The following is a 63,770-nucleotide window of genomic DNA, read 5'->3' as shown; positions in this document are numbered from 1 at the left end:
CCTGCATCACCTGGGATGTGCGACCGCTGCGGCCGTGGCTGTGGCAGCAGAGGGGGGGAGTGGACAAAGCCCCCAGCGTACGGCGCTCGCGACCCCACAGATTTTGGGGGTTCTTGCCTGTGTGGGGTTTTGGTTCAGGGCTGAGGGCTGGCACCTCGGGGCACCTGGTGACGGAGCTCCAGCAGAGCTGCCTCGGGGAGCAATTGCACTGCCGCCTTGTCGGGGTTCTTGTCCCCAAAAGCTGATTGTCTGTTGAAACTACAGAAACGTTTATTTGCTATTTGTGGCCTTCAAAGTGAAAAAAAAATCTCCAAAACCTAGGACTAGACTCTAATGACGCCCATGGGCCTTTGCTGCCAGGACCTCAGAGGCCGAGTCCCTTGAGGCGCCGTGGGATGCGGTACGAGGTTCCCGCTGTCCACCCCTGCAGCTCTTGTAGCAGCTTTTCTCAGAAACGTCAGAAATGAGCTGTCGTCCTGCTCGGGGAAACCTCCACGAACGGTGAGATGGGCGCGCACCGCTCACTTGGAACAGCTCCGAATATCGGCACGTTACTTCAAGGAACAGAACCGGCGCTGCCGGCCGCAGCCAGAGGCGTGTGCGCAGGAGCCGGCCTGCTCTTGATCAAAGCCCCGGTTCCGGGGTGGCCAGGAGGAGCGGCTCCTCCCTGCCCCACTGCTTTCCCCTCAGCCCACAGCCGCGCGTGTCAGCGGTCAGCCAGAGGAGAGGAAGGGGAACCGGGCACCCCGGGGCTGGCTACGCAGGAGGAGGAGGGCTGCGGGGGCCACCTGGGAGCGTGGGTGCTCCTGTGGCCAAGCTGGCTCCAGGCCGGACACGTGGGCCCCGCTCCGCTCCAGCTGCTACCCCCGGGACCCCTCCTGGAGGGCCTTTAGTTGGGTCGCACCTTCAGGAGAGTGGCGTGGACGGGGCAGAGGGGGCGGGAGGAAAGCAGGAAGGATTTCGGGATGCGGGACGAGGTGACTCGTGAGGAACTGGAATTGCGTGGTCTCGGAAACAGGGAGTGGGAGAGGAAGCGAGATTTCCCGAGTATTATCCGAGAGGATGCAACCACATCTGCGGAGGATGTGAGGGGTAGAAACTGCCCGGCTGAGAGCCCAGGAGGTTTGGGTCCCTCACGGTGGAGAATTTGTGACTGAGAACGCTTCCCTGACCGCCAGTAAAACTAACGATGCCGTGACGCTTCCAGGTGGCAGTTTAAGGATTAGGTTAAAACTTGGGCGTTTCCACCGGTCTTGCAGGCATCTGTGATCGCTTAGCTTGGAATCTGATTTTTTAAAGCAGGGCTGCTGTATCTGAAAGTTTGGGAATACAATTCCTTCGTCTTAAACAAGAACTTTCATTCTGAGGTGAAAATGAAAGTGACCTTCCAAAGAGGAAGGAACAAAAAGAATCTACCAATTTTTCTAATAATGGAAAGTCCTCGAGGGGAAGGATCTCCGTGCATTTTTCAATTTGCATGAATGGCTGAATCTGTGGATGAGAATTTTCGTTGCTAATGAAGCGGGTGACATGCTAATCAAGGCGATGCAAATAACTGCTCAGAAAGCACAGCCCTAGCACCCTGGCCCCGAGACGGCTACAACGGCAAATCCTCGCCTTGCCCTCAATTTTGCAGCAAATTGGCACAGGGCAGGACAAAGGAGCCTGGATTACAGTCTCGGTGCTCGCGGCAGGGACTCGCGATGGGGCGCGTGTGATGGATACCTCGTTACATAATGGAGTCTTGATTGATACTTTGTCGGGGAAGTCATAATATAGCTCCCTATAACAATTCAACTTGTCTCCCAGAATGGGAAATGCTCCTACACACATGCTTAACAGGTTTTTTTAAATTGCCTATTGTATTTCTGAACAAGAGAAACTTATTTGGAGTACTTTCCCTTTTACGTTTTCAACATAAGCATCTGAAGACGTTGCCGTGTGTGTTCTTTGTGCCGCTGCGGGCCCCTGCGGCAGGCCGCTCTGCGCGGCGTTACAGCGGTGCTCGGGACGTGCGGCAATGCACGAGCGTCCGAACTCCGACCGCACCGGGCAGCTGCTGCGGGACGGGGCACGACAGAGCTGTAACCCCACCAGTGGCTCTCCGGGGGGGAGATTTGTGTTCTCAGCGGGGACCTCCTGGTTCGGAGCCGATGTGGCCGTCCTCTCCTGGGCTCTGACGGGCGTTCGGTCTTGAAAGGCAAATTTCCTGCCTCTCACCGGTGCGGAGCGCGACCTTTACGCTTAACGCAGTAAACGGCATGACCCGTGTTCAACTTTGAACTTGGTCAGTGGAAGAGGTTGGTATTTGGAATCAAATCGGTATCAGCACTCTGCCAGTGCGAGGCTGGCACTTTAACCGAGGGATAAATGATACCTTCAGGGGAGATGCAGTATTTGTGTGTCCGTTTTTTTATTTACTACCTTTCCAACCTTCTTTCAGACTAAACATGTTAATTTGATGAATGTCAAAACCACCCACAAGTAAACCGAGTTGTCCCATCCAGTAGGCTAATGTCAATTTGTTTTTAGTAACTAGCAAGGATGCTGGAAAACCCCTATAAAGATTTCATTTTTAACAAAAAGTACCAAAAACTCCACCAGTTTTGCATCACAAAGTAGTGGTTAAAGTAAAGATTTGAGTAAAGCAGCATGTCTGTGGTTTTTGTGGGTGGATGCATCTCGGAATGACTATCAATCTGTCAAAGGGGAGATCTGCATGTCATCTCTGCATATGACAAGCAAAATCTGCAGTGACAAATATCTTTCCAGTACTCGGCTACACTGCGAGCTTCATAACCTTGCTGCCAGCCAGCATAGTTAAGTCTTGTCAGCACAGGAACCCACTTTTTTTTTTTTTGACAGAGTTTAGAACTAACTGAGATAACCGAGGAAGGAAAGACAAATATGGAGCAGTGCTCTGAAGATGCCATCAAACACCACAACCAGCGTGCTTAGTCATATAGAAATTCAACTATGATACGTGCACAGGAGGTGCCATGCCGAGTAGCCGTATTAGACCAGCTAGCCTACTTCTGGCATGCTCTCACGAGTTTTTGGGACTCTTCTCTACTGTAGTTACATGTGTGAGTGGGACACCTGGAAATGAAATTGTGTAAGGCTGGAACGGAAAATTAAAAAAAAAAAAAAATCAACTCTACCAAATCAAGGTAGCTCTGGGGAAGTCTGAATACAGATGCAATTGGAACTGGAACTAGAAAAGTTTGCAGAAAGAAAACAGAGAACACCGATCGATTTAGACCTCAGCTGCTGTAGGAGGATGCACAAAGCCTGCTGCGCTTTTGTTGCGTGTCGCGAGAGCGCAGTGGCAGCGCCCGGAGCGCGGTGCCCCGGCTGTGACACTGCTCAAAGCCGCTGCTGCAGCTCGGCTCCGCTCGCAGCTGGAGCCGCTCCTTCCCGCGCTCGCTTCTCCGTGGGAAAGATGGAAGTGGTTTGTCCCAGTGCAACACAGCGAAAAATTCTGAAATTTCAAAAATAATCACGAGATGGGAAAACCATCCTGTGCCTAGCTGCAGTCACAATCCCAGGATGCATTCATTGTCTGTGTGAAAACAAGCTGACAGCTGGATAAATTGCCTTAGGCCAGGTGCTTCCCCAGGAGCACACGGAGCAGGAACAGCCAGACTTATTTCGAGTCAGCCTTTTCATCCACAAGAGCTATCATCCTTCAGATTCATCTCGCAGCTTTCTCTCGCCCATTATTCCTCCTCTGCTGTCTGTTCTCACCCTGGCACTCCAGCCTTTTCTTCCTTTCTTTTTTTTCCTTTCTCTCTGTTGTCTCATTTCGGAATGACTTTGCAGCTCTCACTTGCACAGAGCACTTCCTTTGCCTGGAAATGGTACTCAGTCCTAAGGGAAAGGCTAGAATCGAAGCCTGTTTACTGGTGCTTTTTCAGATGATAATTTTGTTTTCACTTTCCATCCCTAGCACTAAGTAAATACACAGAGCGCTGAATCTGAAGGCAGCAGAGAGTGGAATTTCGTATCCGTTCCATGTGTTTCAATACGACTCTTAAAATAGTGAAGATGGCATGTTATGATTTCCATTTCACTTGTGTCCGTAATACTGTTTTTACACAACAGAGATGGAAACACAATCTGTTACGTCTGTAAGAAAGTTTTACTTATGAATGATAGGAGCAATGTAGTACGCAATTAAATTGCAGTGAGAAAATTGTATCCCCTCAGTGCCAGCATACCTGACAGTAGTTAAAATTTGCAGTTGGCCTCTATTTACACGCCATGGGAATCTTCACAGCAATTTAATCCCAGGATGATTCATTATTCGTGAACCAGCAGAACCATTACAATCCACTAGCACGGCTACCTGCAGGATCCAGACCACGGACTATCTCCCAGTGGTTCCCATCCCCAGCCCCATAACTGGTGGATAATCTGCCCCTCGTTTCCACCAAGAACCTCTCCCCGTGACCGCAGCTTTAGTGTGGACTTCGGCAATACGTCCCAGTGACTAACTGCCTGAACCGTACTGCTCGTCTCCAGTTCGAATTTTCGCAGCCACTGAATCTCGTTCAAGTACGAAAGGTCATCCCTAGGGCTTAGGAGACTTTTGCACAGAGTGATCTGGATTGCGTTCACAGATCTAGAGCTGACAAGAGGCTTGGGTTATCTAAACCCAAAATGCAGAGCCTCAAAGCTCCAGACTCGTCCTGAAGACACCCCAGAGCCTTCAGCTGCTCTGTGTCTGGCAGAGCGAGGACGAGAGCGAACAAAACCCTGCCGTGGGCACGGCCAGACAGGGGCGGATTGTCCGCAGGGAAACGCTGCGGGTGGGCCTGCCCTGAGCCTGCTCCCGACGGCGTGCGTCTGTGGCTGCCAACAGGAGCCTGCTCTTCTTTTTCCTGGAATTAGGAAGTGGGAGGAATACCAGGAAACGACATCCAAAGCCTGCTCCATGTAAATGCTGGGAAGAGAGTTGGAAGCGCAGGTTCCTCGCAGCGCCTTTGATGTCGGCGCCGCCAGGCCGCTCCCGGCTTCCCTCATGGCCTGCTGCTGATGCTCTGCAGGGCGCCAGCGGCGTGAGGGCACCCGGGCAGGGTGGCGGCACGGCAGGCCACACCGGGCAGGACGGCCTCATGGCTCCTCGGCTGCTGCCACCCACAAATGGCCGCCGGGCCTTCGTGCTCGCTGCGCGCCCCGGGCCCTCCTCCTGGCTGCGCGCCGCCGGCCCTCTCTGAAGCGTGACCGGCAGGTGCGGGGCACGGGGTGGCTGCGAAAGGGCTCGGCAGGCCCCAGCAGGGGCTGGTGAGATCCCAGGAGTGCGGGCACGCACCGAGGGCAAGCCACGTGGGAAATACTCAGCTTCCCTGAAGTGCGTGAAGCACTGGGGTGTGAGCACATGCAGGCCCCGTGCCAGGCTCCTGGTGCTGACTGAGACCCAGCGCCTGCGTCACCCTCTCCGTCCACCAAAAAGCACCGCCGGACTGTGCCCGAGACCTGCTCCTAGACACCTGCCTGCTGTCCCGGCTCCTCAGTTCCTGTTCGTGGCCCTACCTGGGGCAATCTGTGCTTCAGCAACACCCAGGGCCCCGCAACTTGCACGCACCCAAGCCCCTGCCCGCGTGAGCGGGCGTGTTCCCAGAGATGGGACAGGGAGCGGGCCTGCGTGCAGTTGCTGTTTGAGTGAATATGGATTAAAAATAGTTACCATAGCCTGGGGCAGGCATGGGCAGTGGTTTCTGTAGCGCAGAGCAGTGTGCCAGCCGATCTCACCCGGGGGACAACAGCGTCAGATGGTCCAAAGCAGGACACGTGCCAGGGGAAGGCAGGCGCGCCTGTCTCGGGGATGCCTCGGTACCCAGAGCTTTCAGGCACTCGCTACCTTCGTGGCTGCCCTGTGCAGCCACCCTTCTCCTCCCGTTCCCCGCCTGGGAAGCCCAGACCCCAATTTTGTGGCTTGAGTGGGTGACAACACGGTGAGAACTGAAACTCTCAGATTTTTGCTTTCAGACCTTTTGTGAGACTAGTCCCTAGCTCAGACTTTCTGTGGGTCTAGTACTCAGCCTGGCAGGACAGCAGGGAGAAGCCTTACTCCTCACCCATATCCTCACCCTATTTATGAGCAACCCCGCAGAAGGGAAGGTCACCTGCCTGTAAAATACCTGCAGTGCTACCGCCAGCCTCTCCCAGCTGCACTCTTTGGGAAAGCAGGGTTATCTCTGCCTATGCCAAAACCAGATTTTTTAAACTGGAAAAATAAATAGGCAGACCATTAAGCTTTCCTGAACCAAAAAAGCAGAGGTGGTGCATTAAATCGTGCAAGAGCAAGCCGGGCAGACAGGATGAATCAGAGGGACCAGTGACAACACGGAGGAGGAAAGCCCTTCTGGCAGCGCGCCACGATGAGGCAGAGCTCCTATTGCGTGCATTCCCGCAGCATCCTACCCACCCACCTGACAAACCCTTTCAGTCAACAATGAATAACAGTGGGAAGCCGACGACCAAAGTCCTTCATCTGGCAGCTCAGTTGTCTCATTTGGGGTGAATATTAAACACGCTATCTGAAAATAAATTGCTCTCAAATTCGGAGTTATCGCATTTTGGCTTGCCTGGGGTAGAGCTGTGATTCAAGCCTCTCGTCTGTGAATGGGAAGCGTGCATAAACGCGTAACCCTATATTAGCAGAAGAGAAATGTAAGGTTGCCACCTCCAGAAAGGAAAAGCACCTGCTTGCAGTTACAGAAGAGCACACGGGTCAGCGGTGGTGCTGAGCCCGGCGCCCCCAGGCAGGCCGGCAGCAGGCACCGCGCAGCGCCCCGTCCGCGGGCTGCCTGTCCCCGCTGCGCGCAGCGGCCGGCCCGCCCGCGGGCCTTCGTCCGGCGTGTTTACTGTAACCACAGGATGAACAGTGTGCATAAATTACTGTATTTACACTGCGTTACACCATTACTCGGTGGTCCTTGGAACGAGCTTCGCTTTTAACTCAAAATCGAGATAGAAATAATATAAATCATTAACCCAAGAGTCCTGCCTAAACAAATACATCACGCTCTCCCAGCGCATACGCCGATGAGCGTGCCCGAGCCCTCAGGGTAGCGCTGTGAGAGGAGAGGGCCCCTCCTGCCCTCTCCTCGCTGTGGCGGGGCCGTGCTGCGGGCTGTCCCCGTGCCGCAGCGGTGACCGTAAAGGTTGAGGCCGGCGCAGGCTGCTGCACCCAGCGGCACCGCTCGGCCGGGCTGCGCCGGCTAATTGCCACCGACCCCGTGACAATGAGGTAATGTCTCTGACTCCCGGGTCAGATAAATACCGCTCATTTTAGAACCACCAGACATGTTACTGAAAAACAGATAGGAAGCAACCAAAAGTCCCCCGATCGGCTGAATACAAGCTCCACTACAACTATTACTCCGGGCCTTAATTTGAATGCTCGCGTTTTTCCTCCTAACAGACATTAAGATGCAGCCGCAGAACGTGCCCAGGGATGCTCGTATTGGTTTGCAGCTCACATTTTAACTCAACTTTTTTTTTTTTTTTTCCCGCTCCAGCTGTAACTCGGCAATGTTAATTTGCCTGGCACTTTGCACCAGCTGCACAAAAGCTATTTATATAGGAAACGGGCAAATATTTTCTACACCTTCTTTGACCTTCTCCCACATTCCTCTACTACCAATTTCTTTTCCGCACGTTTTGGTGGTAAGGGAGATTCCTTGCTTTGGACGGTGGGTGCAGACCTCTGCCGTGTTTCTGCACGTACCCATCACCTGTGCACCGGCACCAGTGGTATTTGGGGCTGTCTTGCATGACTGCAAGAGTTTCCTGCTGAACACAAAGATGCACGACCGATCCACTTTTTTTGCATTTGTTTGTCTTCTAAAAACGCTTTTCAGAGGCTAACAGCTCTAGAGAAGTTTCACCTTCTTGTGCAGCACGTCTGTTTTGTTCTGTCATCTAGCATTGTTCGTTATTAGTCACTCCTTTGGTAGGGAACGCTGGGTTACCCGCACGGAGGCTGGTGCTGACCTTCTGTGCACGAGCCTGAGCACAGGCGTGCCGCTCTGCCTTCCTTCCTCGCGGGCGAGCCACCCTGCGGGGACAGCCGATTCTAGACCCAGAAAATGTGTTTACTACAAAAAGCGGCCATTAAATAGAAGAATTGGCACAACAAACTTGCAAGCATTTAGAAAAGTCATTGGTACGTATGGCAACCACTCGTTGAAACATTTTAAAAGAAAGCTTTAAACCTTCCATTTTCAGATCAGACATTTACCTTACAAAATCTCCAAAAGTACTCTTCCTAAACGTAAGTTACCAACTCCCAAGGAAAAGAACCAAAACGAGTGCAGCTCCACCAGCTCCACTCACTTCTGCATTCACTTAGGAGGAGGTCGGACGAGAGGTTTTTTTGCACGGAGCAGGGCAGCAGATTCGGGAACTGGCCAACCCCACGAGGTCGCACTGCTCAGACAGGACACGCAGGGCATAAGCAGGAACTCAAAGGCCAAGCCCCGCGAGGTTCTTCATTTATTGATCTGGCAAGAGACGCCTGCCCATGCAAACCTGGGCTTTAATACGCTGGTGGTTATTTTGAGGGGAAAAGGCAGTGGCAGTTTTGTCAAAATCCCTTGGTGTCTCAGTCGTGTGAAAATACCGAAATGGCAGAAAATCTTTCCCCTCCAGCCTGGCACAACCTGGATGTTTGACTTAAAAAATGAGTGTGCTGGTTTTATTTTTGTTGTTGCGTTGTTTTTGTTTCCCACCCCCCCCCCCCCCCCCATTTGATTCTTGTTAATAATCATTGTCCTTTCCCTTATTACTGGAACAAGCACGAGCACATTTGAATTACGTTACGCTGTTTTAAAGAGAAATCATTTCACATGCTTTCACTATGCATAGTCCCTCTCAAAGGATGTTTACGTAAAGCACAACTTAAACATCAAGCATATTTTAAGATACTAAGAGATGGAACAACTTTTCTGCACCATTTTATTGACAAAATACAAGACCTACGGCAGATTTGGGGGCACTGAATCAAACACCATGAAAGGTTTCTTTCCTAAAGGAAACAAGACATGGATGGAGCAAAGGTGCTAAGTTACGGATTTCTGCTGAACCAAGCCTATCAGCTGGGGCTAAATAACTTCTGACCAGCGCTGAATGCAACTAATGGATGTTGGCACATCGGTCATAACGCTGTGGCAATAAATCTGCCACCAGCTGCAGAGGCATAAGCCCTGCCCTCACGATGTAAGGACTGGCTGGAAAATCACATCTCTGCCCAGCCCTGAGCCAAGCGGATCAGCAGACACTCGGGCAAATGCGGTTCCGCACTGATACACAGTAAGCTGCAAGATAATGGCCTAACGAGCAGGTCTTTTCACGAACAAGTTAAAAAAGTTAAGTAATTAACTACAAAATGTTAAAAAGCAAGGATGTTAGTTTCTGAAAAGTGGAGTTCTAACAACTTTTTTTTTTTTTTTTAGTGTGAAAAGTAAAACTCAGTGTAATTACAGGCATAACATTTGAATATTATGCAAGTGCATGCTTAGGCCTTTTGGAAAGAACAAGGTCTCACATGTTCTTCTATTTTAAATGCCTGCCGCAGCTCCTGAAATCTACGGGGAACGTGCTTAGCAAAAGGTGAGCTCAACATCTCTAAAATAACACCCTCGCCACGACCGTACTCAAAAATTAAAGCCGTGCCGGTGCTCAGCACACGATGCACGTTCACAGGTGGTTACCTGGACGCCCAGGCTGGCTTAGCGGAGCCGCAGTGTGACATTGCCTCCTCTGTGCACTTCTGATGATTCCATGGCTTAAAAAATAAAATTCTGAAGCTGTTCTGTTTTATCCTAAAAGGAATGCAGGAAGCTCAGCTAATAGGAGAACCTGCAGCGGGCTCCAGGACTGCAGCGTGCTGCGAAGCAGTGCTACCTGCCTGATAATGGGATTGTTGGTTTTTTTATTTATTATTATTGTATTTAAACACAAAGCAGCCTGCCTGCTCACCAGAGGTCATCTGAAATCTGTTTGCGATCCCTCGCTACAAAGGCTAGCCACATCCTGGCATAAAAATGTTGTTTCATAAACAGAAAGCACACACACAAACTCAGCGGCACTATTCGGCCCGGTCCAGCTGCCATACGTTGGTTTATTCTTTATTTTTACCCCCCGCGCTAAGCCAGAGCTCGGCCCGGGGTTTTCACCGGCCCCGTGCCCGGGTGTAAGGGGAGCCGGGTGCGCAGGGAGCCGGCTGGCGGAGGGGACGGAGGGAAGGAGGCAGGGAAGGGAGGAGGACGGAGGGCCGGCGGCAGGGAGATGCGGGCCCGGCCCCCCCCTCGCCGCGGAGCCGCCGCATTCCCAGCCGCGCCGCCCTGCCAAGGCACGTCGCTGCCGGCCGGAGGGAGCAGCCTGGAAACCCCCGCGGCGGCGGCTGCCAGCCGCCATCGGGCCGGGCCGGGCCGGGCGGCAGCGGCGGCAGGAAGGCCGGCGGACACGGGCGGTGCGGCCCTGCCCGCGGGGGAGGCCCTGGCCGCCCGCCCGGCCCTGACGCGCCCTGGCCGCCCGCCCGGCCCGGCCCGGCCCGGCCCCGCCGCAGCCGCCAGCCGCCAGCCGGGCCGCGAGGGGCCGGGGCCGGCGGGGGCGCAGCGCGGCGCCGCCTCCTCCTGCCCCTTCCCTCCCCGCTCACGTTCCGCTCCGCATGGCCCGGCACGGCCCGGCACGGCCCGGCTCGGCTCGGCTCGGCTCGGCACGCCCCGCAGGCGGCGCCGCGAGGCCCGGGCCCTGCCCCTGCCCCGCCGTGCCCTGGCCGAGCCGGGCCGAGCCGTGCCTGGCTGCTGGGCCTCGCCTCGGGGCTCCCCGCGGCGCTACCAGCCCTCACCGCGTGCCCAAGCCGATTCGTCCCCCCGCGGGGTTGCACGCTGATGGGAATTAGCGCCCCCCCCCCCCCTTTATTATTATTATTTTTTGAATAAATTCTGTCAGTTTTGCATCTGGAGCCCTGAGGACGTGGCCAGCCGGTGCGCAGCGTTCTGCTCCGGGGCCTGCAGGGATGGCTCCAAGTGCCCGTGGGGTTCTTACCTGTAGCCAAACGCGGGTGCTCCGCGCCGCCCGCCGGTGTGAGGAGCTGCGCGGGGAGGTGCCCGGGGCACCCCGCTGTCCTCCTGCCAGACCCAGCGCAACCAACAGGCCCAGCACAGCCTCCCTCACCTGGCCGTGCCCGCTGCCCACCCGTCTCTCCAGGTCCCTCTCAGCACCACTTCTTTATTTTCCCCGCCTGCGTACAGCATCTGGCACAGTGAAGCCCCGGATAATTACCACAGGGAAACACTGACAGACGGCCATTTCTGTGGTTGCGAAATCAAGAACTGAAAGGTTCGGAGATGCCCGTGCAAAATTAATTCGACTTATCTTTGGGCATGAATTAGAAGCCTTATTAGATAATCACGTCCTGCTTTTTCCACTGGAGCCCTGTTTAGGGAACGGAGTGGACAGCCTTCACTTAATGAAGCGTTTCCCAGTATTCTACTTCAGTTTTTTTTTTTTTTTCTTTGTAGTGCAGCGTGTGGCTTGAGGCCCTAAAAGCCAAGGTGCTTCAGACCCGGCTGGGAGGCAGGGCGAGTCGCATCGCCCCGGGCCTCGGTGAGGTGCATGTGGGAGCGTGCAGGTCTGCTGCCCCGGAGCTGCTGGCGTGCGGTGGCAGGAGGTCAGCGGTGTGCTGTGTGCTGGTAGGTGTCAGCGGCGGGCAGGACGCCCTGCCAGGAGGCTTCGTGGACACTTGTGGCAGCAGAGGAGCGGTGGTGCCCGCTCTGAGCTCCGAACGGGAGCTTTGTTCTGTGCAACGCAGGGCTTGGGAACGCCGGGAGTCTGCCTTGCAGACTGTTCTCGTCCCTCCTCACTCACGGCTGTTTGCGCTAACATCCTTGCCCAGCTGCTCCCAGTCTCCTTTCCAGCCCTACCACTCCCTACCTCAATTTCTGAAAAATGACTTCGCGGAAAAATAAATGGCTGTTTCTCAAACACAAGTCCAGCTTTCGTCCTTTCTGCTCGCAAACTGGGAAGCTTCCGCCTCCACAGGTTGCTGAGATTACAAGGAAGATAAACGTCCCGTCTTCAGTCCGAGTGCCTGGTCCGAGCCCAAACCACAGCAGCTCACACCTGCAGGTGCAGAGGAGATCGCTCTAAGCCGCAGAGAGATGAAATCTTTGGGGAATGTAGCTGGGAACATCCACCAAACCTCTACCAAGATACTGTGCAAGCTGCAGCTTCTCAGAGGCTAAGAGGTTGTCCACGTGCTGGTTGAGTTGTCATTGCGATGGCAAAGCTCTCCCTTCCTTCCACAGCCAGATTTCTAGCTGCAATTCCAAGGCTTGGTGGCATTAGACCTTTTCACAGGACATCTCTAAAATATTTCAGTATGGATAAAAGCTTGCCCCCCCGTTCCTTGCTTGAAACAAACAGTGAAGCTTTTCAAAATTTTTATCAACTTAGAATGGGATTTTATTATTATTATTATTACTATGGAAAGTATTGGGCAACCTTTATAACAGGTGTACCAATCTGCCTGGAATATTCCTGGAAACTCTAAGTGCAGGGCGTCGGGCCGAAGATGTGCGCTGGTTGTTGAGATAAGTGTCCGGAAGGAAAGTTCTAGGTGCTTTCTGTGACCTCAGAGGTCCTAATGACGGGCGCCATCCGAGGAACGACCCAGATGGCGTGACAGTGAGCAGCGAGTTCAGAGTCCACTTGAAAATGCTTCTGCTGCAGAAGCAACGCGTCTGTGATCCCTGTCTGTACGTCTGTGATCTCTGCCCGTATTTCTGTGCTCTGCAAGAAGCTCTGGGCTGAGACCAGGCAAAAAGCAGACAAAACTGTGGCGTTACGGTGTGATAAAACAGAGAGAGAAAAGAGAAGAGATACAACTGTCCTAGGTGTGAAGGAATAAGCAATGTTATAAGGTGAATAAGCAATGTTATATATAATGTTATAATGTTATAATGCTTATAATGTTATATAAGCAATGTCGGTCCTCGTGCCTTCTCAGGAGCCGAGCGCACACAAGTAGCAGGCTCCCAGAGGCTAGGTTTCATTCTTCTGGGGGTCACTCAAATGCCTGTCAGGAACTAGAGAAAATATGCTTAATGAGAAACATGGGGCATTTATTGAAAGCTGCGGGCTCGCATTCCCCTGAACACTGACTTTGAGTAACCCCACCGAAGTGAAAAATGAGTTAAATTAATCTTGGGTATAACCACTGAGGGAGGCCAGCAGTATTGCAACAGAGAATTATGCGAGGCTGAACCTGTGTCCGAGCCAAACTGCGTAAAATTGTAGAGAAAGCATTAACTGAGGTTCTTGGGCCTTGATTTTACTAGAGCCGCCTGAGCGAGGGAGGACGTTAGGAGAGACCCTTGCTGGGATGTGCCGTCGCAGGCTGCCGCGCAGCAGTGTTCCCGGTCACGTAGGGCTGTGCTAAGCAGCGAGAGGTACCCGCGCCGCTGACAGCTTTTATTGGAGAGCATTGTGTGTTTGCTAAAGGTCTCGCAGAGCCATGGTAACAGCAGCGCGCTCCGTGTCTCCCTGGGAGATGAGGCACTGGCGGAGGCCTGCGGAGCCCTGCAGGAAGGGCTGGATGCCTTCGGACTGCTGCCTGCCGCCGCGGCTGGAGCAGCCGGCGTGCGAGGGAGACTGCTAGGGCTCAGAGACCCTCCCTCCCCAGATTAAGCCTTAGGCTTCATTTTCCTGGCGTTCCGCTAAAAATCCTACCTACAGACAGCAAGGATGTCAGTGTGCGTGTGTGCGCTCTGCTCGGCTGGCGGCTGCGCGGTGCCTCTCGCTGCCTGGCAGGGGCTCCTCCAGGTCAGCTCCAGCAGGCAGCTCTGCAAATACCTCGGAGCTGCAGTTCGGTGGAGGAGATATATTCCTGTACCGCACATGTTTGGATAGGAGGAGATACGGCCCCCTCTTCTCTGTGGGCAGCTGTGATGGATGTGGCTTGCTGGGGTGACGTTGTGCCTTCAAATGTCGTGCGTCGTGGAGAGTATCCCAGGTCTGATTAAGAATTGCGTGCCCTTTCCTACTGGCGTGCCTAGCACAACAAAATGAACCTGATAGACAAGTGGCTTGTTAGTAAGTGCAATTGAGCGGTGTGGGGGCTTAATTTTATCAGAAGTTGTGGGTAAAACTACAGAATATTTTATGAAGCTCGTTTCATGCTAATGAAATGATAGATAGTTTTCTAGAGGAACACCTCAGAAATCCTTTTTGTTTGTTTGTTTCCTGGCTCGGAAGACTTGTGCTGTTTTTCTGTGTGAAGGAGTTAATTTGTTTCCTTTTTGTTTTTACAATTATTCACATTATGAGCCAGTCACCCCAGGGACCTCTGTGTGGAGGTTCCCCTTGAAGAACCCCACCAGTGGGTCTGATAAAGCATTCATCAAGGCCCGCCAAAATACAGCTGTTTCTTAACAATGCAGGGAGAAGTCAGTCACGATCAAAGAAAAATTATCCCTCTGGCTTGACCTGGGGAGTCTGGAAATGCTGTAGCCCATATCTGCAGTTGTCTGCCACATAGCAGGGAGGTTGTAGGAGGTGTCACGATCCCACAGAGATGTTTTCTTTCATTTCTGCATGGCTGGGGCTCCACTCGTCGGGAACAGGGATCGAGGCCGGAGCTGAGCCCCCTCCTGCTGTCTGCCAGAGCTGCAGTTGATGGAATGCTGTGGGGAAAAGCTACCAGCAAGCTAGTCCGGGGGCATCATTTCCATTGAAAGGAAACACATTTCTGGGAATATTGCGCTTTCAGATTAATTTGGAGATAATTTTGAAGAGACCAGGAACTCACTGGGCGTCGTTCAGTCACCTCCGCGCAGCTGCTGAGAATTAGGAGTACTCGGTGAAATAAAGCACGGACTACACCTCTTGTAAAACACTCTGAGAAGCAACCTCTGAACTAAACGAGTTCTTGAGACCCCAGACAAGGATGACGAGCAAAAAAATGGACAGTTTGTGGGTTGTGGATTTATCAGAAAACAGAGCATAAAGAAACCGTTAGCACAAACTGCACCTGGAGTGATCAGGTCAGTATTGGCCAATGTAGGAAAAGGGAAAGGAGAAGGAGACAAGCTCTCTCTGAAAGCAAGCACAGACACCAGGAGAGAGAGGCAGGCAGCTGTGTGGCTTGGGGTTAGGTTGTTTTTCAGGAAAAGAAAATCTAGTGAGAATCATGAAAGGTTGTTAAATGAAGGGTCTGAGATTGGAAGGGCTTTGGTAAATACTAATAAATAGAGAAGCACCCACATGCGTGTTTTTAAAGGCTAAATTACAGGCTGTCAGCAAGGTCCTGAAGAAGTGGAAGATGCTGAAGACACTGCCTGCAGGACGCCTTGAGACACCCGGGAGCGAACCTCCCTGCACAGCCACAGGAGTGAGAAGCGGCGTGAGAGATGGCAGCGAGCTCGGGAGCGCTCGAAGGGGACCGAGGATGGTGGAGGCCATTTGCAAAGGCCAGCAAAAGCAGCCCACCTCTATAAATAAAAGTTTTGTCAGTTCCAGTTCTGAACTTTGCCCTCTCTCCATAATTTACCGTTTACATGATAGCCCTTCTCGCTTGTCTTCACCTCAGCATTTATAGAGCAGCAGGCGACGATTATCTCGGGGCAGCTCTCTGTGCCTTTGACATCCCTTAATTAAACTATGACATTTGCTAAGTATGGAAGAGAAAAATACTGGAGGAAAAAAAAAAAAACCAACCACTGCATTCTCATTAGACCACTGTATTCATGAGACTTTGGGTGCCATGCAGGAGATAGGTACAAAGGATATTTTTAACGAGCTTTAGTAAAGGTGCCCTTGCTTTTAGTTTGTCCTTAATTGTATGAGCTTTGATCTTGATTTCTTCAAGAGAAATCTCACTGTGCACTTAGATATATCTGAGCAGTTTTTCTTTGGCCAGTTTCTAGGAGAAGAAAAATATTTCCAGTGGAACGCGGTTCCAGCGAAAGTTTCACTGAGAGCATCTTCAGGATCTGGCCTGATAACAGGCTACAAATAGGCTCTGCATAGGGAAGAAAGCATGCTCAAGTGACACGTGATGGATGCACTGAGATAGATGAAGTCAAATGCTAAATTGATGGATATGCTTCATGCTCAGCTATCATGTGCAGAGGTGAGGAAAGCTTTAGAAATACATAAAAGCAGCTGAGGAATATTGCAATGCTGTGGGGGAGTACAAACTGATCTAATGGCTTGAGACCTCTTAGCCGGTTCACTCGCCTTCACATTACATCTCCAGGCAGACTGGAAGCCTCCTGGGAGGGTACTTCTGCTCTTATCACCGTGCGGCACCTTTCCACTTTTAACCCCTGATGCAGTCAGCACCAGGCCTGCCCTAGAAGACACCTGAAATCTGTTTTTCTGATGGGAATCACTTAGTGTTTTTCTTATCGGTAAAGCAGTCAAACAAGATATGAACTCAAGGTAACTTTGAAGCTGCTTTTAAATTTATCTTGGCATTTTGATGCTTGACAAATCCAGACGCAGGGGCCTCTGAAGTCCTTGCAAGGGAATGGCAAGGCAGTAGCAAATGAAGTTTTCATTCAGGAGGGATCGAGTCTGGAAGTTTCTCTGTTTCAGGCCGTGGCTTTACAGCTAAGGTTGCCAGCAGCGAAGCTTATCTGAGCCTGACTGGGCTCACTGGGTGGAGAGCCTTCACTTCAGGGAGAGCCCAGGCACTTAGGCAGAGGCTGCCTTAAATTAATACTTCTTCACACTAGAGCCTTCGATTTGAGTTTAGGGGCAGCTGGCAAGAATACAGTCTTGGAGCACAATCTATAGCACAGAGCAGCTATACTTGGGCTGTGAGCCTTCCTCTCTCTGCTGAGAGCAGAGGATAAAACATGCTGGGACTTCCTTGGTACCCTGCCATGCGCTGCCTTCTCCAGTGCCTTTTCATCTTCCCTTGCATGAATATTAACAACAGTCCTTTCACTCTGAAAACCTGCAATGTTAGAATACCTGCAGACAAGCCTCCTGAAGTCTTCGTGGCTCTCACTCCATCCCTCTGAGTTCAGTTTTGCAGCGAGGCTGCTGGCTCTCAGACTCAGATGCTGTTTTGCAATGAAGACGTGCCTTCACTGAGCCTGTCTCCATACAGGACACTTGAGCAGCCAGGTACACCAGCGGCTGGTTGCCGTTATTGAGCTGGGTTGAATTTAATCAACAGCCGTGGGGAGCACACTATTTACAAAGCCGTACCCATCCGTCTGGAGAGCATGGAGGTCACCGGCAGGAGACCGCGCTGAGCTGGGCTTTGGTTCTTCCCTGGCGATAGGTTTACAAAAGACAGGAAGAGAAAAAGTCCTGAAGCTTCAGATACTCTCCCAGATAAAGTTCCAGCACAGTGAAAGTTAGCTGCAGCTCTCGCAGTCAGCATGTGTCTGCAGTTCATTAATCATGACTCAATGGAAAAGCTCACTTTTACTGGAGTGAGTTAGTGCTGCTGAGGGGCAGCTCCGCTGGTGAGGGCAACATCCTGTTTGCAAGGTGCAGCCCTAACCTTTAGAGATGCTGTGAAAGCAGTTTTGTTCCCGTGTCTTCTGGATGTTTGTTTGCGCTTTTTTTTATTATTTTTTTTTTCCCCTCAGCTATTGGCAGATTGCTCTGATTAAATTATTCAGGGAATAAATCACTGCCCCATGAGAAGTATAAGATAAGTCTCGTGTTTCACCCTCGTCTCTCTCACTCCCACACATGACTTTGCATGTGAATCTTTAAGACCTGTATGCCCTATATTTTTTCACTCTAATGCTGCAATTAATCACATTACATAACCAGCCTGCCGCTGATTCTAATTAATTTTTTTTTTTTTTTGGGGGGGGGGGGGGGGTGCGAAGAAGAACCCTGCATTTAAATAACGGGAAGGGTCTGTCTGTGGTGACAATGCCAGGAAAGGGAGCAGGACGGCTCCCTCCATCCTCCATCCTCCTCTCACCCCCGTGCGCCGGCAGCGCAGGGCCCCGCGTTATGCAACGTCCCACGCCGGGGCTGACTCACGCGCTCTTACCTCACCGGGGACAGGCTAAAAATAGGGTTTCATTCTTAACTCTGCGCAGCCGGGCTCTGCCTCGCTTCCAAGAAGACCCTTGGCGGGATTAAAATAGAGCAAGTCCTGCGCTTCGTTTCCTGCCGGAGATGTCTGCCCTGCACCCTTGCACAACTGCTGTTTGTTTGTCTGGGGTTTCAGTGCATCGGCGAGCGTGCCGGATGCTTTCCGAGGCAGGCAAAACACGATCCGACGCTCGCACGATTTGCACGCGGGTCGGGCAGGGCGCCGCGGGGAGAAGTTATGTGGCAGCGGGGAGGCTGGGCGAGGGGAACCGCGCCACGGGGGGCTGCGAGCCGGCAGTCCCGCAGCCTTGGGAAGGGACTGGAAGGATGTGAGATCAGCCCCGGCGCAGGAGGGAGGGGATTGCCAGCCCCAGCACGGTGATGCAGGGGAGAGCCGCTTCCTTTTCCTGCCAAAAAGCTTTGTTCTGCATCTCCAGCACGGAGGAGCGAGGCGACCCGCTGCCTCCCGCCGCGCTGACGGGAGCAGCCCCGGCCAACGCAGGCCGCGGGCCGGGCACGGCGCTGCCAGGAGGGCAGGAAGGAAGCAGGCGAGCAGCCCCGCTGTGGTGGCTGCAGCAGGGCCCTGGCACGGCTCCTCGTCCCCTCTCACGGCAGCGTGGCCCGTGGAGCGCGCACGTGCCTCGGCTCCTTCGCGAGGCCCTCGGCTCCCAGAGCTCTGGGATTACCGGGGAGCTCCGCTCTCGGCCCGAAACAAAGCCGCTGCCCGGCCGTCACCGTGGCTGTAAGTGCAGCCTGGAGCCCGCACGGCCACAGAGGAATCAGAAAAGATGAAAACTCCGGCGCTGGGCACATCGCTGGCAGCGTTTCTGGCCGGCCGGGAGCAGCTCTGGGCGCTGCCGGGTGCGTGGCCCGGGCCGCGCGGCCCTGTGGTGCCAGAATCGGCCTCGGCTGGTTGGGAGGCCTAAACAATGTGAGAGTGGAAACGTGCTACCTGAAACAGCACTTGTTTTCCTTCTAACTGCCTTTTCGAAAGCACTGTCTGTTTCTAAATTGGCTTCTTTCACTTGGGGTTTGAGTTCGGGCCTGTTGAAATGGCAGCCGGGACAAACAAAGTGAACCACAGGCTCCTTGGAGGAGCTTAAACCCGGGTGTTTGCTGCTCCTGTTTAGCCGATTGGACACGCTCTCTGTAGGTTTACCATAATGACAGAGTTTCTTAAACATAAATCCTGTGCTTAGGGGGATGCGTGACCATTCATTGATTCCAGAGCTAACTTTACAGAATATTTGTAAGGAATTTTAATCAGATTATAACTAACATATCTGCTTTCTAAAAGCCACGTAAAGACTCGTCTTCTTTAACTTTCTGCTTCTCTCCAAGGGCACAGACGCTATGGGGGCAGCCGGTTGTGCCCGGTTGTTTCTCCCCTGGCTTTCTGCCCTTGCAGCACAGCCCTTGCCCTGCAGCCGTGCAGGGACCCTGCGCATTGGGGATGCACAAGGGTGGTCGCTTATGTTATTTATTGCATCTTCAGGCCCTTCTGGCCTCGATGACAGCCCCTCATGCACCCCATCACTTCATGGCAAGGTGAATCTGAGCTTCCTCCACCCATTAGATGCGGCAAATAATACATCCCCGGTGCAGGGAGAGCATTTGCCCTAGCTCAGGAGCCACAGCAGCAAGGCTCATGTCTGTGGTGTGTGGCTGCAGGACCACCAGACGTCCATCCGGGCAGATGGTCCCACTGGACATGAACCCGGCCAAGACCTTCTGCTGGCAAGTCTTCTGCACGCCACTCGGGCTGGGGTTTCTGTGGCTACTGCGCAGAAGAATTGCTCGGTGGGATTTTGTGAATGGAGTGGCAGGAGGCTTTGACGCCGGCCAGCTGGCTGGGGCGTCTCCCTGGGTGCTGCTGCACTGATGTCGCCTGTTTGATGTGACTGAGAAAGAAGGCAAGTGGCCTTGCAGGAAACCTGAGCAAAGAGAAAGGAGACGCTGGCTAACTGTGAGGAGACAGCAGCAAAGAGAGCAAGGGAGAGAAGAACTGTTCAAGGAAAGAGGCTCTTTAAGAAAAAGAAGAAAAAATGGGGACCAGAATAAGGGACAGCAATAAGAAGAAAGGCAAAATAAAAAATATAAATAAAAGGAACGTGCAGGAAACAGAGATCATAAACGAGACGGTAGAGTGAAGGAAGGAAATGGGAAGAGAGGCACTGGTCTGTGAAATGGAGAAAGCCAAGGCCCTCACAGCCTGCACGTTACCAGCAGGTTGGTGGTACATGTCCTACATCGCTGCAGAAGTGCAGGAAAGGGTGCAGGAGGAAGTGCTGGAGCCTAATTACTACCTCCTGTTATTTGGGACAAGTGTTTTAAATTTGCATTCTGCTCTGACAAGCATTACTCCCTCTAATAATCTCAAGTCTCGGTTTGGAGCTGGAAGAAGATTTCCAAATAACATAAAAGTAAGTCCTGGCCTTGGAGATGGGAGCAGGAAGTGCGCTGGTGTGCTGGGAGCCGGGTGCTCTGCTTTGTCATTTCTTTAATGCTGTCTGGTGACTAGAAGAGAAATGTGTCTCTGGCTATGCCTGCCCTGCCATGATCTGAAAGCTAAGCAGGGAAGGTTGACGGAGAGGCTCTCCTTTGTGTCTGCTTTTCATATGTACTTGCTGTGGGCCAGGTTCTGTGTTCTTCTGTGCTGATCGTGCTGCTGTACGTGATGTAATGCAAAGCTAAAACAGCCAGGGAGTCCCACAGGAGAGTTTTCTGTTTACATAAAACTCAGAGAAATGGCATAGTTGCTTCCTACATCATCTGCACGCAGTTTGTTCTGGTAGAAGGGATAAAAGGTGGAGGAGCAGGACAGCCTGCACCAGCAACGTCTGTGAGTTTGACGTGATTAACCACGGACGGGTTTACAAAGGTTGCAGATGTTGGGCTGGCATCCCTGATGCTGCAGGAAGGAGACAGATGGAAATCGGGGAGGCAAAGCTCGCTCCTGAGGGCTGCAGCCTGTGGCGTGCACTCCTACGGAGAAACTGAGCCGTGAGCCACGCGGCTCAGCTCGGTGCCACCCCCACGAAAGGGGCCGGTTTGCTCAGGGCGGATGGGGAGCGATATTCCCACATCTTCCTTGTGGATGGTATGGAAGCAGCGTGGCCTGATGCTGCACCGGCGTAGGCTGGAGAGCTCCCAGGCACTTTAGCCAGGCCTCACTGTGCTGTGCGTGCATCTCCTCCGTTACCCCACTCCCTGAGTTTCCTAACTGGGCCATTAAATAAACAAACACCAAATAAATCCAGTGTGGGCAGCCGGCTTCTCAAGCTGGAGAGCCCAAAGGGATCGTTGCATTGCTGGGGGTTCCTATGCTGTAATCACAAGCTGAGGGAGAGAGTCTGAAATTAATGCGAGGGGGGAAAAGGCCGGTGTGGGACTGAGAAGGAGCAGGGAGACGAGAGCAGGGAAACGCTGCCCGTGGTCTGGTTGAGCAACGTGCTCAGAGATTAGCTCCTGGCCAGGTCAGTGGGCTTGCAGACATTATGGTGAAAAGCGATCTTGTTAGAGGTGCTGGGGAAAAAATAGGCTAGCGCCCTCCAAAAAGCAGCAAATTCCCCCAACTCCAGCCAGGTGGCACCTGGGTCATCCCCTGAACGAGGGTGTCCTGGGAGTACAGCACAGGTGGGACCTCCCTCCCCGGCCACCCCGTGGTCCTGCTCGCGGCGCTGCTGCTGCCAGCGCTCACGTGTCAGGCTTTGAGCTCGTCCTGCTGTCAGTACAACAAAACAAATCGCTCCGAAGCAGATTTTACTCAAAGCCAATACTCACATAAAGCCGTAGGATTTTTGGGTTGGAAGGGAAGGTCATCTAGTCCACCCCCCCTGCGGTGGGCACGGACATCTTTCACTAAATCGGGTTTCTCACAGCCCCATCCAAGTCTTCCCTTATTCCTTCAAGGTAGGTGGATTTTGCGGTGCAGGTTTGAGCCCCAGACGCCCTGCCTTGTTCTCCCGGCATGGTGCCTGGTTCGCTGGCCTCCCCGGGGCTTCCCAGGCACCGCGGGGACACGGCCTGTCTGGCACGAGCTGCTTGGTCAGCAGCTGTGATTCAGCTGTTGATGCTACAGTTTAATAACTTACTTAACTGCAATACTTTGATTAAAGAGCAATCTGTCTAATGATATCAAGGAAATTTCTCTTCAAAGCAGCACAGAGGTGCATTTTTAATGGGTGAAGGAAGAGCCCGCGCAGCCCCAGCACCGTGCTCCCAGTGACCCCCAGCGTTTGTCACCCGCGTGCGAGCGGCTGCCTGGGGCCGACACGTCGCCTGGGCCCGGGCTGCTGCAGGAGAGCTGGCAGTATGCTGTCGGAAGTCATCTGGGGAGGCTGCACTGCATGAATCAGTCTGGATTTCTCTAATGGTTTTCTAGCCAGAGTCTTCAAGCAAATACGTACTTTTGCATCACAACAGCTGTCGCCCTTTCTGCCAGTTTCTAACGCTTGTGGTTGCCCGCTTGGCTTTCACACAGCTTTCCACCCATTACAAACAAATCCCACCCATGTTTTTTAGATGAAAGCAAAGATCTGTGTGTGAAATGTTGAACGGGGTATGGAAAACGTGGGGTGCATGTTGCTTAGTGATGTGGTCAGGCGTAGTTATCGGGATGTGCCTGGGCTCCATGTCCACATCGCACCTTCCCCGATCGCCAACCCAAGCGCGCAGGCTTCAGCCCATGCCTTACAGAAGGGCAACGGCATTGGTAAAGCAAAGTCACTCCTGCTTACAGTGGGGACGTGTGGTGGCTTCGTGGCGGAAATGTTAAGTAGCATAGCTATGATTTTCCATCCAGTTTTCCTGGGAAAAGGTGTTATCTGTCTTCACGCTTCGGGGTCTTAAAGAAGCTGAACTCTCAGATGTCTTCTGCGGCTGATGTCTTGCATTTGGGACTGATTAAGAAAGCACTAAGTAATTATGTCTCTGAGTAATAAATGCTCCAGAGAGAGTGTCTGGAGTGAAAAGTATATGGCACTGACAGGCAAGATACTGAGCGGTGACTCAGGAAATGTCAGGGTGGTGATAGGGCAAATGAGAGAGCAGTTCTGCTCCTCTAATCAAGGAACCCAGGCAAGGAGCTGCAGCAAGGGGGGACTCTGCAGAGAAGGGAGAAGCTGTTAGCAACTGCTAAGAGAAGTGTAAGAGCTCTTTTTCCTAACTGCATTTCTATGAGCTGCTTAAACTTTAATGATACTCAGTATTTGCACTTCTTTTCTCCAGTTACGTGTTTTTCACCGTGTAAGGCCCTTAAGTGGGTAAGAGGGGGAAACAAGCGAAGATCTCCTGCATTTTGCTTTCAGTGCATTGTGATTTCTGCATCCGCGTTGGAAATCTGGCGCTGCCGGAGGCTTAATTAACCTTTGGATCCTGGGCTGATTCAAAGCCTGCCGGAGTCAGCGCCGAGGTGCCGGCTGACCTCAGTGTTGTTTGCAGCTGCCTGGAAGGGCATGAAGAAATACATTTGAGGAATGGTAGTCAGAGCTTTCCTGTGACTGTCCCTCCTCCTTTATCCAAAGGGAATTCCCTGCATTTGGAAAGGTTGTTCAGCCTCAGGAACCGCAGCCAAGTTACTGAGGTGCAGCAAAGGTCCCAATAGCTCTCATGGCAATGAAGGAGCAACAGGGACACTCCTTCCCTGGCAGCAGGCCTGAAAGCATTGCCATATCAATTCCCTTAGGAAAAAAAAAAAGAAAAGAAAAAAGGCTTTATACCTGAGAATGAACAGTCGTGAAAGGCAGTTAATGTTGAAAATTGGCCAAAGTGAAAGCTTGTGATTGAGAGGCTTGTGGTGTCGCCAGTGCCTGGTCCCAGCATCAGACGAGCGACGTAAATCAGGAGCAACCCCAAACTGGGGAACGAGGGGAAGAAAATATCTGAGACTGGAAAACTGAGGACAGTTATATATAGTGTTTTGCATAATCAAAGGGGTTATTTTGAGCCCTCTTGCATTTTACTTTGGGTTTTCGTGCCTCTTGAGGCTCCAGTGAGACTCACACCTGACCTGTCGCAGCTGCCCAGTGCCACCAGAAGTTTTATGAAAGCGTTTCTGTGGTTCATGCAAAAGGGCAACCCGTTTGGTTTGGGTCTGACCCTTCCGGACTGCGTGAACAAAGACAGGTATATCCCTGCCCTCCAGAGACACATCTCAAGTTCGTCTGAGATCTCCCAAGGATTTGAAAAATTCTCCCCATAAATGTTACCTGCCGGACAAGCGCTGCCGGGCCACCACTAATAGCATCTCAGAGCCACACGCAGCTACTTCCTCCCATCGGACGCACGTGTGAAAGGCTTAAAGATTTGCAAAAGCAAGTAAGAGAGGCTTTCAAAACTTTTCTGGCCTTGAATTTTGTTGTAATGCCTCTCCTGGTCCAGCGGCAGCCCGCAGCGGCCAGCGAGCCTGCGCTGCTAAATGTCACGGTGACTCAACGGGTCCCGGCATCCTGCTGGGTCAGGAGGGGAAAGGTTCAAGCCCAGGGCAGGAGGCTGCTGGAGGTGATGGCCCGTGGAGAAGCCGATACCCCGTGCTGCCTCCTGCCCGCCTGCCCTCTGCCCGCTTGGCAGCCGTGGGACCTGGGGAGCTCTCGGAAGGGCATCGGAGCAACCCGGGCGTCCCGGCCGGCCTTCGCTGCCCCCTCAAAGCCAGCCTTCGTACCCAAACTCGTGGGCGAGCACTGGCGAGCGTTTTTGGTATTGTTTTCTCTTGCTCTGTCCCCGGCTCTGCGCATTTAATTTAGTGCCTCTTTAATTAACTTGAACTCCCCCAGCGGCCCCGCAGAATGCTTTGTGCCCCCCTGGCTGGCGCAGATGCCATGAGGGACACCGCTCTTTTCTTGGGCGGGGGTGAGGAGGAGACTGGAAAGCTCTACTGCTGAATGCGTAATTAACTGGATACAAACGAGCTTTCCTCGGGACTTTGTTTAGCTGGGCCTTGGGGGGAAAAAGTAGGTGGCCTGAGAAGAACTAGTGCTCTGCCCAGTCTCGTTCCTGTCTGAAAGGAATGAATTTCTGAGTTTCTCCCTGCTGGTGCTCTGGCAGGAAGCAGCACCGCCATCAATAATTTATTTGTTTCTTTAGCAAAAAGACTTTATGACTCCTCCGCTAAAGGGGTCCGTCGTCCCAGCAAGCCCAGCTCTGGTCCCCCAAGCCCTGCTGGAGACTTGTCACCAGCTCCAGGCTGGAATTTCTCTGGCTCATTGAAAGCAGCATTGGGCTCCCCGGCGCTGGGGAGGAATCAGGCAGCTGCGGGCTCTGCTTCGTGTCAGGTGAGCCCCCGCGGACAGAGCTTCACCACTCGTCTGCAGCTGCCTCGCCTGCCAGGTGTCCTTGTGTCCCTCGGGAGCACCGGGAGCTTTCAGCTTCCTACCAGGGGACCCCCACACTGCTGGGGGGCGGCAGGAGGCTCTCGGCACCCAGAGCACGGGGGGCCCGCAGAGCCGTGCGCGCTGCAGCTGCACCGGTGCCTCCCCCCCACCCCACTGGGCTTGGCTTTCGTTTGGGGTTGTCACTTCACCTGCTAGAAAGTTAGGCTCAGACACCTCATTTAATCTTGCTGTTTTTATCTAAACATGCACTCTGCCCTGTAAAGCTTCTTTTAAATTCCTTTTCTAAGCATTCAAAAAAAGGTGAAATGAAAACAGCATTGCAGAGACACTTCAATGTCATTAACGCAGGGTAATTCCTACAGTCTTTCCCCCCTTTTCATTTTATTTTGAGCAGACGGTAACGCGTTGGAAAAGATAGCTGGAAAAGTTAATTTTTGAACACCCCTTCTCCCGAAGGGAGAAGGAAAAAAAAAAAAAAAAGAAGAAGAAGAAAGAATGGTCCTTTCAAAGAATCATTGACCTAAATTGCACTTTAATGCACATACCATGCTGTCCACACCACCTACGTGTCTCCAGGAATACTGCTAAATAACAAGCACTAAATGTTTAGTCATTTCCTGCATCACGTTTGCAGGAGTCAGTAGCTCCGCGCTATTAGCATATGTAAGTGCACTGCAGTTCAAACAGTTGGTTTCCATATCAGCAGCTGCTCGCCTTAATCTCCTTTTGGGAAAGGTGCCACGGGGAGCACTGCAGCGTGCCGCAGGTTAATGTTTCAGCCGCCTTTCTGCACAATTCCCAGCAAAGGGCTGCTGCTGCTGCTCCAAAACGGGGCTGCCCCCTCCGCGGCGTGCCCTGGGAGAAGCTGCCTGCCAAAGCTAACGGCGTGGCTCTCTCCCTCTTTGCGGCAGAGCCTTCGGGGAGGTTTGGTGCTGTATTTTATCCGTCGTGTAAGTCGAAGGGCTGGGCGGCAACGAGGCTGGCGGGGGCTCACACAGGCTCCCCCGACCCGCTCTCGCCTCCTGCGGGGAGCTGGGGTGGGCCGGGTGGCCCCGTGCTGCTCGCCCCTACGGAAAATGCAGAATTGCTCGAGAGGTCGGGAGTTCCTGTGCCGGCCTTTCAGCTGGCGCCGGAGCAGGTTTCTGTCCGAGGAACGGAGGGCTCGACGCTCGCGCTTTTTTAAGCGCCTGCCTTCAAAATGGTGCCTGCTTCTCGCTTGAAGTTCATGGGAACAGATGGTGAGATCTCAGAGACATTAGCTAAAAGCTATAGGGTGTTTTTCACCATGTGTTGCTAGTTTCCCTCCTAAAAAAAAAAAATTAAAAAAAAAAAACCTGAGTGAGAGCCCTCGAACATGACAGGCCAAATCTGACCGTCTGTTGGGTTTGCTTTATATAACGTGCGAGTGCCACGGAGGGGCCTTTGAAACGTCGGAGCCCGTCGCCGGGGAGCCACGGGCGCTGGGGAGCGCAGGGCAGCGCTGCCCCGCAGCACCAGCCTGGTCCCGAGCCAAGAAGCACCTCGCTGCAGAGACTCGATTTTGGGTGCAGAGCGGGGCGAATCTGCCCAAAGGAGCTTTAATAAGGGCTGCGTGGGGGACCGGGGATTCGTGTGCGCATTCGGGGCATAGTAAGGGCTCGTGAAATAGCGTGCGCCTCCTGTGCAGCCCACCATCGCTCTCAGACTCATTTAGCAGAGAGAACAAGCAGAAATCTCACAACTCGAGTAAGAGCATATGCTCTGGGAGACCTCGCTACGTTGCATAAGCCTTCCCATTAAAGGATCTGGCTTTGTGAGCACAGCACATGAGTCAACAGCACAGCTAGACTTGTAACGTGGGAGTCACACCTACTCTTGGCTGCAGAATTATCCAGAGAAACAGAAGGTTAATAGGAACAAAATAAAGACTAAGGAACCCTTAAAGGTTAGCTGCAGGATTTTATTCAATTGGCAAGAGGGGAAAAAAAGAGATGAAATGGGTCAAGCCAAGGGAGAGAGAGCAGGGTAATGAAAAGCCACGTCGTCTGTCTCCTATGCAAAGACAGTTCAGTTTAGATCAGTAAAAATGTGATCAATAAAACATTTTTTTTTCCATATTAGCTAGTTCTGGAGAGGGTCATTATTGATTACAGAAAGAAAAAGTCACTTGACTGATGAGCAAGTGAGTGGAGTGAGCTCCAGGATGCTCAAGAAATCCTAGCACTGCCTGCATGCAGTGCGGCAGTGCCTCCCAAAAACAAGGAAATAGAGGCAAAAACCCAGCACGCATCGGGAGCAGTATCACGTCCCTTGGCTTTGCTTCTGCCTTTATGTCCTTATTTTGTGTTGAGGCATTTTGGAAGTACACACAAACAAGGAGGACGCCTGTCGTTGGCCCTTGTAAAGCCTCGATGTCCTTGGTCCCCTGGCCTTCAGTGCACGGGTGCAGGCTGGGCAAGGCGAGGTGGGAGCAGGAGTGTCCTCGGTGTATGAACGCCCACCCGTGGAGCTTCTTGCCTTGGGAAGGGTTCTGCTCAGCAAATCTTACCCCGACACTGAGTCCTTACTGAGCCGGTTCCATATAGACAGATCAGGGGCATTGCAGCTTTACATTTAGGAATGCGGTGGCCTCGCTGGCCTCTTAAGAAGAAAAAAAATTCAGAGCGTTGTGTTTTGCCTGCAGGATGCCATCCTTGTTCTTCCTCCTAAGGCTTCGTGTGCCCCAGCCTGGCATCAGCCACGGTGTGGGCTTGCCTGCCTACGACCCACCTCAGCGTCTGGACGAGGCTCTCAGACAGACGGTTTACTTTTCAGGTAGTTGTGCGTGGAGCCAGGAGTTGGGCTTGGTGATCTTCGTGGGTCCCTTCCAGCTTGGGATATTCTGCGACGCTGCGATTCTGTGACTCAGTCCCAAATCTGTGCTGTAAAAACCAGGGATTACCGGGATGGGAGTGAGAAAACCTTGATAGCTCCGAGCTTCTGATCGGAGCACATAGAAGAGCCCCGCGCTGGGCTGCCCTCGCGTTGCTTTTGTTATTGCCTCGGCCTCTTGGCTCTCCTCCACGTGTACCAAGGTCTAAGAGGAGCGTGTCCGTGGAGGAGGCGTTGGGCAACACAGGCGATGTTTCATCCCTCGCTCTCAGTGCTCTTGTGGAGGGAGAGATCGTCTTGTGATCAAAGCACAAGACCAGCAGTCAGACGATCTGGGTTACTGCAAGGTTTTGATTTGCCAATATCAGCTCACAGTTCTGGCACCTCCGAAGGCAGGGGCTGTCAGGGAGCCTGAAGCTTGCCTGCTGCCACGCACGGAGCAGGTTTTGGGGTTCTTGTGCCTCTTGCGGAATGAGGAACTGCTCGGCGGGCCTAGCAAAATAATTTGCCAGTGGTGGGGGTGAGGAACACTTGGTGGCCTTAGCCTGAAGCTTTAAAAATGTGTGATGTGTGCCTGGCAAAGGGTAGCGGCGGGGGGAAGATGGAGAAGGTCCGACCGGGTGGTCTCCACGTGCACCCCGAGCAGGAGGGCGCCCGTGGAGTGCAGGTTTATGGTCTTGCCATAAAACCCTGTGCCTGAGGCAGTGAAAATCCAAACGCAGCCCTGAAGGTCAACTGATCTCCTTCCTAAAGCGCACGTCCTGACCCTGTGACATCAGGTCCTGGGGGGGGGGGCAATGCCTGGGGAGCCATGCGATGGTGCTCCGGGCACAGCGGAGAAGGGGGCAGCGCATCTGACCAAGCCTCTGCATCCCCTGCATGGCACCAGGGCAGCAGGAAGGCTGCCGAGGTCCCTGCGTTGGCTCGGGGCGGGGGTAAAAGGACTTCCGTGGGTGAAGCTGAGTGTCTCGGGGAGCCCAGCCGGTAGATTAGGGGGCAGGTCCGTGGGGGAGCTGAACCCAGCGTCTCTGCACGCTGCCGACCACGGGTCTCCGGCTGCGCCGTCTGGCAACGAGCTGTAGCAGCCTTCAGGAGCCGGAGCTAGATCCCCGCCTGCCCGCCAGCAGCTGCCATGGGTCCTGGCACAGGAGCCTGCTCAGTTTTTCCTAAATCTGGCTGAGCAGTCTCCGGGGAAATGGGAGTCAGCTTGCTTGCCATCCCGCCCGCATCAGTCCAAGAGCAGCAGGCGGGGAGTCAAAGTCCCTCCTGGGCTGAAGATAGAGAGAGGAGCTTTCATCCTCAAACATACGTGTTTTGAAAATTTTGTGAGGAAAAAAAGAGGTTTCCGTATGGGAAAAAGAATTAGTAAATTGAATTGGCTCCTCTGTGCACAACGGGGTAAAATCTGAAGAGGTGAAAAAAGACAGAAAGGAGGGAGAAATCCCCGCTCAGAAGGCCCCGGGTGGCTTCAGGTGGAAAAAAGGGCTCCTGCGATGGAGGTTTAGGGAAACGCCAGCGTTGCCAGCGAGGAGCTCAGCCGAAAGCCTTCAGCCCTGGCCCTGCCGGGGGCTTTGGAGGCCGGTCCCGATGCCGTGGCCCTGCCTGCGCCGTGGCAGCCCCGCACAGGGATTCGGGTGCCCGCCCTGCGCCGCCCGTGGGAAACCCGCGCGGCTCCAAACCACGGGTCTTGTGATTACTATTATATTTTTTTTAATTTTTATTATTTCAGTCCCATGATTTTGTTTTCACTGTTTCTAATTCTTTGCCTTGGGGAAGGGAGGCAGGGAACTGCTGTGGTTTTCTGGGTGTTGTGGGCCATAATCTGAATTTTAACTGACAAGGCATTGCCATCCAGACTGCGGGAGGCAGATGTAGTGATAAACGGTGGTAATGCAGCTTTGGAGGAGCTGTGTTTGCAGCATAACCAGTGGTTTCACTTCGTTTCACTATTTCACTTCTTTCCTTCTCTTTATCCAAGCAGTGAAATCAATCAATCGTCAGTCTCCCGGCAGAAATCACGGCGTTGTGCTCACTTCAGGGCAGTTGCTAGGACATCTTGGTGGAGTGCAAGAATGTGCTTGGCCAATGGCAGGTAAAGATTAAATCCTACACCACGCTGAGTTTTCAGAACTGGAGGGATTACATTATTTCCAGGTAATTTAAATGGCTCCGAGAGATGGAGTTTTAAACTTGCACGGTATTTTTCATTCTAAAAAGTCCCAGAGCACTTTCCTGGCAGATTGGGATAGAGAAACTGTCCCCAGAGATAAAATACGGCAAGCGAGCGATAGCACCTGCAGTAAAGTGAAGCAAAACCTCGTTGTCTGAATGCCAGGAGAGGGGGCACCCAGGCAGACACGCGTCTACGTGCCCACGCCGCACGCCCTCGTGAGCAAGGCGCGAGGAAGCGTTCAGCTTTGGGGTTTGCGTGAAGGTGAGCCCGGGGGTGGCTCCGTGTGCCGGCCCCGCTGCCCCCCTCCCCGTCCCGCTCCCCCAGCTCGTCCCCGCTGCCCTGCCACGTCCCCTCCTCTGAGTCACCGGCCCTGCAGCTGCGCTCGGTGCGCGGCCTGTGTCAGGCCCCGGGGGTTTTCCGCGCCTTGCTATCAGAAAGAAATCAGCTGGGGCTGCGGTGGCGGGGGATCGGGATGGTGAACGTCCCGTTGGCGACGTGGCCGTGCTCCCACCTCGGCTGCAGCCTCCTGCGCCCGTGTGCCCCCCTAGCAGGACGGGGTGGCAGCACCTACCGTGGGGCGAGCGAGCATCGGCACCGTTCAGGCCAGCGGGGGAACGCTGTTACCCTCAGTTAAGCAACGCAGACCCCTCTGAGTGCCCATCGTTATCCCTAATTTAACACCGGCTGCGTTGTGTTTAAACAGCACGAGCGAGGCCTGGGTGAGCCTGGAGCCCCAGCACATCGCAGCTCCTCTCCTGAAAGTTTCTTTGCTGCCTTTCTCAGGAACACGCAGAATGGAAATAGGAGCTCCTGCCAGGGAATTTCCGCCCCAAGTCGGTAACGTTTGAGCCGTGTGAATGAGATGCCAAAAGAGTTGATTTTTCTTTTATTTTTTCTGGAAAGTTGGCTGGGTAGGGGTGTGGTGTGGTTGCGGGTGTGGTGGCCCTGGTGCTGCACGGAGCCGGGCTCCTCAGTGCTGCTCAGTGGGGAAGAAAGGGACAGCCACGGGTGTCCCCGGAGAGGTCAGGGCACCCCTTCAGCACCACGCAGAATGGGTTTCGGAGCTGCTTTCTGGCAGAGAGAGCTTTCAGAGCTTCCTTTGCAAACAGGGAGGTAATTTATTCATATTTCAAAAGCTCACAGCGAACCGAAAACTACAGATCTCCCACTAAGTTTCTGAGGAAGTGACTCCCAGCTGAAAGCAGCTCTGCATCCAAAGCCCACGAGGAGGAGCGGCGTGGAGGAGGTCAGGGCCGCCAGCTGCGGCGGTGCCGTTGCTCAGCGTGCTGACGCGCTCTGCACGGGGTGTCGCTGGCAGGCTGGAGGTGGCTGCACGACGGAAGACGGGGCTAAATAAAGGTCTGCCACCTCCATAATTCCGGCAGCTGAATTTCAGCACGGTATCTAGTCACAACGTGACATATCTGCTCGGATTGAAAAGCCAACCTCAAACCTCTCTAATTTTGGCAATGCTGGGCTGCAGCCAAAATGATTAATGGAGCGATCTCTGCTAAGGTGGGTTGTGCCCGAGGTAGTCTGCCGCATATCTTCCCTGCACCTATCTGTGCAGATTATCTGCAGCAAGCCCTGGTTCTGGTTAGCTGACATTAATGTAATTTATTTCAAAAACCTGTCTTCAGGAGGTGCCTTTTGCAGTGAATTAGCATCTAAAGGATGGAAATCCGCGTGGTGGCGGGGCCCCAGCATCAGGCTGTCCTGGCACTGTGGTTTCCGATGAAACCAGGGCTGTGAAACCTTCCAGTGAAACCTTGGCCGTGCTTGGGGCACCCCGGCAGCTCCTCGCTGCTGGCTGGGAGCCCTGCGAGCACTCGCCTGGGATGGCTGTCAAAATCAGTGTAGTGTTTTTAAAGAGTGGCCAAAATCGAAGGGCTTCAGCCAGCTGTTTGTGCCACTATTTTATTTCTATTTTTTTTTTCCTTTCGTGTGCTGCTCCCAGTTGCCCTCATCTCAGTGCAGCAGCAGTGACGGTGGTACAAAAAAGGATTTGGGGAGGTTTAATGGTGTCTTGGAGTGAGCTCTGAGCCAAAGCTGCCAGCCTGGGTCGTTGTCCACGTTGTAGCTGAGGTCTGACTTGGGTCTCCCCCCTCTGCCTCTCCAAGCCGCCCCCAGCCCCGCCGGGTGCCCCCACCTGCCCTGGCTGAGCTGTAGGGTGTCCTTGGGAAGTTTTGGGGTACCCAGTGCCTCGCCAAAGGGCTGCGGTACGTCACAGCTCAGCTCTGGGGCCCTCTGAGCACCGCAGAGCTCACCCGATGGCAGGCTTTGGAGGGCAAATGTCCAAGCACAAATGGTGGGGTGGTGGAGAACGGGGCGGTGGGAGCCCGAGGGCAGGAGCTGGGGCAGAGCTGCAGGCACCTGGGCTTGGTCCTGGAAGGGCTCGGGGGGGGGGGACATCTGGTCCCCCAGGAGAAGCAGGGGGGTGCTGCTCTGTGGGCTGGGTGTCAGGAGAGGCCCGGCCGCCTGGGCGAAGGTCTCCAGGGGGTGCTTCTGAGGAGGACTTCCCCGGGAGGAAGAGAGAGAGAGGCCTGGAGAAGATCCAAGCCCTCTTCTGGGAAAGAGGGTGAGGCCAGACAGGGTTGGTTCGGGACTTTGTTTGGGTGTGCTTGGAGCCGCGTGGAGCTGGGGAAGCACCAGGAGCGGGAGGATGAAGATAAGCTGTGGGCTGCGGTGCTGGATGGAGCCGGGCCGCGGGCTGCTGGCGGGGGTGAATCACCCACCCACACCTGCAGAAAGCACCTTGCTGCCTGCGTTTGCAGCTATCTCTGCTGAACTGTTGTTTTTTTTTTGATGTAAATAGGAAATGACTTCTGCAGCTGAGCCTTTGTGGGCACAGGGCTATAAAAGGCACTGCCATTTTACATACCACATCTCAGCCGGAGAGAGAGGAAGGAGGCTTTGCTATTACAGCGACATAGTTAATAAGCAAATATATGTGGCTCCATAGGGCTTGAATATCTTCTGGAAGCAAAATAGTTATGAGGGCTGAGTCCTTCGCCTGTTCTACATGACTAAAAAAAAAAAAATTGTTTTTATTTCACGCAGGGAGCCACAGAGCCCGGCTGTTTCCACGTAAGGCGCCTGGCTCCAGCTCGCGAGGACCGAGCCTCCCGCTGGGTGCGGGCATTGCCCCCGGGGCTGGACGCAGCCGAGTTTTCTTCCAGGCTTCTGTCTGGGCTTGTGCTTGCTGTGGGAGGCTCGGGAAGGCCGCGGCCCGCGGCCCCTCGCTGCAGCGGGCGGCGCTGAGGGCAGCAGGGGTTGCTCGAGGCCCCGCGGTGCTCGCCGCTGGCTGTGAAAGGTCGCCGGTGGCGTCCTGCTGCGCCCATGGGCGAGGGCCTCGCGGCCGTCAGGGTGCATCACCAGGGGGTGATTCAGCAGCTTTCTAGAAACGCCAGGGCCTAAAAGAAGCGAAGAAGGAAGTTTTCCTTCTGTGTCTCATTGTATGTTAAGAAATAAGGCAGCTTGGGTTGTCCCTTTAGGGAAAAGGGAAATTTGGCACAAAAAAGCCCCTCCCTACCTCCACACATCTCTCCACCGCATGCCTCCGCTTTGCTATTCACTTGTTTTGACATAAAGTACTTTCCCCAAGAGATATTAGTCACAACTTTTGGCTTCCACCAGCCAACTCTTCACCTTCCTCAGAACAGCCTGGAGCGGCGAGGTTGGTGGGTGCGATGGCGCCGGGGCGGGGGCTGCATTTAGCGCCCGTGGGAGGCTCCGCGCCGAGGGTCGGGAGCCCCAAATCTGCCGCCTGCGGGGCCGGCACAGGCTGCGAGAAGGGGCCCAGGGGATGTGCCAGCAGGTGAGAGGGGCTCGGGCTGGCCCCTCGAAGGCGACGAGGTGTGAGGACAGAAAGCTGGGACGCCGGCTAGTAGCGTCATGGGGGTGCTTACGTTAGTTTAGCCCAAAAAGGCTGGAGTGATGGGTACAGCATAATGTTGACTAAGCCGTGCTGACGGGTGTCAGATGTGAATTATCTGCCCCAGATCCTGTTTTCCAGCAGTAACTGCTTTCCCAAGCAGCTCAGCACCAAGGGGAAGAAAACCAGAAGGCGGCACGTTGGATCAGCTGCGTGCTCCCGAGGGTTCCTGGGCAGGCAGGAGCTCTCGCTTCTCGTGTCTGCTTCAACGCAGCCCTAAAATATTCCCAGCCCGTAGCAGATGCACACACGAGCAAGCTTGTAGTCGCTGTGGGATCGAGGAGGCAATGAGCCCTGTCATCCCCTACCCTTCCTCAAGTAATTATCACACACTTCGCACCCTAATGAGAACTGCTCCATTTTCCTCTCCTTCCACTCCGCTGCTTCTTCCTCGTGGCTGCTTCTCAGAGGTCTCCTTTATAAAGCTGATCTGGCAAAGAGGTTATATTTTCTTTTAAAAAAGAGAAATCTTTGGAAATCAGCAGCGTGGCTGTGCATTATCATGCCCGTGACCCGCTGACTGGGGGACAAGTCCGTGAGGATGGCGGTGCAGGACGAGGGGCAGAGCGCAGCGAGGACGGCAGCGGCACAAGGGCTTCGGCGGGATGCTGACAGGAACGGGGGAGCAACAAATCCCTGCAGACACATGAGACCGAAGGAATATGAGCAGGTACCGCTAACACGAAGCCCTTTGTGAAACAGCCAAACCCAGGCCGTGGGCAGGGCGCCCCTGGAGTGAGGCGCCGGGGGCAGCTCGGGGCGGTGGTGCTGCGCTGGGCGGCGGGGCAGGGCAGGCTGGGGGTTAAAGCATCGTCTGGGGCGGATGCTCTCAGGGTGAGAGAGGGAGGAAGGTGCCCTGAGGGGCTCCTGGCCAGCGGTCAGGCGGGCGGTGAGTCTGTATTTCAGCGTGATGGGCGCTGAGGGGCCGGGTGAGCTCACAGGCACCACCAGGTGCAGCTGGGAGGCGGCCGAAGCCAGGCTGCAGCTCAGAGGAAGCAGCCAGCCTGGCATCCCCAACTCCCTCCCCCCCAAAAAAGAAACGACTCAGGAAGGAAACAACAAACTCCATCCCTTTGCCAGGGATGCTCCCTGCTCAGGAGTGCTTTTTGAGGCTCTCTCTCGTGCAGGCAGGTCTGCAGGAGGCAGAGGAGGAGGCGCGCTCTGCGTGCGAGGCCCTTCAGCCTGTGACCACAACCCGCGGGGCTTCGGCTCGCCCCAGCCCCTGCCGGACCTCTCCTGCTCCAAACCCTGCGGAGAAGCAGGTCAGTGCACGTACACGGCTCCTCGAGCACGATGCGGGGTGCTGAGCCGCACCCGTAAAGAAAAGGGGCTTCCACCTTGTTAGGTCTGGAGGCTCACAGCAGCTAATTGCCTGCGTTCTGCATGATCTGGCTTCCTACGGCAGGAGAGCCGCCCGTCTGCCGGGGCTGCTAGCAGTCAGGCGACTGCTGATTTCCACCCCCTGCATCCCATTACCGGGGCTGCATCTCCCAAATCTGCTCTCACACAGCTGTGAGTCGGTGGCAGAAGAGCTGAGCACAGGCAAACCCAGGATAAGCGCTGGGAAAAAAGGACTCGAGTGGGCCTGGTGAGGCTGGGAAGGGGCTGCCTTCTCAGAAATGCTGTAAGCCCAGCCCAAAATCCCTCTTGCTCCTGCAGCTGCATGCAGGGCCGTGGGCTTCCCCTCTGTAACTGCGAAGGAGAATGCAGTGCTGTGGGACCCGTGGGCGAGCTGGGGTCTGGTGGCTTCAGCCAACAATGTCGCTGGCTCAGGGATTCCGGGGAAAACTCAAAAACCTTGGAAAGCTGGGAAACAGGAATGCAGAGTAGGGCGAGAGAAAATGAGACAAAGTCATCGCTTCCCAAAACCTTCACAGTGAAGGAAACACCTCCCACTGTCTGGAGGATCCATGGGAATATTATAATATTTGTTCCAAAAACATGACTGGGTGGATCCAGAATTACTGACGCAGGCACAGGCAGCTAATTGAATTCATACGTAGGAACCCTGGACACCATCTGGCCTCAATAAAACGTGGGTCCGTAGCTGCTTCTTAGCAGATGGTTCTTCATTTTCATAATCTTAAATCAAAAGATCATCTTTATATCTGGAGATCAAAGGCACCTAATGTCTCTCTGGTCAAGGTTTATACAGCGAAACCTCTCTCCGTTTTGGCTGACGTGAGAGTCAGACAGGGTTTTCCCCTGGAACATTTGCCGAGGGTCCGGGCAGTGACATCTGGGTAGCAGCTGCAGATGTGCTCAGCTCCTCAGGGCAGGGACTTCATTTTCATTCTATAGTTCATGCAGTTTAAAAAATCAGAAGGGATGGTCGTAATTTTCTTGCGTGGCCATTTATGTTTCCCCACATTACTGGGATATATCCCCCGTGATTTATTTTTTATGATGAAATTATTCTTTCTTCCCTTGCTCAGAGCGTTGCCTGACCCGCCGGCTGTCTGTCCCGTGCCAAGCCCCACTGCGTGGCCGTGCCAGGCCGCCCTGTGCTCCGGCTCCCCTGGGAGATGAGCCCGGCCAGGATCGCAGCAAGCCCCTGCTCGGCTCCAGGTGTGTGCGGGTGGGGAGCGCTCAGCTGCACCGGGGAGAGGGGTGGGAGACGCGCTCAGGTGGAAAGTGCCTCCACGCCCACCCAAAACCTGCAGGACAGACCTGATCTTTGCCACCTAAGAATGAAAGGTGCGGGGCTGCTCGGAGCACCCTAGGTACAGGTTGCACCAAACTGAGCCCTGTAGCCTGCTCCTGAACCTCCCTTTGACCGTGGCTATCTGCTCGCTGGTGCTTGGTTCTCATCGGCTCGGAGGCGCAGGGAAAAACGCGCCTCTCTCCTGTGCCGGAGCTCTCTTTGCACTTCAAACGCCGCTGCCTGTGGTTGGTGTTTGCGCCACAAGCAGCAGGCATCTCCGAGGGGGCCGAGGAGGAGAGAGCCAGCACTTCCCCGCCATTGTGTGGGTTTCGCCTGCAAACCTCACCGCCCCGTCTGGGAGATGGCAGCAATCCTCCCAGCAGACAGCAGGGTCCCACCTCGGTTCCTATTCACCTGGAGATGAAAGTGCTCTGGCCGCCCGTGTAGGCGGGGCAAAACTATTTAAAAACCTCATTAGAGAAAGTATTTGGGGAAGACAGCAACACCCTCAGTTGTGGTTTGCTCCAGCGCTTCTCAGCCAGATCGCTTCTGATAGAGAGGGAAGGGCACCCTGAGACACATTCCTGTCAGCTGTTTCTCCTCTCGGCGGTGTGTTCGGGGCGCTTTGCCCCGCTCCGGCCCCGGGGCTGCGTTCGCTGCGGAAACGTGGGCGCGCTCCCCCCCAGGTGCCGAGGCCGGCTGCGGGAGGCTTCTGCGGTGCGGAGTGGTCCTGGGTCGGGCTGGAGGAAAGCGAGAGCGTGTGTGTGTCATCTTGATTAGGCACAAATCCACCGTGAATATTTCCTATTCCACTTAATTCCTGTTCGTGCTTATTTCGGCTGCACTTGCAGCAGGAGGAATGCCCGGCCCGCGTCTGGCTCGTGATACGCAGGGGATCGGAGCGGCACGCTGGGAGGAGGCAGGTCTGCATTTGGAGTTTCGGCTCCTTGTTTAGAGAGCGCCTGACTGCGCTGAGCCAGGCTGCCCCGCAGCTCAGCCACGTTCACATCCGAGTGCCTGTAAGGCCGCACGGCCAGCAAACCTCCCGTGTGCGGTGTGTGCTGGTGCTGCGCACCTGCACTGCCTTTACCTCCTGTGTTTTCTTTGCATGAGAATTCAATTTAATCAAACGGGTCAAATGCTCACTGACGACCAGCACGCTCAGGCACCCGTGGTCCTTTTCCCTCTCCCGACGGAGGAGCCACGTGCAGCCTGCCACGTGCAGCCTGCCACCAGCAGCTCGCCGCTGAGCAGGTGCCCCGGGCGTGGTGCTAGTGGCCTGCAGAGCGCAGGCTGGGCTCAGCAAGCCCCCCGCTGTAGCTGAGCTCGCCTGCCTTTATCCCCAGCTAAGCATCCCTGCCACGTGGGCTGTGTCCCCATGTGCCACCACCGGCACAACCCTCGCCCTTAACTTCTGCCACAAACTGCTGGGGCCCTCCCTCTGCGCCTGCCACCTCCCTTGGTGCCTGCCAGCTCTGACGTTTCTGCTCGGAACCGCGTCCCCCTGGACCGACCAGGAGTCGCCCCGCGTGCCATCAGCATGTGATCGCACAGACCTCGTCCCACAGGCTCGGGGTTCAGAGGCCAAGGTTTAAGCCACCCGTGTCCTGACACGAGCCAGAAGGACAATGCTCCCACTCCCTTCTTGTGCCTGCTTGGTTTTTATCTTTTATTGGTTTTGGGGGGTAATCTTTTAAATCCAGTTAGCAAGCTGAGAACACTTTTAATGTAACTGACTCAGAGGAAATGCATCGTGGCCCTGCAGCTGCTGTTCCCCACATCCCACAGACAGAACAAAATCTACCCAGACGACGAGCTCCCGCAGTATTGATTCTTACCGGGGTACGTGGATGCCAGTGAAAAATAAATAATGCTGCAGTTGAAAGGTGTGGCGTTTCCTAAGCCAAAGATCTGAAAGCACCTCGCTTTGCTTTGCATACCTGCAGAGCACCGTGCTTTCTGCTTTTCAGATATGAAAGCTGAGGCACGGAGACATCTGATGAGGCTCCGCCGCTGACTCACTGTTTGATGTTAGGCAGAGCTGCAAGCGTGATCAGATAGCATTGTGCAGAGCGCTCACCAGACGGCTGTGTCACCCGGGAGGAAAAGCAGCGCTCGGGCACGACGGCGTCTGCACCCGCAGCTGCCCCCCCCCGTGCCCCGCAGCGACCCTCGGGATCGGTGGCCGGGGATGTGGTGGCCTTGCCCTGTCCCCCCCAGACCTGCCGGGCAGAGGGGTGTGCGGCCGAACCCCAAAGTCCCTCTTGCAATGGGGACTGCAGACGGGGCTCGAGGCGGTGCCGCGGAGGCGCGCAGGGCGGTGCGCGGAGCGTGCCGAGGGCTCGTTCTCACGCGATGGAGCACGCGGCCGGCGGGGAGCTGGTTAAGCAGCGCGAGCGCCCGGGTTTGGCTCGCAGCGTGGGGCAGGGCAGGCTGTCACAGCGAGGCAGGGATGTTTTATTAAACAGAGTCTCAAAGTGGGCTAAAGTCTCTTATTATGAATTGTAATGTCCACAGATTTTGCCACTTCCAAATAGTTTCCACCTACGTATTCCTCCCACTGCTGCGTTCAGTGCTGGCAAACATCTCCGCGCACGGAGGAGAACGGCTTTCATTTGAATAGTCCGCAGGCAAGTTTCGCTGCGCGGTGCCAGCGTCCTGCCCGCAGCACGCACGTGCCCAGCAGCCACCCAGCGCCATTTACTTGCCCAGGACGCCACAGGGAGAGCGGCTCTCGTTGGCTTTTCCCAGTGTTTTGTCCAAACACGGCCCGTGGTAGCCCGAAACGCTGTCGCGAAATGTGAAATCTCAACTTCTAACTGGCGGGCGATTCCTTTCATCGCGCGAGGCAGCGTGGCCAGCTGTGCTGCTGAGACGGTGAGTCAGACACGCACCGGGCTGAAACCACGGTGCTTCACGGTGAAGTCAAGCTTTTGCAACTACCTGCAGGCTACCAGAGGAGGAAGGCAGAGCCCCGGCGGATGACAAACTCTTCCTCACATCCTGAGCTGCTAAGTCACGCAGTGCCCCTTTCGCCCCTCCGGCTGCGGGCTCGCCCTGGGCAGCACCTGGGGGGGCTCCCAGCAGCCGCTGACCCCAGGACCCCAGGGTGCGCGCTGCGTGCGCTGGCAGCAGGGCCGTGCGGCTCGGCCTGCAGGGCAGCTGAGCCATGTCCCGTGGCTGGCAGAGCCCCGCTGCCCCCCCTGCCCGCTCACGCCGGTGCCGGCGGCTGGGGACGTGCCAGGCCGGGCACGAGGGCTGTCTGCAGGCAGCGTGGCTCCCGGCGCGCTTCTCCTCCTGCAGAGCGCTGGGGGATGCCCGGCGGGTGCCGGGAGCGGAGTGCATCCACGCAGTGCCGCCCGCCCGCGTGCCCTTCGCTTCCAGCCCAAGCCACGGCTGTCCTTTAACCTCCGGTGCCAGTAACCTGAGCCGGGATTGCTGGAAATGAGAGAGGAGGAGAGCCGGCTATTTGATTACAGGCCACAGGCACATGCCTGGCCTTCGCGGATATATTAAGTAAGAGACATTTTAAAACAAAACCACCCTCGGTAACCTTATCGTAAGCCCGAATCCACAACCCATCTGCTAACTCCCGGCGCTGCCCACATAGGCTCCCATCAGGCGCCGGTGCCGGGGATTTTCAGAACGTTTCGCCCCAAATCGCCGTGCTGGGAGGCAGCGCCCCGGGAAGGTGCCGCCGCGGGAACCCGATCCCCTCAGCACGCCCTCAGGAGCAAGCTGCGAACCCTCGCCTTTTCGTGCGTCTGTAAATAACTCCAAATCCCCGCGGGACGCGAGCTGCTGCTATCCTGTGACACTCAGCCCCTCCGAGACAAGCCTCCGGAGGCCTGCTGCTCTCCTCGTGGCTTTAGAAAATTAAAGCCTTTTTAAACATTTCGCTGCTGCCCTAACCGTACGCTGCAGAGGAACCTTCCACGTAGAAATAATTCAGCAAACAAAATCGAGACGGCAAATTGATGATTGCATCAGCCCCAGCTTATGAAAGCTGATCCTCGGGAAAATGTAATTCAACGCTCGGCAATCTAACTTGATGCCCAAGAATGCGATGGCTTCGCTCGGGTCCTCTTTTTAGGGGGACTCCTAAATCCTTGGCAACTTCCCTTAAGGTCATGAGTAAATCCCGATATGGAGAATTGTTTGGCAAGCAGGAGAACAGTAAAAGGGCTAAATAATTGGGGATTACCTCTGACCCTGATTTGTAGCTCACCACCCACTGCAGGAATGTACCGAATATCTCAAAGAGCGTGCAGGGATCAGACAATTCATGGGCATGAAACTGTCCACGTACAGGGAGCCTGAACTTAAAATGCAGAGCAGGTTGGCCCCATGCCTCATTTTTCATCAGCAATCAGCTGCGGCAAGCTCTAATTATTTCTCTAGCCTCGGACAGAGGGTCAGCGATGGGACAGAGCATAAATCGTACGTAATTTTGTCCCCCGTTTGTTTGGAAAGTAGCAGCTCGGGTCTTGGGGGCAGAAAGAGGATGAAGCACCCGATTCCCCCCATCATTTCTGACGGTGACCGTCCCCCGTGCTGCAGGAGGGGACAAACACATCAGCTCCATTTTTCCGATGGTTATCACCGAGCTTGTCGAGTGCCTGTACGCACGGCCAGCCCCGCTGCGAGCCCTCAGCCCGGGGCTGTGACCCTGCCCCATGTGTGCTCAGCCCTTCGTTTTGGGCAGGCGAGCCCCCTCCTCTGCGGCGGAGCGGCCTCACAACGCCGCTCTGGGTGCACAGCACCACGGCAGCCCCTGGGGATCCCGGAGCCAGCGCCAGGTCTGCAGGCTCGGACCAGAGCCGCGAGAAGAGCAGCCTGCCTGGGGCAGCCTCAGCCCGCTCCGGGCTCTGCGCTCCGTCCTTGGCTGTGCCTGCTGCCGCTGCAGCTGGGAGCTTGGAAGGAGTTTAGGAGGTGGTTGTGTGTTGTTTTTTTTTTTTTTAAAAGAAAAACTTACGTTTACAGCCAGCAGATTTCTGCAAGGCTCTAATTTCTCCTGGGATTCCTGCCGGTAACAACAGGCACCTTCAGAGGCCGGTGAGCCTTGAAAGGGCTGCCTCCAGCTCCGGTATCCAGCCTCTCAGTGCTCTCACGTAACAGCTGCTGACCTCAGATTCCTCCCTACGTGGAGCAGCCCAGGACCGAGGCGATAACAGAGGCAGCGCGCTCAAGTTCTGCCATTACCTTATCTCGCTCGGTGCGCCTTTTATCTGATGAGCTTGCCTCCACTTGCTCAGCGCTCGGCAGGGAAAAATGACCGTAGCCCTTCGGGAGGAGAGGTTTGCTTTGGCAGCTACACGGCAGCCAGCGCAGCCACGCTCGGCGGTTTTGCAACAGCTGGCACCCAGCAGCCGGGGGATGCTGCGCAGGAGGGGTGAACCCCCCCGAGGGTGAACCCCCCCAGGGTGAAACCCCCCCCGAGGGTGAAACCCCCCCACGAGGGTGAAGCCCCCCGAGGGTGAAGCCCCCCCCCCGAGGGTGAAGCCCCCCCAGGGTGAAACCCCCCCAGGGTGAAGCCCCCTGAGGGTAAAGCCCCCCGAGAGTGAACCCCCCCCGGAGGGTGAAGCCCCCCGAGGGTGAAGCCCCCCGAGCCCCCCCCACGACCCCCTCCAGCCGAGCCCCCCGCCGCGGGTGCGCGTCCCCATCGCCCCTCCGCCTTTTGGGGTGCCTCTAAAGGAAGGGCGGGGGAGTAAATCCCAAATCCCCGCGGGAAATGAGCGCGGGGGGGGGGAGAGGGGGGATGCTCGGTGGGCGCCCCCCCCCCCGTGCCCTGGCCGCCCCCCGGGGCAGCACCGGGGGCGCACCCGGAGGCGGCCCGGGCCCGGTGCGCGCCGTCGGGGCCGCCTCGAGCCGCGGGATCCGAGCCCGTGCGCCCCGGGGGCGGCTCCTCCTGGCCCCCCCCCGTCCCCGTCCCCGTCCCCCCCCCTCCCGGCACGTTGCGAGGCGGCGGCGGCTCTGCCTCCACGTGAGCCTCATGTGATGGGGACGGGGGGGGGGGCGGCCCGGCGCGCCCGCCCCGGCGGCCGCCAGACGTGCCGGGAGTCACAGGGTAGCGCACGTCGCCGCCGTCCACCCACTCGCCCGCATTTAACCCGGGCCGCCGCCTCCCGGAGCTCCTCAGCCGGCGCGGACACGGCATGAGCAGCCCGGCCTGAGCTCTGCCCTGCCCGCGGCTCCTTCGTGGCCCCCCCCGTCCCTCCCCACCCCTCCCCTTTCCCCGGCTCGGCTCCGCACCGCGCAGGATGGAGCGCATCCCCAGCGCGCAGCCCCCGCCCGCCTGCCTGGGCAAGCTGCCCGCCCTGGAGAGCGGCGACGTGCCGGGGTAAGGGCTGCGGGCTCGGGGGGAGGAGGAGGAGGAGGAGGATTTGGAGAGGAGAGGAAAGGAGAGGACCCCCCCCCCCCCCCCAACCCCGCTCCCCAGCCGCGGCCCCCCGGGGGTAACCCGGCTGCTTTCGTTTCGCCCGTGCAGGCTGGACTTCGCGCACATGTACCAAGTGTACAAGCCCAGGAGGGGGCTGAAGCGCAGCGAGGACACCAAGGTAAGGCGCGGGGGACCCCGGGCTGCCCCCCAGCCCCGTTCTGACGGCTCTCGGGGACCGGGGAGGGGGGGGAGTGGGACGCGCACAGAGCCCCCCCCCCCCCCGGCCCCGGAACCCTGCGGGGTGGCCGTGCGGAGCGCTCACCCGGCGCCGCTCCCCGCAGGAGACCTACAAGCTGCCCCACAGGCTCATCGAGAAGAAGCGGCGCGACCGCATCAACGAGTGCATCGCCCAGCTCAAGGACCTGCTGCCCGAGCACCTCAAGCTCACGGTGGGTGCCGCCGGGACCCGCTCCCCACCCGTGGCCCCCTGCCCGCCGCGCACCCCGGCACCGCCACCCCGGGGGCGCACGGACCGGGGCTGCCCCTGCTGCTCCTGCCCCTGCTCCTATTCCTGCCCCTGCCCCTGCTCCTGCTCCTGCTCCCGGAGCCCCGCACAGCCCCGCAGAGCCCCTGCCCGGGGGGGTGGCGGTGCCGGGGGTGCCGGGCACGGAGGGGGACTCGCTTCTCTGCGCCCCCCCGGGCGCTCCCAAAATACCCGTGCGGCGCACCGACAGCCGCCCTGGGCTGCCTGGCAGCTGCCTGCCGGGGAGCGCCGTGCACAGAAAGCGCGCCCTGGGCTGCGGGGGGGCAGCGGGGATCCCCCGGGCACGGGGCTGCCTCCAAGCCTGTGCCCCAAAGCGCATCGACCCATCCCCTGATGCCCGCCTCCCCTTCCCCTGCCGCCCACCGCCCCATCCCCTGCCACCCACTGCCCCATCCATCGCCACCCGTCACCCCTTCCTTCCCCGTAACCCCAGCCCCCCGTCACCCCGTCCTTGCCCCACCGCCCCGGACACGCTGGCAGCCCCATCAGGCCCCGGGTGCGTGGCCGAGCCGCGGCGGGCGCCAACCTGTCCCTCTGCTTTCAGACCCTGGGTCACCTGGAGAAGGCTGTGGTTCTTGAGCTTACCTTGAAGCATGTGAAAGCACTAACCAACCTCATCGAGCAGCAGCAGCAGAAAATAATTGCTTTACAGAACGGTTTACAAGCGGGTGAGTATTCACGCCGTACCGGGTGAGAAGCGGCGCGCGCTCGGTGACTTTCTGCCGGGTCTTTGAAAGGCTGTGGTGGCTCCTCGCTCCCGAGAAGGGAGGAGGCAGGACGCGCTTCTTTTAATCGCCTTCATTTTCTCTCTCTTTGCTTGTGAGCTTGCGCAAAAAAAAAAAAAAGATGTGTTTCTGAGTGTGGTCAGCCTCAAGTGCACTGTGCAGTTGTTTTAAAATTAAAGTGGGTTTTAAGTAGTTTTATTTAAAGCCCGGGTTTGCTGTGAGGTTCTCTCCAAAGCCATTCATATCTTTACATTCACGTTCGAGAGCTTTGGATCGAGTCCGTTTGTGTTTCTTTGCTTTTTCTCAAAACGCACAAAAACCTGCTCTATAAGCACCTTTGCAGGTCTCTGTAAGCTCGCTGCCAGTGCTCTGCAGGCGAAGGGGGACCCGGTGTAGCAGCTTATTGTGCTTTAGATGTACTTCCTCCTTCTGTTTTCACATGTGGCGCTCACGTGAATCTGATAAGTAAAATCTAGTTTTCCTGAGGAGCCTTCCCCGGCTCTGCCAGCCACGGGGAGTGCAGCAGAGCTCTCAGCACAGGACCTGGAGCGGGATCGCCCGGGGCAGCGGCTCCGGAGCTTTCCCTGCCTGCACAGCGGGCGCCGCGCGGCCGCTGCCTCCCCCCTGCCGGTTCCCAGGGCTCATGCAGTCAGTGCAGAATTGCAAGTGCGTATGTGAAAGTGGGCAGAGGGAGGTAAAAGCGGTAAATCAGCTTCTCGCGCAGAAACGTAGGCAAAATTCAGGCTGGCCGTCACGTCTGCCTCGCTCGCTGTGTGGCACCGAGAGTTTGGCATCGCCCCCAGCGCGCCTTGGAGCTGGTAATGGAACTATTTAGGCACGCTGTTAATTTTTAATTTCTCTCTTGTTAATGTTTCCTCAGGTGACCTGTCATCAAGAAACCTTGATTCCAGCCAGGAAATGTTTCGATCTGGTTTCCAGATGTGTGCCAAGGAAATGCTGCAATACCTGGCAAAGCACGAGAACGGCAAGGAGCTGAAGTCGTCCCAGCTGGTCAGCCATCTGCACCGCATGGCCTCCGAGGTGCTCCAGGGCGGAGCCGGCCGAAAGGCCGGAGACATCCCTCCTAAAATGGTGGACCTGAAAGAGAAACCCGTCTCCTTGAGCAAAGCGGCCGAGGGGCACGGGAAGAACTGTGTGCCCGTGATCCAGAGGACATTTGCGCACTCCAGCGGGGAGCAGAGCGGCAGCGACACAGACACAGACAGCGGGTACGGGGGAGAGCTGGAGAAAAGTGACTCCAAATCCGAACAGCAGTATTTTAAAAAGGATACCGATCTCAAATACACTGTCCAGGAGAGAATAAGCTCTATTAAGCAAGAGACTGAGGACCCGCCGGCCAAAAGGAGCAGGCTGGAGACGCCTGAAGACGAAGGGCCTTTTGGCAGTGACATGATGGGCTCCTCCAACGGCTTCCTGGGCCCCCACGCTCACCAGCCCCCCTTGTGCCTGCCTTTTTATTTGATCCCGCCGTCCGCAACGGCCTATCTGCCGATGCTGGAGAAGTGCTGGTACCCAGCGTCCGTCCCCGTCCTGTACCCCAGCCTCCCGGCCTCCGCCGCAGCGCTCACGGGGTTCATGAACCCCGACAAAATCTCCCCCCCTCTGCTGATGCCCCAGAGACTCCCTTCCCCGGTACCAGCCCATTCCCCCATCGACTCCTCGGCTCTGCTTCAAGCTTTGAAGCAGATTCCTCCGTTGAACTTGGAAACCAAAGACTGAGCGCAGTGTGACCTTTTATTTTTTTGTCGTTGTTTTTTTTTAGTTTTTTTTTTTTTTTTTAGTTTGAGACTGTTTCACTTTTGTACATTGGCTGGACTGAGGTGTGGGGATAAGGTTCACTGCGCGTAGGAAGCTAAATCCCCTTTTCTCTGACTTGTCAGGTAGCTTGGAGAAGGATGAAGGATGCACCCAGGTTAGCTAGTCAGAACTACTTCCAAAAGGACAGAAAAGAAAAAAAAAAAAAAAAAGGGTTTTATGCTTTACCCCTTAACTTCTTCCCTCTCCGCACCCGCAGAACAACAGTTGACTTTGTCGGCTGCGATTACGTTTCAAAGCTGTGAAAAAATAGTTCCATTCGGCAGATCTAGGTTTTAGGGTCTGTGGCTATCAAACCATGGTACTTCTCGCAAGGGCTTTTTTAGCGCAGCGGCCCCCCCCCGGGAGCCCGCGCCGGGCCGGGCCGTGGCGGTGCCCCCGCGGTGCCACGCCGGAGGCACGCGGCGCGCACGGCGCTCGCTGGTGGCGGTCGGTCCCTGCACGTGCAGGAGGAGCAGTGCAGCGCTCACTGGTGGGTCGTGCACAGTCAGTGGTTCAGGTAGATTTAAGACGGGTTTCTCTCCACACCTTTGCTGATATATATATATATATATATTTTTTAATAAATAAAAGGTAGATGCTGCTTGGAAGCTTTACATGGCGTACATCTAATAAATAAATTAACACGCGCCCCTTCCTGTAACTTGAGCTGCTAGTTTGGGCCGGGCAGGGGAGAAAATATCCCAAGGATCACTTTGCTTGCTGCACCTGACTCGGGGCCTCTCCTGCTGCTGTCCTGCCTCCGCCGCCGGCGTTTGGGGGCCGGGGGCGGCGGGGGCACGGCGGGGCAGGTCGGGAGCGAGGTGCAGGGGGAGCGCTCCGCTGGACGCCGGCGCGCTGCCCGCCGGCCCTGCCCCGCCAGCGCCTTTGAGAAGCGAAAGGCTGGGATTTTCAAAGGAGCCTGATCCGGCGGGGCCTGAGCATCCACGTTCCTCAGTCTCCTTGGCAAACCCTGGCCCGCATTTCTGCATTAAACAAAGAGGGTTAGGGCTGTGACACTTGTCCCATTAAATCCTAGAGCTGCAGGGGTCTTTCACCGCAGGCAAACATCTTGTCCAATTTGGCTTTCTGTTAAAAAACAAACAAACTTCACTGCAAAGTGCAGTGCTCTACTTTTTTTTCTTTTTTTTTTTTTTTCCTTACTGGTTTTGAGAACTGGTATCCGGAACAACAGTTGTATGGATTTTCATTTCATCCTCCCATTGCACCAGCTGTTGAGATGCACTATGCTTGATTGCAGGTTGTGTTCTAACGTTTATTTTTTTGTTTTTGTTTTTTTTTTTTTGGTATACAGTTGTTGCCTTTATTTGTAAAATCCTGTTATAAATATATATATATTATATAAATATATTAAAAGGTAAAACGTTTCAGATGTTTATTATTTGTATAACTACTTGAGCATAAAAGAAGTGAGAAATATGAATGTATTCTTGTTTCTGGGTTGTCTTTTTTTTTTTTGAAGAGAAGAGTTTTTTGTTTTTCTCTAGGGAGAGGTACAGTGTTTATATTTTGGAGCCTTCTTCAAGGTGGGATATTGTACATATTTTTATCTCGAGTAAATGTTAAGTAGTTGTTTAAAAATACTTAATAAAATAATTCTTTTCCTGTGGAAGATAAGGGTTGGCCTCCTGTGCTTTTAAATATTTGATCAGGGTCATTTTGCAGGGCTCGATCCAGCAATGACTGGCGGCAGGATGGGGTCCCACAGAGGACTTGGGCTTTCCGTGCTCCTCGCGCTGGTCCTTTGCAGTCTGCCCATGTCACTGCTCGTGTCGCCGGGGATATTCAGTCCTTCGAACTCCGTCCGCACCATCGGGGATTGCCTCCCTTATTGCCTCCAGTCCTGGGCCAGGTGAGCCCGGCCGCCTTGGCACCTTCCCCCCGTTTGGTTTTGCGTTCTTCGGGCCTGACCGGCAGATCCTGCACGCCTTCAGCGCGGCGGGCGGCAGGAGGAGCGGCAGGGCGCGGGTCGGGCCGCCCTGCCCTGCTCCTCTGGGCGCTTCCTTGGCTTGGGCGCTGAGGCTGGCGCTTCCCGAACGCCCAGGTACGGGAGAAAGCAAGCCGCCGAGCTGCTGCCCCAAATTTTTGCCTCCGCTCCCCAGCCCTGGCGCTGCTCTCCTCTCCTGCCTCCCGTGCCCCGGCCCCACGTCTCGGAGCCCTTTGGGGCAGGTGTGTGGGGGTGTCACCGCGGGTCACCACGGTCCCAGCCCCGTGCCGGCTGCTGGATCCCAGCCCCTGGGGCTGTGGAGCAGCTCTGAGCCCCGGGTGGCTCCGGTCAGGCCCGGGGTGACGCCGTGCAGAGGCAGGAAGGGGCAGCTCGGTGCCAGCAGCAGCTTTGCTGGGCCGGAGCCCCTTGGCCAGCATCACATCTCCGGCCTGCAGCGAGCCCAAAGCCTCGGTGTGCGGGTGCAGGGACGTGCCGGGGGGGCCCCGCCGCACTGACGCTGCCCTGGCTGGCGGGGGGCCGGGGTCACCCCTTCTGCACAGCTCCTGGGCTGGGTAAATCCCCGGCTGCCTCCGCCTTGGGCACACGGGGATGTGCAGGAGCCTCGGCCCTGTCCCCCGGCACGCTGCCGCCCGGCTCCCACGGTGCCAAGGGAGTCGCCAGTCGTGCCCGTTTGGGCTCCCTTTTAATCGGCGTTGTAGCCACGGGCGAGAGCCCGGCGCACGTTCGCTGAGGCCGCTGCAGAACAGGTCGGGAGCGACACCGCGCACCTGGCAGCGGCTCCGGCTCCAGGCAGCGCCTCGTCCCGGCCTCGTCCCATGGAAAGGCACCGAACCTCTCCCCGTGGGCAAGGCCTGAGAGCCGCCAGGCCAGGCGCTGGAGCTTCGTCCCAGCTGCTAGAGACGGGTGAAGGAGCTCGGCCCCGTCTCCTCGTGGCTGCCCTGGGTCCGGGGGGAGGCTTTGGGCTGTGTTTGTTGGCTCCTCCTGGCCTCGGAGGCTGTGGTGTGGGCCGGGTGCGTGGGCACAAAGCCCCGCCAGTGAGGTGGATGGGGTTAATGGCTGCGTGCCATCGCGGCCCGGCCGGCCTTCGGTGGCCTCCTCTCTGCGTGCCGCTCATGGACGCTGGGAATCTTTAATAATTTACCCCGAGCAGACAGGACGTGCGCACATGTGCACGGCGCGTGGGCACGGCGCTGGCGTTTCAGGTTTTCATGGTGCAGATGAGTCCCAAAACCCAGCGGGAGGTGACGGGCCTGAGCGGGACGGTGCTGAGCCGTCCCCGCACCTCCGAGCCCCGCGAGGTTCGCGTCGCACGGCGATAACGCAGCGACCGACCCGCACACGGCTGCTGCATGTGTGTGTCTGGGGACTCCATACGTCCTGGCGCTTGTGTTTGTTTTAATTACGGCTAAATATTGATCTCACTGAAGGCAGCTGCACTTAACCCCCTTTTGGGGACAACATTTGGTGCTCAGCGCAGTCACGTTTCGGATCCTCGTTAACTGCTGGATTTCCAGCTCGTTTCCACAGCCCTCACCCCGCTTCATCTCCGTCTTCTGTCCCACCTCAGCCGAGGGTGGGAGGGCGCGCAGGAGCCTCAGAAACCCGGTGACGGAGGAAAGAGCTGTAAAAAAACAAGTGGAAGAGATAACATTTGTACAGGAAGCCAGCGCTAATTACGGGCTGGGTATTTTCTCGCCGGCGTGGCGCGGCGCCAGGAGGACAGGTGAAGCTGCTGGGGCAGAGCAGCCCTCGTCCGCTCCCCGCGGGGCCGGGGGGCTCCGTGCCCCTCGCCGGGGCCGCCCAGCTCCTCCGGCAGCTCCCTGCTCCCCGCAGGGCCGGGTAGGGCTGGGCAGGGGTTGGGGGAGCCACGGGGCCGCGGGGAGACCCCGACCCCGACCCCAACCCCGGCCCCGGCGGCATCGCGCCAAGGTGCCCGCAGCCCGTGGCGGCGGGCCGCGCCGAGTTCCCCTGCCTTGTTTTCATGGTCTCACCCAGCTCTGACCTGCCTCAAATGTTGACACAATGTCACGTTTCCGACTGCAGTCTTTCATGTGCAGCCGGAGGCTAAATACGGCTGCTGGTTCCTGGAAAAAGACGTGCCTGGCACCCTTTCAGCAGAAACCCGATCCCCATGCAGGCTTGGCACAACAGCTGAATAACATGGCAATAACTCTTTCAGCAGCATTTCAACCCATAAATAGGGCTTCCCGAGCAACTCCTTGAAGGAAGGCAAGGAAGATACACTCTTTTTTTTTTTTTTTCTTTTCGTTTTTCAAAAAAAAAAAAAGGAAAAGAAAGCCAGAGTGCGAGAAAAGCGAATAGGAGGAAGCAGCCTGGTTAGAAGCAGATCAAAGGAAATCGTGGAGATGCTGAACGTGGTCTGGTGAATACGAACACAGGACTGCCTCAAAAGGAAAGCAATGCTCGTGAATTTTTTACTGTCTCAGTCCCGTTTTCTGCCAGCCCTGTGGCAGTGGGATAAGAGCCTTCCTGAAAGCGAGGACCCTCCCTAACCCCGGCGAGGACACAGACACACATAATTTTAGCTTTTCACCACCTGTTTGGAAAGCTCCTGTAGCTGAGCGCTATGGGACTGGATGGTTTTTACAGGCATGTACCCCAGGAGCTGCTTATTTGCATTATGCATGGACCAGGGCCTAAAATAATCTGCAGTGACGCACATTTTTTGCTGTGATTTTTTTTTCCTTTTTTTTTTTTCTTTTTTTTTTCTTTCAGGACTCCATTTTTTGTGACTTTTCAGGAACAGGCGCCCAGAAGGGGACTAGGCCCCGGGCTCCCCAGCCCCGGAGGCAGCGTGGCCGGGCCCACCAGGGAGCGGGGGCTCGGCCCCCCGGCCGTGACATGGCCACGCGGGGAGAGGTGCCCTTCTGCGCTGCCCTGGCTTTCATCTGCAAAGCATGTAGCTGCAAGTGCCGAGTGTTTACAAATGCAGGCATTGCAAGATCCCTTGAACTGTGTCCTAGTACAAAAGAGGCTTTGAAACAAGAAACACGTTGTCATGGCATGTTCCAGGCCAGCAGCACCAGACTGAACCAGATAATTGCTGTTTCTGCTTTAGCTGCTTCATTGTGGAAGAAGCCGTCGGTCTTGAGCAAGCCTCCTTCCCTGCAGACGGCCGGGGCGCTGGGGGGGGGGCACGGGGCAGGCCGGGCGCTCTGCACCCTCCTCGTCCCCCGCCCGTGCTTCTTGCCAGCAAAGTCACGGCGCTGGGCTCAGGCTGTGAAACCGTAGCCGGAGGAGCCGGGGCGCTGACCCTCGCTGCGTGACCCGGGTTAGCGATGCCCAGCCCTGGCTCAGGGCGCGCTGCGGCAGCCGGGGAATGCGTCCCTCGCCACCCGCCGCGCGCCGGCCTTCTCCCCGGCCCCGCTCGGGGAGCCGGGTGGCACCGCCGAGGTACCCGAGTAGCTCTCGGCGGCCGCTGGCCCTGCGAAAACTGCTGGCGGGGCACACGGCGGCTCTGCCCCGTTACACACGGCGGGGGGGACACTGAGGGTGGGTGGCGAGAGGGGCCGGCGCTGGGACCCGCCCAGGTCACTCGCGGTGGGATTCGAGAAATGGAGGTGGGATTTGCGTCTGGAATTTTGAAATAAGGCGTTTCTTACACATCTCCCTTTCTCCTGGGCGTGTGTCTGCTCTGGGCACCTCTCTCCATGAAGCCAGATACTGCCCTTATGCCCGGTGGCTTTGGAAACCGTGCAGCAGCCGAACTGTTTGGTTAGTGCTGGTGGCTATGTGAGCGTCGATAGAAACTGCAGGACCAGGGAGGGCCGGGGAACACCAACAAAACAGAGGTGGCCGGGCAGGGCGCAGGCACCTAGCAGGGCTGGTGCGGGTTGGGCACGCCGGGCTTGGTCGGGTCGGGAGGGCTTGGCTGGGTCCCCACCCTGACCTCTGCCTTTTGCTCCGTTACTCAGCACAGGATGCCGTTTTATTATTTTTCTGAACACCACCTTGGTGCAAACCGGTGACAACGGCCCGTAATCACCAGCGCCGTCTCAGAGGAATGGGTCGTTGCTCTGCTCTCTGCCATCCGGCTTCCCTCCCAGCCCCGGGGGCTGCCCCCTTCCCCTCCGCCGGAGCCGTCCGCCTGCCCTTGGGGCAGCCAGAGGGAAAGGCAAAGGTAAATTCTGGTGTAAAGCACTGATGAACATGCAGACAGCGATTCCTGGAATATTACTTATCCTCGTCACAGGGTACATGCGGAGTTCGTGTCGGCGCTTTGCCCGAGGATATACACAACACGAACGTGGATCTGAGCAGCTTATGGAAGATTTAACTCTTATTTCTATTCTCGACAGCGAGTCATTAGCACGGTGATGGCAACGTTAAAGGGCCTTCCCCAGCGCTATCATCTTGCTGCATCTGGTGCTTGGAAGCCTGCCTGGATAGCTTCACTGCAGCTATCGACTGGTGCACGGCAGGGGCAATATTTCATTCCGCACGGGAGCAGTCGCCGGCGGTTATCGTGGGGCGCTAGCACGGGTCGTGGAATCGGTGTGACTCGTGGCAAAACGCGACCTTTGGGCGCGCAGAGCTTGCAGCACGCTGCGTGTGTGTGGCGTGCGGCACGGTGGGCGCGGGGCGCGGCGAGCCGTCCCTGCCGCGGCACCGCGCTGAGCGGACCCCAGGCTTGCTCCCCCCTGCCCCGGGGAAGCGGTGGGAGGTCTGTCCCTGCCCCCGGTGAGTGCTGGACCACAGCCAGCTTTTACTTCGCAGGACAAATTATTGCGTGGGATTAACGAGTGAGAGGGACCCTGCTCCCTGCTCGGGGCTCCATGGCAGGGAGGTTGCCTTGGGGTGCTGGGGGGGTGGCGAGGGCACCCCCGGCACTGCTGCCTCCCGCTCCCCCTGTGCATTTGAACCCCCTCGGGGTGTGACTGGGGCCAGACCGTGGTCAGGACCGCATCCTGTGAGAGCACAGCACTGCCAGCCAGGCTGGGGGCACTGCTCCCCGGGGTGCAGGCTAACGGCGCCGTGCTGGGCGCTCCCTGGTTCAGCCCTCTGAGCAAAATTACGCCGCTGCGTCGGGACAAGGCACGCGGGGTGACTGCGAATTGGTACCAAATTAAAAACCTGAACAAGCGCCGGGAGCCGGGAGGAGGCTTGGGCGCCGAGCATGGCGGTCAGCAGCCCGCTGGGGAGGGGTTTTCTCTGGTTCTTGATTTCAGGCAGGCGTCTGACTGCGCGCCCGCACCCGCTGCCCTCGGGCCGAGTTCCCCTTGTGGTCTCCCAGCACCTCCAGGCTGTGGGCGCGATCCCGGCGGGGCCGTGCCAGTCCCAGACCCCGCGGGCACCCAGCCCCTGCGGCCGGGGTGACTCAGGGCCCTCCCCGTGCTGCTGGGGAACTGAAGCCATCTGTTTATCATGGAAAAACTGCTCTTTGCTGCAATTCAAACGGAAACTTCCCAGAATGACTGTCTCAGAGCTTTCCCCTTGAATCACCATCTCTCCGAAGAGCAGCTTTCGAAGATGATGCCCTCAGGAAGGCTTTCGGTGGCCTTGGCCGTGCCGCGGTGTGACCGAGGCCCATCCCAGCCTCTTTTTGGGCCCGCTGCTACCGGAGCACCCCTGCCCAGCACAGCCGGGCTGCTGCAGCTGGCAGTGCTGGGGGAACGGGGCCGGGATGTGGGATCCCCTGGGGACCTTGGGCTGGGGCTCAGCTCGGGCGCTGCGCCTGGCTTTGGGGCCGTAGGGCACAGCAGGAGCTTGCACCGGGAGGGACGGGTACGTGACCAGCACGGAGGGACGGGGGCGCTGATGGCAGCACCTCACAAGGGCCGTGCGCTCCTTTTCCCTGCCCGCTGGCTGCCCGTCACCCTTTCCATGGTTTAAATGAGCGTCCAAAGGTCACGGCAAATTCAGCCTCTGCCCAGCGGCTCACGTCCTCGAATGAATAAGCAGTGGGTGTGCAGCGCCTGAGTCAAACCTCCCCTGCTGCACACCCGCCGAGCGCTTCCCATCACGTGCCAGCCGGCCACGCGGGGCCCCGGGGGATGCTCGCCCCGAGGGATGTGCTCCTGGGGCCACCCCGGCCCCGAAGCTTCCCCCACGGGGTGTTTGGGGGTGTGCAGCCCCAGCTGCGTGTAATGGTCTGAGTTATCAGCCGTGGCGCACCGGGGAAAGACGTGAACCGCCCGTGTGTCGCAAGGGGGCAGGCGGCCACGCAGCTGGGCGGGTGACGGGGCACGAGGGCAGGTTGTTACGCCTGGGTTATTTCCTCCGCTGGCGTCTGCGCGGAGCTGCCGCCGTGTTTTCTGCATTTACTCGTTTTGCTCACTTCCAGGTGTTCCTGCGGGGCTTGTCCCCGACGCAGCAGAGCAGCCCGTCCCCGTGCTGTGGCACTGCGACATCCCCGGGGCTGCTGGTGGGAAACTGAGGCACCGCAGGGCCCAGATCTCGCAGGCGCTGGGCACGCTTTGCTCCCGGGGCTCGGCACGTTCACCGAGGTTGCGCAGACACGCAGAGGCTGCAGGGGTGAGCGTGTCCCCACTGCAGAGAGCTGCCACAAACTGCCCTGAGCCTGCCGGAGCCGTGGCCCCGCTGCACCGAGCGTGCCGGCAGCTGTTCGGAGCATCCCCTCCGGCAGCACCCGTGGGACTCTCCCTCCCCCGGGGGCCCCATCCAGCCGGTTTGGGCGCTCGTCCCTCTCTGGTGGCTGGGACCCAGCGGGAGCTTGCCCCGGGGCGAAGGCGGCCGGGGACAGGCGCTGGTCCCTGGGGCACAGGCAGGTGTCGGGGCCGGTGCCCAGGGGGGGCCCCGCTGATCCCCTTTTTTGCTCCGGCGAGGCCGGGCGCTGCCACGCGCGTGACCAGCACGAGCCCCGGCGGCTGCGTGCCGGTGAGGCACCGACCACAGGGGGGTTTTCCAGCTGCAGCCGGGCTCTGGCAAACACCTGGGCACCTGAGGCCAGGAGGCATTTGCAACGCGGGCGTTTGAACCCAGGAGTGAGGCGAAGGCGGTTATGAGGAGGCCGGGAGATGGAGATCTCCGTGCGGATCCTGGAGCCGCTCAGAAGAAAGATGAGTCAAAGGATTCCTGAAATTATTACGGCTGCGAGGGACGGCAGCGCCGGCACATCCACTGTCAGCAGAACTGCCAGGCTGCCTTGGACAGCTGCTAGCGCTTGCAGGTTAATAAGACATATTAGGCAATTTCCCATTAAAAATGTTTATGTAAATGTATAAATATTCATTTATACGGAACTCGCCTGGCCCTCTGCACGCGGAGCGGTGTCGGGGAGGACGTGAATTGCTGTAAATCTATCGAAGAGCTCAGGGACTGAAGTTGCCCTCGCTGTCCCCCAGCAGCCCCACGGGGCTGAGCTCGGCTCCTCGCAGCACCCGCCCTGCGCCGCGCTCCCCGCCGGGCTGCACGGGGCCGCCGCGGGACCTGCGCCACGTCCCTCCCTGCTGCAGCTGGCGGAGGGCAGGGTTTTCCCTGGTGTGATTTCCCAATGGCCACAGGAAGAGCAAGCACAGACCCGAGCTGGATTAAATCAAAGGAAATTTTTTTTTTTTTTTCATTTGCTGTCTTACGCGCTGACCACTAAACCACATCCTTCGAGCTTGAGACCAGCACAGTGAAACAAAAACTAGGCCAGGGCTTTTTGCTCTTTTTTTTTTTCCCCCCTAGTGTTCCTCCCAGTGCTAGCGATGGGGGAACCCCTCCGTCAGCTGCTGCGGCCTCCCCTCGAGCAGCGCGGTCCTGCCGGGTCCTGCTGGCCCTATCGAGCCGAGTTCTGCGTTTTGCTCAGTGACCCCAGCTGCTGGATCCAGCGGGGCCCCGGGCAGCGGGATGCACGTGGGACGTGGCTCCCCGCGTTTGGCCAGCACGGATCGCCAGCTGCTTTGGCAGAGCAGAAAGCGAGCAAGCACCTCGCGTCCCCCTGGGGCGACCCAGAGCTCCTGCGCTCCCCGAGCTCCAGGCAGCCTGGAGCTCCCCCCCCGCTGAGCCAAGCACTCGCAGCTCCACGTGCAAGCCGGTAACTGCAGATTATGCTCACGGAGCATCAGGGGGAGCAAATACAGAGCAGTGCTAAGCAATGACGCCCTGGCAGATCATGTTGCCGGTGCCTAATGAGAAGCAGCGCGGGGATTGCACTCGGCTGCCACCCGAGCGCATCGAGCAGCCGGGCGTTTCGCAGGCTGGGGGGGAACCGCCGGCGGAGAGCCGCGGGCGCTGGCAGAAGCGGAGGCTGCAGCAGGACACCTGCCCCTTCCCGACGGCTTGGGAGCATCGGGTTGTGATCCGGCTGCATGGGGAAGTTCTCACGTTTAAAGAACAGACAGCAGCTTTATTGGTTTAGTTTGCAAACCAAAACCAGCCGGGAGTTTCTGAAGTGTCTGCCATCCCCGCAGAGAGCTGTTTAGTCATGCCTTGTGTGCATGCATGTGAGACAGAGTGCAGGGGAGGGAGTCTCTAGGACTTTGCAAAGATTAAAGATTTATGCTGACCCTTGAATCTGATCCAAGACTACTAATCTGCCCTGATCCTATCGTCGGCTCTGGGTGGATCTATTTCACTTTCCTTTATGGTATTCCTGAGTCACTCCACTCCCACTCCAGGCCAGCCCAGTGGGAATGGGAAGCACTACCACATATTTGTTTGGGTTTGCATTTAAAGCTTTGGCCCTGTAGTGGGTGCAGCTCATAAAGGAAACCAGCGTGGATAAGATATGGGTGAGCTGAATGCTTGGAAACCACTCCCAAGCCCAAGCTGAAGTGGTTAGAAATCAAGGTGGAGTGATGTGCGGAAGGCACAATGCTTGGCAGCTACGCCCAGCATGTGAGAAAGGCATCTAAACCCGAGGTGGTAAGGTAGGCAGAGCATCGGGCGTGCTCCAGAGGGAGACCTCGGGGCTTCGCAAGGTCTTTAAAGGGGACAGAGGGGGTCTCGGCCCCCTCTGCCCCCTCTCCTGCTCTGCCCCTTCCGCCCCTCGCCAGCCCCCAGAGGTGCCTGGCTCTGCCCTCAGACCTCCTGCTGCTCGCGCCCCACCGCCAGGTACCGAAACGCTCCCGAAGGCGGCTGGGGCTTTACTGTGAAAAGCGAAGCGCAGAGGGAAATACAGGCGTGATTGTGCTGAAGGCAGAATTAATCTGCTCTGCCCTTGCAAAAAAAAAGGTGTGGCAGAAAGAGAAACACGAGCTCGCCGCCCCCGCGCGCCTCTCCTCGGCCTCGGCCCCACGCGTGGATTCCTCTGGAGGAAGGCAGGGGCCGAGGGCAGCTCCTGCCCGCTGGCAGCTGGGGGCCGGGGGCAGCAGCGTGGCAGCGGGGCTGGCAGGCTGGCCGGCGAGCCAGCAGGGCCCGCGTCTGAACTGGCCGGAGACGGAGAGCGCGGCGTATCCGATTTCAGCCCCCCTGGGACATCCTGTTCTCCCGATAACCGATGATATGTAAATATAGCAAATGCAAAGCGAGGCACTTTCCTACCATGCCTCGCTCAGGCTGCATATAGAAGGGGGCTGAAACCTAGCAGCACAGTTGGAAACACCCATCTGCAACTGTTAAATAGGCATCGTGTTTTATTTTTAGGTTAAAATGAAGTTCCTGTTTGTAAGGCCAGAAGGGTTACAGGAAAAAAAAAATGATGAAGCGGGATCATTTACTGCTATTTTTCTTTTCACGTGTCCTTCCTTCCTTCCTCCCTCCTGAGAAATAGGATGTAGAACATCACCCTTCCAGCCTGCAACATTCGTTAACAGCGAAGCTGGTTCTGATCCCTTCCAACAGGACCATTACGCCTTGTGTAACAAAAGACACCGGGCTGCCTGACTATGCCAATTAGCCCCGATGTCTAGTTGCTACATGAAGGCGCTTATCTCATGTAAATTAAACGCTGCCTTAACACTGACTCTTACTTCCTTTCTCTTTCGTCAGACTTTTGGGCTGCCCTGCCAGGCAGGGGTGAAGGGCAGGTCAGGCGGGAGGCACGAGCATCCCTCGCCTCCCGACAGCCCGATCCCCCCGTGCCTCGTCAGGACAGACAGAAACGACATGAAGCCTTTGGCCATGTCAGCCAAACGAGCTGTTCTAACTAGCGAATCTGGGTGCTAATTAGTCTGCCGTTCAATTAATTGACCCAGCACCCAGGCCTCCTGTGTTAGGGGGGGTGGAACTGGATGAGCTTTAAGGCCCCTTCCAATCCGAGCTGTTCTGTAATTTCATGGTTTCTCCTTCTAGCTGGGGTCTTCTAGGATTTATGGAGCGGGAGCATTTTGGCAGGTGCCTGCAGAGTTTTCTCCTTTCGGTGCCCCAGGAGGGAAGGTAATCGTGAGCTGGCAGGAGGGGAAGGGAGAGCTGCTGGGAATTCCCAGCCCAGGGTTTTCAGGAGCCTTGGTGCGTGGATTAGGTTGCTTGTACACACTGTCGTGAAGGAAACAGGCAGCTTGCTAGTGCCCTTGCACTTTAGTTTAATAAAGCAGGATCGGTCTGGTGGGAAAAAGGCGTGGTGGGATTTAGGCTGTGCGAGTCGTGTGCGTGGTGCTGCAGCAGGGCTGGCTGGGGAGGGGGCGTGCAGCCCCCACATCGCCTCTCCCCCACGCTCTTCTCTTTTTAACCGTGGTTTCTGAGTGCCTGCACCATCAGATGAGCTTTAGTTGGGACTAAGTTTATGAAAAATCTGTATGCAGATTCCTGCACTAAATTCTGGAGCCCAGATTTTCAGAACTAGGAGTGCCCTGGGTCTAGGGGACCCCAGCCCGCTTGGTCTGGGAGCGCTGGGGGCTGCTTTGGCCCTAGGTCAAGACCCACATAAACTGAGAAAGGATAAAGAGAGGGGTGGATAGCACACACCGAGAGAAGGGGCAAATTAATATCTGGTACAGCCTCTGAAGGGAAACTAGATCCTTCTGCTTCTGATTTTAATGAGAAAAGCCCCAGTGGAAATTTTAAATCTGGATCTGCATCAACTCCTCAAAGTTCAGGGAGTTTAGGACAACGAGTTCGGTCCAGTCCATCGTGCGAGAGAGCTATCTGCGAAATTCACAGCATAACGTGTTTTTTTTTTTTTTTCTTTTTTTTTTTTTTTCCAGTGATGGGTTCTGCCAAAGATGAGTGCTTGGATGTGAGGCATTTTTCTTCTTTTTCATCCCTTTTGCTAATTTAATTCCCAGATCTAAATCTAATTTTTCCGTCTCAGACTCCTATGACCTGGGATGTATTGTTTGCAGTTATGAAACTGTTGTGGCTTTGTCACTCCCAGCATTGCCCGATGAAACATCTGCAGTGTTTACCTGTCTGCAACAGCAACAGCCCGGTGTGGGGAGGCCTCAAGGTTAGGGGCTGGGCAGGTTTGTTGCTAAATTGAGCCAAAGCTTTCTGATGTGATAGCAAGCAAATCATTACATTGCTCCTCTTCTGCATTTCTTTGTTATTAAAAGAAAATAAAACCCTACTAGTTTTTGTGATATGCTCAAATGTGCCACTGAGGAGGGCCGTGAGCAACCAGGAGGATTTTCTGAGGAGCCTGGGAGCAGTGTGGCACAGAAGCCACGCACTGGGCTCTCCCTTATTTTCATTCTTTCTTATTTTCTTGGTTGTAGAATAAGAGATAATCAGCGATGCTCTGCAGCAGGCTTTTGTGTGCGGCATTACAGTAAAATCCTAAATTCCCTTTCCTGCTCATGCATACAAAGCAGGAAGAACTAACATGGCTGCAGACTGTTTCTGTTTTCAGCTGACTTAGCCAAGGAGAAAACAACTGGGTGGCTGAAAGAAAGAAAGCATTTGGTGGGAAACAACCCTGGAGCACAGCTCCAACGTGATGGCACGTGAGGTGTCCAGCGTCCTGAGATGCCCGTGCTCCCAGAAATGTCAACTGCCAGAGGAGACAGCAAGGGACAATGAGGAAAACCAGAGCATGCAGGATCTGATGGATGAGAGACTTCTTCCTCCTCAGAGCTGGGTGCTCCCTTCTGCTCCTGGTTCCAGCACTGACACAGGGAAAGTTCCTCCTGGCCAATTTAGGGCTGCTGTTAGGTACTGTGGCGGCGAGCCAGGAATTCGGCTAGTGTAAATCAGCGCAGCTCGGCGGGCTTGGTTCAAGCGAGGATGTTCGTACCCGGGGATGAGCTGCTGCTGCTGCCCAAACCAAGGGCAGGGACTCTGGCCCCTGCACCTGGACATGCCCTCCTTTAGGGCAGGGCAGGTTCTCCATGGCAGAGAGCCTTGCAGTGATACCTGAGCAAAGCCCGACGCCTCCCTGTGCATCGTTTCATGGTCTGTGGACCTGCAGGAGAAACCTCACCTTGCCCACAGCCTGGGGTCTGTGCCTGGCTCTGGGCACGTGGCTTTTCCTGCCCCTGCCTCAGCACCCCGACTGCATGACGCTCTGTGAGGCACTTTGAATATCACTGATTAAAAAGTATTAAATGAGACCGTCTGGTCCCTCGGGCACGTTGCGCAGCCACGGCAGCTGGGCACAAACACCCCTCCGGCTCCCTCGTTTTGAAGCTTCACCCAATTCCCAGGATTATTCCCCCTTGTCTGTGACAACGTGGAAAGGCGCTGGGGCGACACGAGGCCAAGTGTCGCTGCGTGCCCCCAGCCATCTCCTGCCGGCACCTGGGGCCGATGAAACCCCTCGCTGTGGATTTATGCCGGGTGCTGCAGAGATGTGCTGGGGGGCGAGGGGATTTGGGGAGGCTGAGGTGAGGTGAGGTGAGGCCGGGGCGAGGCTGAGGCTGAAGCTTTGGAGGCCCCAGGCGAGGAGCACGGTTTGGGTGAGGTTGCACCCCCACCTGCTGGATAAGCCAAGCAAGGACAGGAGAGAGGCCTCCTGCCGGGGACAAGCGGGGCGAGAAAAGGAGAAAATTAATACTCGAGGAGGGCAAAGCAGCCCCGGCTTCCTGGTGTCTGCGGGGGCACAGGGCGGAGACCCCGCTGCCCGCCCGGGGAGCTGGGTGTCCCCATGGGGTGACACTGAGTTGGGTGCTGGGTGTCCCCACGGGGTGACACTGAGTTGGGTGCTGGGTGTCCCCACGGGGTGACACTGAGCGGGTCCAGGCCATGAGGGGACCGTGACCCGGGCTGCGAGGGCCTGGACGCGTGGAGCAGGCCGAGCAGAGCTGCTCCATGCTGCTTCGTGCCCAGGTGGTGCCGAGGGGCCACGGCCAGAGGGTGCTGAGGTACAGAACCGGTGGCCTTGGTGGGACTTAAACGTGTAGAGGAACCCGAACCACAGGTGCCCAGATTTATCAGCAATGGTGCCACAGGGCCATCTATGCTCCGTGATCTATGTGACCAGCACCCTCGCAGCGAGCGGGCAGAAGCCCTGGGAAGGAAAACAATGCCGTTTTGAGGCACAGGGCCTCCCCCAGGACCTCTAGGAGGCTGCTGCTGTGGGTTTTCCCTTGGTGTTGGCTTCCTCTAAATTCAGTAGTACACGTGTCTGCACCAATCTGGAGGCTCAGGGCTCCGTGCCCTTCTTGCAGAGGCTCACTTGGAGACTGTTGGTGGCTACACTTAGCACTGGAAGAATGTTTTTCTTTTTTTTTTTTCTTTTTGGATTTTAAATCTAAATTGTAGAGAGGGTGAAATGGTGTGACTTAGCTGGCGAAGGCCCTGACTGTGCAATAAATCTGCAAGCATGGGCTGGCTTTTTTACAGGGGTCTGTGCAAGTGCCAAGGTCTCTGCTAATAAATCTGACTGGAAAACCAGGAGGAAACTTTTTAAAAAAACTTATTGCTAACAGCAGGCTCCTTTTTTAACCATCATTTTTTCCCCTCTCTCTTCTGCTGATTCATGCTCCTGTTGCCTCGCCGCGGGGAGACTCCAGCATTCCTGAAGGTCATCACTTGCATGCAGCAGCTCACGCTGCAAAGTGTTTGCCAGCATCTACCAAGTCAGAATGCTAAAGGGACTGCGATCATTTATCTTTTTCATTGCCAGCAATGGAAAAACTTGCATCTTGCCAGCCTCTTAGCTGCCACGTTTCCAGCCTGCTAGGGTACCAGAAGGCAGAAGGGGTGCACGAAAGGCAGTTCCTCCTGGCAAACCTGATGCCAGGTCGCCTCACTGCTGTGGCAGCCCAAGGATTTCCACCTGGGCTCACCTATGGGCAGTCCCCTCGGAGATCAGGAAAACCTAGAGCCCCAGGAGGCACCCACCTGGCAGCGCAGCCCGTCCCTCAGCCAAGTATGCAAGACGCTGGGGAACGAGATAGTGGTGTACAGGTTGGGTTTCCTGCAGGCGTCGCAGCGCTGCCTGCGGCCTCAGCTTCCCTCGCCAGTGCCTCCCTCCCCTTTTGCGTCCCTCCTCCCCAGGATGGGAAAGGCTTTACGCTGTCCTGTGCGACAGAAGGGAGGCAGGATTGAAAGGCACGCTATCAGCATTCAAATATCTCTAAGAAAATACAAATTATGTTTTAATTTTCAATGCATTTCTCACTTTTAATGGCAAAGGAATACTTCTGTTTTAGCTCAAACAATAATAGCACAACAGACAACTTTCTTTCTGAGAAAAGGTGTGGGGAAAACACAGTGAAATCCTTCCTTTACTCTGTTAGTATTTCCACTGTGGCAGTACCCAAAAGTCCCAGAAAAGAGCAAGCAAGCCCTGGGTACAAGTGCGGGAAGCCACGGGTCACTGCCCCCAGTGCGCCCGGCCACACCAGGTGTCACAGGCTGCGTGCCAGCCTTAGATCTTGTTACAGCTACTTTGATGTCCATCTCTTCAGCTGTTTCTTTAGAAAAAGGAAGTGGTGCAGAAAGAGAAACGAGTCTTCTGCTGTTAGTATGAGTACTTAGAAACTGCCCCAGCTGCTGTATGGGGGGGAGAAGGGGAGGAATCTACCTGATTTGTTGTGGTCTGCTTTTGGCCAGCAACAGCGATCGCAGAGTACCACTGATTAAAGGGGGGAAAAATAAAAATAAAAAAATAAAAGTCCAGCATTAGGCTGGGATGGCATTTAATGTGGATGAACAGGCGGTTTGTTGATGTAGGTCTGATTCACCTGAGCTGAGATTGCCAACGTATTAGGCTCCAGCTGCTGCCAAAGGGATATGCAGCTCTGGGCAGAGGTGATGATGGTGTCTGTCAGCCTTATCACTTTCCTTTGAGCGTCTGTAACACGAGGGTGACACATATATTGCATACGCTACCGCACGCCTGCTTTTCTGTTCCTAATACTTTAAGTTGGACTTGAAAATCCAGAAGCGGAAGCAGGCCCCACCTGCTGGTGCTGCGAAGCAAGAGTCCCAGTCAGGGCCACTTTGTTCACAAAACTCCTGCTTAGCTGCACCAGTTCCTTCCCCCCTCGGTAAGGGAGGATGCCTGATCTGGAAGGCACCGCCAGCTTCTAAG

At 56.0% G+C, this 63,770-nt stretch overlaps 1 protein-coding gene and 3 long non-coding RNA genes across 16 annotated transcripts; 3 read left to right on the top strand and 1 right to left on the bottom strand.

Annotated features, from left to right (window-relative positions):
- The first annotated feature begins 10,036 nt into the window (after positions 1-10,036).
- On the top strand, positions 10,037-39,247 carry LOC106036760 (uncharacterized). 9 transcript variants are annotated; one of them, XR_010833996.1, is made up of 6 exons: positions 10,037-11,352; positions 11,535-12,935; positions 30,244-31,275; positions 31,575-35,042; positions 35,500-35,634; positions 36,808-36,940. It is a non-coding gene; the product is annotated as an uncharacterized lncRNA (long non-coding RNA). The 9 variants fall into 9 exon arrangements; XR_010833995.1 differs by having other exon boundaries at positions 10,037-12,935; positions 30,247-31,275; XR_010833994.1 differs by having other exon boundaries at positions 10,037-12,935.
- A 17-nt stretch (positions 39,248-39,264) lies between these two features.
- LOC136791626 (uncharacterized) lies at positions 39,265-44,656 on the bottom strand. Of its 2 annotated transcripts, XR_010834006.1 has the most exons (3): positions 44,525-44,656; positions 41,992-42,299; positions 39,265-40,454 (listed from the first exon to the last, which is right to left on the bottom strand). It is a non-coding gene; the product is annotated as an uncharacterized lncRNA (long non-coding RNA). The 2 variants fall into 2 exon arrangements; XR_010834005.1 differs by lacking the exon at positions 39,265-40,454 and having other exon boundaries at positions 41,960-42,299.
- Positions 43,043-47,096, top strand: BHLHE40 (basic helix-loop-helix family member e40). The gene is made up of 5 exons (XM_067003335.1): positions 43,043-43,356; positions 43,504-43,573; positions 43,737-43,844; positions 44,484-44,607; positions 45,545-47,096. The coding sequence occupies exons 1-5, from the start codon at positions 43,277-43,279 to the stop codon at positions 46,402-46,404; spliced, it is 1,242 nt and encodes a 413-aa protein (XP_066859436.1). The 5' UTR covers positions 43,043-43,276; the 3' UTR covers positions 46,405-47,096.
- Positions 47,097-50,269: 3,173 nt separating this feature from the next.
- Positions 50,270-63,095, top strand: LOC106036753 (uncharacterized). 4 transcript variants are annotated; one of them, XR_010834004.1, is made up of 3 exons: positions 50,300-58,690; positions 59,500-59,531; positions 60,010-63,095. It is a non-coding gene; the product is annotated as an uncharacterized lncRNA (long non-coding RNA). The 4 variants fall into 4 exon arrangements; XR_010834003.1 differs by having other exon boundaries at positions 50,300-58,732; XR_010834002.1 differs by lacking the exon at positions 59,500-59,531 and having other exon boundaries at positions 50,270-58,690.
- The last annotated feature ends 675 nt before the right edge of the window (positions 63,096-63,770 follow it).

Source organism: Anser cygnoides, chromosome 10, assembly GCF_040182565.1.
Source record: "Anser cygnoides isolate HZ-2024a breed goose chromosome 10, Taihu_goose_T2T_genome, whole genome shotgun sequence".
In the NCBI taxonomy this organism is placed as follows: Eukaryota; Metazoa; Chordata; class Aves; order Anseriformes; family Anatidae; genus Anser; species Anser cygnoides.
The sequence above is the reverse complement of the archived record's forward strand: the minus strand, read 5'-3'. Positions and strand labels throughout refer to the sequence as shown.

What these genes read in the sequence shown, in the direction of transcription:
- BHLHE40 (XM_067003335.1), top strand. Translation starts at nt 43,277, where the DNA reads ATGGAGCGCATCCCCAGCGCGCAGCCCCCGCCCGCCTGCCTGGGCAAG. An exon ending in GAGAGCGGCGACGTGCCGGG is followed by an intron (nt 43,357 to 43,503) that starts GTAAGGGCTGCG and finishes TCGCCCGTGCAG; the next exon opens with GCTGGACTTCGCGCACATGT. An exon ending in ACAGAACGGTTTACAAGCGG is followed by an intron (nt 44,608 to 45,544) that starts GTGAGTATTCAC and finishes ATGTTTCCTCAG; the next exon opens with GTGACCTGTCATCAAGAAAC.